Source organism: Gavia stellata, chromosome 15 (genome assembly GCF_030936135.1).
Source record: "Gavia stellata isolate bGavSte3 chromosome 15, bGavSte3.hap2, whole genome shotgun sequence".
NCBI lineage: Eukaryota > Metazoa > Chordata > Aves > Gaviiformes > Gaviidae > Gavia > Gavia stellata.
Window position 1 is genome coordinate 7,701,712 of NC_082608.1, and position 71,500 is coordinate 7,773,211.

Consider the following 71,500-nt stretch of genomic DNA (forward strand, 5'->3'; position numbering starts at 1 on the left):
GCTGGGGATACTTCGGGGTCTCCCTGCCTTTCATTTAGCTCCGAACGAGAGGAAGAGAGGGCCTAGGTGCCACGCTTGTATAGCCAATGCTTCTGCAGGCGTAAGAACACATTACACGCACAGCAAACAGCAACACTGAGTACTACAAGTTCTCTCGGACTCGCTTTTATTTTTAGTGTTTTCATACTACAGCCTTAAAACACCTTTCACATAGCATCAGCTAGAAAGTTCCCAGCATACTGCGTGGAGGGCCTGGTGCTTCCCATAGTTTCTGACCTGCATGGGAGAGGATTTCTCTTTAGGGCGATGGGGGGGAAGGTTGTGGAAGTAACAAGCTGCATTTCAATTTAGGTATTCCGTGAGGTGGTCAGTTTGCAAAAAAGTCTTAGCACCACTTCCTGAGGACAGCCAAAGATTGACGTTCTGGCTTCTCCCCACCATCCCGCAGTGTCCAAGAGCAGCACATTTTTTCCTCAGCCCTCTTCTGCTTTGTCACAGGGTGTCTGAGCTGCGTTGTCCAAGAGAAACTCAAATACAGCAAGAAGCTGTAGGGTGAAATTCGATCTTTGAGTTGACAGACTTGATTAACTGCTTTGAGAATTAGGATCTACACCTAAAAACTACCACCAAAGCCAAGTGGAAACTGGTGGAACTTAAGCATAGCTTGGAACCGGAGAAAAACTGCCTTGAATAACCCTATTTTCCAAAACCCACATTCTTCAGTTGTTCTCAGAATTATAAACATACCAGAAAAAAGCAACTAGAAAATTACTAGCTCGATGTTCTTCTTACATCAAAGATGCAAATAAAAATTCATAAACTTTTTTTTAAACATGACACAGAAAAGTGAGCATAAGTCTAATAAAGGATTTCATGTTATCCTTGAGGAGGTAACAGTAACAGAAAAAAAGACCTGTTTTTTTATTAAAAAAGCTAGTTCCGCAAAAAACAATGATTCGTTCTACACTCATAGCACATAAATGTAAGCAAGTTTTGTTGTAGGACTGAAGTCTACTAATTTACAGGATTCCTCAGTAGCCACCTTAGTCCCAAGCAAATAAAGCCAGGCCACAACACAGGTGGTGCAATACCACAAAGGCTTTAGATTAGGGGTATACCTATGGGGTATTAAAAAAGGGAACACGCACACACACACCCCAAAACCAACAAAAAAACCCCCCACTTGAATATGGTCAAAGTGATTTTTTTAATCATGACTTTGAACTTTAACTCTTTTACTTACTAAAAAGAGAACTTCTCAGAAAGGTTATTTAGAAACATCATGATTTTTCTAGCTGACTCAGCCATTCTTCAGTTAAATTCTGGAAGTGCCTTTCACTCTCTACCAAGGGGCAGGGAAGAGGGAAGAGGCCAATGCAATTTTCCTTAAAAGTTCAAAAAAAAAATTCACGTCAGAAGAGAAAGAAAACAAAGAATCCTCACCAAGATTTTTGTCAAAAAAAGGAACGCAAAACCAGGAGAAGGTATATTGAAATCCCAATGCATCATTAAAAGTGGTACAGGTATTTATGTGAGCACCTCACAACCCCAGGGCTGCATCGGGACCCTCCGTTGTGTTGAGACCACGTAGCAGCCACGATTGTTCTAACTGCATACAGATTATTGCAATGGTATCTTATTTCAGTTCACAAGGATTTTGATTTAAGCCCTTAATATAACAGTAACACAAGGAGTGCCTGACACACAGATTTGAAAGAAAGTGTCTTACTATATCCTTTGTGTGTGCAAGTCTCAAACTATGTTTTTATGTGGTCACTGAATTATGTCTGACAAAACTCCTCTTACAGAAACAAGGAACTTATGAAAAACTTCAAGTTCCTTAATCTACTGTGACAGACAGAGTTTCCAGTTTTTGCTAATTATCTTAATGTTATATATCTTAATAGTACATCCAGTGCAAACTATATTTAGATTGTTTGCTCAATTCATCTGTGCCAGAAAGGAACAATTACATTATTTTCAATTACCACCACCATTGCCTGAATTTGAATCTGCAACAGCAAATGTAAGGCTAGACATTTCTATCCAATCCTCTGGGAATGCTTTTACTGAAAATTACTTACTAAGGAAACAGAACTTGAGTTTATGCACATTTTTGGTTGGTTGTTTTAATATTTCACAAGATGTGCATTTTATTTGTAATACTTAAACTACAAACGGATTTTAAATTAATTTGTTCTCTGACACAGTTCTCATTTTGTAATTTTACTGTGTTCTGATTTTCCGATTTTTTTTTTTATATTTTCTCTCAAAATACAAACGTAAAACCAAGCCAAGCAGTACTGGTTAAAGTTATTCTTGTTCCCCTAAGATGACAATCTTTTTAAAAAAAAAAAAAAAACCATACTGTGCAAAAAATACTTCCAACACACATCACGAACCCCAAATAGTTCAACTATTGACTATAATGTGGTATACAGCCATCTTCTGAATGTCAAGGCATGATGTATAAAAAGTACTTCACAACAAATGCTTATTTAAATCTTGCCACTTGTTTCTTTTCATAAAACCACATAGCAATGATAACTCCTTATCTACACAGCTGGGATTCAACATTTTGCAGGCTGCAGAGAGGCCAAAGCAGCAGCAAATGCCACCGGTCCTACTGCTTCTGAATAGGGCGGGGAGCACACAGCCCTCTGTATACTCTGTACTTTATACCATAGACCACCTTAAATTCAGCACCTATTTTGGTATAAAATCTCAACTCAGAGCCAGATTCTGTTGTGCTCGGTGTCAGACAGGGAGACAAATAAAGCAGCAATCCATGCTTTCAAAGGATTGCAGTTCTTAATTGAAGCACAGACAGATGATGCCTTAGGGACCAGGATAAGCAGACAACCTCAGTTTCAGATACCTGTTTTGATACCAGTCTTATCTGTGTGATTACATGAACTGATAAAGATCACTTGCATCTATTTAGCGTCTATTTACTTATGCTGCACACTGTCTAGATCACTCCAATTTCTGCCACCCTCAAAGTATCTTCAAGATCTGGCTTTGCCTTTGTAGGCTCTGTCAAGGATCTGGGGTCTTCATCGCAAGCTTACCCTAAACCTATTTAAATAAACCAGTGCCAAAAAAGTCCCCATAACATTTAATTTGCACCACATCATCACTTCTGCTGCTGCCTTGATTTTTCTTAGCTGTGTCAGAACAACTTTCATAGCCCCAATCTTACAGCTTAGCTCTTCTGTACTTATAAATCTCTTCCGGTTTTAGGTCCCGATCTGACACTTCTTTAAATCACTGATAACTTGCCTTGTCTTCCATAGACAAAAGTCTTCAAAAGTCTTCCATGCTTTTCCTGTTATCTTCTATCTTGTCCCTTACAAGCAGAACGTGCTCTCTAAATTAACATACAAAATTATTACCTCTCACTCAGTCACAAGCCCTCCATTAGACACCAAGAGCAAGTTACACTAAACTGGTAGCGAGGCAGGTGCTAGAGTAAGATTTTCACATTCAGAGAAATAAAAGTATGGACATCAAAATATGCAGATGGCTGATTATTAGTAGTAACTATAATATCATAGAAACCCCAAAGGAAGATAAAGGCTCCATTTTGCTATGAGCCACTGGTGAGGGCCATAGACTTTAGCAAAGATCTTACAGCATGGGACGTTAGGAAATTACATATAAAAGCATCATTAATATTAGCAATGAAGTTAAAACAACAAAACCACCTCCCAAGAGCTACAGCTTACCCCTCTTATCAACCCAAACATATCTGGTGAGCTGGAGACAGAGCCGCCAGCTTGTCAGTGTTTCATGCCCTTAGCCAGACAGGCCCACTGAAGTGCTCCGGTCTCCTCAGATGAAACAAAGGTGAAAGGATTATTTTAGTTTTTGGATGTTAGAATTTTAGTACAAACTCACAAGAAACCAAAACGCCTTCGCATGTCCTCATTTCTCTTTCAGCTATTAGCTAGAAATGGCATGTGTACCAGAAGACAGAAGCAAATATTTTAAGCACTAAAAATCATATACTTCTGCAAGTGATATGGTTCATACTATGCACCTATCTTATTATGACACAAATTATTTTTTTAAGACATTCACCTGATTAGTGTATAGCAAAAAAAAAAAAAAAAATCCATGCATTCTTACTGCCGGAATATTTTAAGATCTAAATGACAGTCTGTCTTTTCCCTTGAAGGAAAAAAACAGCGTCCGATAGATTCCATTAAGATGATCAGGTTTTCTAGTGGATGCCCTATCTTCTATATATTTATCTGCAACTTTCAGATTCATATTTGAAGATGAAATGTTTCTTCTCATTAGTAACCTAAAAAAACCCCCTCTAAACAAAAAATAACATACTTCATTGTTCTAACAGTCCCCAGGAACCAGATTCTGACTGCTACACTGGATGTAAAATGCAAAGTCCTACACTTGGGACAGAGTAATCCCATGAAACAGAGCAGACTCTTGACTGAATGACCAAAGAGCAGCTTTGTAGAGAAGGACCCAAGGGTCCTGGTGGACAATAACCTGAAGAGAAGTCAACAGTGCACCCTTGCAGTGATGAAGGCTAACAAATAACAGGCTGCATTAGCAGGAGCATGGCCAGCAGGTCAGGAAAACTGACTAATAATGCCCTCTGTTCAGCACTCATGAGATCAAATCTGGAATACTGTGTCCAGTTTTGGGCCCTCCAGTGTAAGACACAGTAAGACAGGTCAAGCAGAAGGCCACCAAGATGCTTAGAGGGCTAGAGCACACAATGTACAAGGATGGGCTGAGGAAGCTGGGTTTATTCGGCCTGGAGAGGAGGGGAATAGAATTGTTTTCAACTAACAAATGAGGGTTATAAGAGGAGATAGAGGCAGACTCTTGCTGGTGGTGTGCAAAGGGCAAGGGGCACATTTTGCAGCAGGGGGAAGTCCTACTAAGTACAAGGGGAAAAAGAAAAAAGAAAAGTGTTCACAACAAGGGCAGTCAAGCACTGGAAAAGGCTGTTCAGAGTTGTGGTATTTCCATCCTTGGAGATGCTCAAGGCCTAGCACAACCTATCTGACTCCAAGGTAAGCCTGCTTTGAGCAGGGGACTGGACTAAGAGACCTCCAGAGATCCCTTCCAACCTAGATCATCCTGCAATTCAACATGGCACCCAGAAAATGAGAGCTGAACTTTCTGCGTGGAAGTCCTTTTAAGGGCTCCAAACAAATATTAATGCCTTTTATCAGGCTAATATTATACTATCCTCAGTGTACAGCAAGTGTAACATTGGGATTAAAATCCATGCACTGTGCAGTCTTACGCCATAATCCACCTAGCTACTCTTTCCTCAGCTGTTACACTCCAGCCCTCTTTGCTGCCTGCCTCTGCCAAATCCCAGGATAACCTTTCAAAAGCTCCGTGCTCCTCAGGACTTCTGGACTTCTCCAGGCCAGGCTCAATGGCTCTTGAGCCTTCCCGATCCCACACTCTCACTCACTCATTTGATTAGCAGGCATCGCATCACATCACACATTTCATCCAACTCCTGTAAAGTAATAGCAAGAGCAGGACTTCCAGGCATATACCTGCTTAAACTCATTGTTCACTTTCTCTTGCATTTGACAAAATACTGTATGTCAGGATTTCATAAAGTCAGTCATTTGCAAGTTTTCTGGTCAGTTCCTGAGCCTGCTTTCCAATCTAAGAGACTGAAATCTAACAAACCAAAAAAATTTGGTCTTTGTGGTTCCATACCTCACACCATGGGAAAATTTTTGCTAAAAACTAGATGCCTGTGCTAAGGCAGCATGTTAAGAGAAGAGGAGGGGAAAAAAATACCCATTTCTAAAATCAGCATAACAAAATGCTTTTGTGTTTGGTTGTGGGGTTTTTTTCCTTAAAAAAAAATACATATGAGAGGATCTCATTCACAGAAACAAAACCAAAACTTTTGATATATGGAAGTTCACATACAATCTTCATGAATCAGTGACATTTTTTGAAAATAGTTTCTGTATTTTACAGCTTAAAAATCTCTATCACAAATATTAGAGAAAGATATTTTAAGCAATTATAAAGTTACTTTAGATAATACCTCAGTATAAAAAAATACTTTTTATTAGGTTTACTACTTCCCTGAATTCAAATTCATCCTGATGTAGAATTACAAGGAAGAAAGTAAATCAGGAGACTTGATTTTCAGAAATACCCATCAAAACGAAGTAAAAACAGGGAGCTGTGTATAAGCATAGGATCCTCTTACACCGATTTCCACAGCAAAAAGATATCATACTGAATTTATCATAAATTAAACAGTTTTCTCTTCGATGAGCCTCATGAAGTAACAGATCCAAGTGCTGACAGTAATCTACACACTCGTCACACACTTCTCTTGGGAAGCTTGCCGTAAGTGCCTGTGCAATTCTAGAAACAGGTAAGAGCAAATAGCAAATATGAACATTCTGCTACTGCTCAACTCCCTGAAAAATATCTTGAGCTTTTAATTTTTATTTTTTTTTTATCTGGCACATAACCAAGAATATTCTCTAAATTACTTTTTCATGCAATTATAGTTTTCTGCCAGGATACGTGAGGATTTCTAGGCAATGACAGTGGTGCTACGTACAGACCTCACGACTGCAACAGCACATTCTTATCACTGCTAACAATCTCAAAGTATGCTATGTTTTTTGACACTGATGTGACTTTCATATTGCATCAACCCAGAAGTGTAAAAATACTGAATGTAAAAAAATGCAGTATTAACATGAAAGCAAAACAGCTCTGCTCAGTAAATTTTAGAAGTTCAAAACAGTTATATTTTTGGAAAATGTTATTCAGTAAGGGAAACCTTAGTTTAAAGTTCCTCGATGTTTCAAGTTGGGGTTTTCCCTAGTGTCTCCTGATATGCAATGAATCTTCTCAAATTCATCTTCACATTGTCAAGAACACACAGTTGATCCGTGCTATAGTTTCCTTTGCCTTCTTTTCGCATCTGTAAAACCAAAAAATACATACTTTACTAATGGAGAAGTTTCTTCTATTAGATCACCTAAAGTTTATAGTCATTGTATGTCTCCTATCAAGGCATGCTACCCATGCCTTCTGAGAACTCCGACATGTTCATGTGTGCACGTATAACTAGCAATTATTTCTACATTTCAATTTACCATAATACATCTCTGCCTAAAACGATACTACTATTGGCATGCTATTTCACTCAAATCTGAAACATACACTTATTTTCTGCAGCTTTTTATATGAAAGACCTTGCACATCTAACTAACCAAACAACTGTAGCACTGTCAGGTATGTATTTTGTGTGTATAGCACTTAGCTTTAAGACTATGAAAGTCACTCCTCAGGCTTCATCTGACTAAAGAAACAACATATTGAAGGTCATTCTCTAAGACAAGGATGTACCTAAAATTACAGTTTAGAATTTTGGCCTTGTGATTCATGAAAATACAGAATACATGATCTATTTTAATTAACCAACAACAGAACAAAAATGTCCACGTGCAATTACAGCATGTTAAAAACAAAAGATGTCAATGTAACGTCAGAAGCAACCTCTCTCCCACCAATTCAGCTGTTCTCCTCCAGAAACATCTGCAGGGTTTGGTTATTTGTGGTTTTTTGTTGTTGTTGTTGTTGGGGGGGTGGGTGGTGGTGGTGGTGTTTGTTTTTTGTTGTTTTTTTTTAACAAGGGTTCCAGAACAATGAAGTGATTTGGACATCAATAATGCTGATGGTGTAATGCAGATGTTGCAACACAGATGCTGCGCTGTTACGCTGATGGTTCCATGAACTGCAAGGTAAGTGTATTTGCTTTCCTCTAAAGCGGAATATCAGGATTCAATTACTTGTTTTCTTTTTTTTTGGTCATCTTATAAGGCCATACATTCCTGTTAATTATGTCTTCTAGCAGCCCAAATCTCAAAGCTTTAACCCACATTGTGCGTTGAGACCCTGAGCTGGCTGCATTTGATGCCTACCCTCATTTTGAACACTGGCTGAAATTCTTTCAGTGCTGGAAGCAGCTTGATCTGTACCGCCGCCTTTTCTGCTTCTTTACCATCTGCAAATACATCAAAAAGTGCATCCAAGGCTTCCCCTGCTACCACGAGAGAAGATTCCTTCATAGCAACCTCAAGAAGAAATTTTCCAATCATCTGAAATAAGAGAGAAAAATTGATTTTTCCAGCAATGCTTAAGGAAATTGAAAGTAGTATCAAAACCGTTTTAGGCTTGCAATGCAAAGTTCGCTTTTTCACCTTTAGTGTTTCAGCTGTATCTTGTCCTTTTGCCAGGACGCTGCCAGAAATTCCAAGGATGCTCACTACATTCACTCGAACACTGGCATTGCTGCTGTGAATACCAGCTTCACATAAAGCCAATAGCTGCTCAGGAGTCATACACTGTTTAGCAATGGGAAAAAAAAAAAGAAGGAAGATAGACACATTTACATGCTATGACATTTCAATCATTTGCTTTTACAGAACACTCGCAATTTTGTAAAAGAGAAACAGAGAGTCTTGTATTATCAAAACCACATGAATTCTGAAAATGTAACCAGCAAGAAAACAGTTACACTCTCCCCTTCAACTTCTTAAGATGTTTCTTCCATAATATAACCAAGGCTGTCACGAAGCTGAAGGAAAAAGTTGAGCCCAAAGGGATTTTCACAAATTTACCTAGCTCAATAGCTATTTCCAACTCATTGGAACTTATAGTACAGAAGATCATTTTTCAGTTTAAAGCCAGAAAGGACCAGCAGACCATCTAGTATTACATCATGTATAACAATGTACCATACTTCATTCCTACATTTAGCTCACTAATTCATGTCCAACCAAGATTCTAGAACGACAACCAGCTTCAACTAGATGACATCAGGAAATAATCTACATTTCTAGGTGCCAATTTACTAAATGCTTGTCATTATATCCATGTCCTACAGATACTACCTGTGGCTTACTGCTATTTTGGTTTTGAAATACCTTTCATCTGTTTACATGTTAAAAAGGAGAGATATAAAAAAGTATTCCTGTAAGGCCCATGAAAAACACAAAGAATGGATGCTATTAAATCTGTTCTTTCAGTGTTCACAGTTGCTGAAACTTAGCACTTCATTTAAATAGTTTTGTTTCAAAAACTTTCCAGCACCATCTCACATGAATTTGAATCTACGAAAGCATTTGAGTTTGAAAGCTTTTACCTGAGAGATGTTCTTTGATGCCATTGTTTGTAGGAGAGCCCTCAAAGCACTGGTTATGGCTTCCAGGAATTCTATGTCTGTAGGGAGTTCTGTAGAAGAATTGAACCCAGTTCAAAAGTTAAACAGGAAGATGAAGGATACAAGAAGCAAAGAAATACAAATTCCTTAATCCCCTAATTGTTCCTCCAGGTACTAACACAAACAGGAAGAGCTAGATTTTCAGACTGGTCTTTGTAGGTTGTAACCATAGTGATTTGTTTGAACTCAGTATTAATTGCATCTGGAGGTTAGACTACAGTTGGTCCTCATTTTCAGGCACATCCCTGGTTAAGACACTTGTGTGACCTAACGTATGGTACAAACCACTGCAGTCAGAACAGAAGCTTGAAAACTGCTATCACATGGAGGCCGTAATACAGAAACTAAGAAAACTAAGGAAGCTGGCTGCGTGCTTTAACTCCTTTCTTCTGTCTTCTAAGCAGGCTTTTTAAATGCCCAGAACACTGTACTCTTTCCAATTCATATAAAGAGCATGTTTTCTGGTGGTTTAACAACCTTTCAGAAATGTACAATTCAAACACGGCATTATTCTTATTTAACTACAAGTTCATTAATACCAGCCATCATCTTCAATATATGTTCTGCGTTTCTTGAAGCTTTTTATTTTCCTCTAATGTATTCTTATTTTCTGGACTACTCCAGATGCAGAAACTCTTGATTGTTTCATGTGTATCTCCTCCTTTCCCATGTAAGCAACTATGCCTCTCTTTCACCCTGTAAACCACAGAATTCCTTCAAAACACATGTTGGTATGTTATTAACTCTGTCTGGCAGTTTCCATTACATAGCACTTAACTATTAAAAAAAGCATGCTAACGAAAATGGATGTGGGCCATTAAACGAATTTATTAGCACCCTCTGTCTTCAGCTAGCCACTTCTCCAGTTTCATCTAAGAACTTTGACTATTGCGAAGCATAACATCTAGACCCTGAAATCTTGCAAGTTCTGCTTCTTCAAACATGAGACAAGTATTTTATGTGAACTTCCTTGCATATGTCTTCATATTTATTTTCATTTCCTGCATTTTAATTTTTCAAGCACTACACTCCCAGTGATAATGTTCCCATAGACTGATCACATGCTTTTAATGACACCGAGAAAAAAGTGTGTTTTGCAGGCAGATGCATTTTCAAGCATTAATGCAGTGTCATACTACACACTACAGTGAGCAAGAACTACATACACTGCATTTGTGGCTACAAATGAAGATGCTTGAAGGAAGGGAAGAAAACTGAGCTTTTCAAGCTTCTAAGAGACAAGAAATGACAAAGCCTTGCATATGCTAGACTTCAACAGATCTGTCTTAGGAAAAATGTTTTCTGAGAATTTTGAGAATTGGCAGGCTTTTCCAGCCTCTAAGAATATCTCTTATTTTTTGAAAAGCCATCATCACTGACCTTAAAACAAAAACAGATTATCAGAATAGTCTGAATGAAGCAGCCCATCAGGGAACCAGATCATCAGCTTGGAATCATTTTGTTGCGTTTTTTTTTTAATCCTAGTTCAGCTTCTCTAGTGTCAGTAACAGAGATAATAGCATAAGTAGTCCAACAGTATTATTGGAATGATGCTGATCTCACACGTAAAATTACAGGAGGTAGTTAGAAATACTAACTGCTGCGTATCTACACTAGACCATCCAATGACACTGATACTAGCAGATCTATGGGGAATCCATCACAGCATCTCTATGAAATAATGTGCCTTGGAGGAACTACAGTGGATACATTATAGTGTTTACCAGGATAGAACTGATATTCTAAAATGTATTTTTAGGAAAATGAAATTTATTGCCCTCTCCATTGAAATCGAACCACCACCACCACCATAACAAAGTTAAGCGGCTTTAATATTTAGTCATAAAAACTTTGCAAATTTTCTTGTTACAAATATATTTTCAATAAAGCTATGCAATCATATGCATAAAGCATATCCTGGAGACAAGGGAGCTGCTATCTTTCCTACTGTAATAAGCATATGCATTCTGGAGATTTTTGCAACAACCACCTTTGTGATAATTTCATAAGATTCGTAGAAAAAATTATGTGAAAGACTGTGCTAGATACCCCTTTTTTTTCCCCCATATGTCTATTTAGGCTAGTTTGCACATTTAAAATGAAAATGTCCCGTCTTCTTCATGATTTGTCTGATTCATGAAGAACTGCTATTATCACAAATACGATCAAGCAAGCAGTTCTGGTCTCACAGCAAGGCAGGATTCATCCACTAAGTTAGTGACTTTCTGCAGGCGCACACACAGATGTAAAGCACATTCCTGCATTAGGAGCATACTTGCTCAAGATGCAATTTGGATAAACACATCTTATCAAGATACACTGTTTTGGCAGCACAGCTCCAACATTCAGTATCCTTACTTTGAAAGGCCAAAGGGATAAAATTAGTAGTAAAACGGCATTAAAACTTAACAATGTACATGGCTACCTTACATCTGTATGAAATAGATCAGCAAGCCCCCTTGACATCTTACCCGTTTTAGAAAAGACTAGCTGCGAGAGATGCTGTGCAAGGGACTGAAGTGCCGAAGCTCCTCCGAGACAATCCACATCTGACACTAACAAAATGCTATGAAGACATGTTAAAGCTCTACACTGCACTGCATTCAGTCTGAAACAAACAAAAAATGCACTTAGCAGATCTCTTTGAAAAACAGATGTCAAAACACAAAGAAGGATCTTGAATTAAATAAGGCTGTGATCTGGTGTGCAGTTTACACAGACATTTTTATATCTTTATTCAAAATCACGTATCAGATCTGCCATTGTCCAGATCTTAAAAGCAACCCAAAGATGGACAATCCTTCTAACAGTTCTAAAACAACTGAATATACATGAAAAATAGTAAGAGAGACAATGAAATTCCTACTTTTTAATCAATGGTTTCCAAGACGGATTGTGCATACAGATGTCTAGAGCATCACTCTTCGGAAAAGCAGTTTTTTCAAGAATCTGGGAAGGGGAAAAAGAAAGGTTTAGAAATAAAGCTTTTTCTTTTTGTTTGGGGGGAAGACTGAAATTTTAGCTTAACATCAAACAGATACTTCAAACTACACATTAGAAAGCTTTCCAAATAGCAAGCGTCTCACCTGCTAAAAATGCCAGAATCTTCCTCAATCACTCAAATGGTGCAATTCAACACTGGGTTTAGCATAGCGTATTTTAAGTATCCAACTGTACTGAACAAAAGGTGATTTTCTAGGTCTCCGCTATTCATTTTTATTTAGATCCTTCTTCTTACAGATTCCACTACAGAATTTTCAGACAGCTGCAAGTCTAAAAGACCTTGCCATGAAACTTAGATTACTTGCTATTAAGTACAAAAAGCCTTGAATCATCTTGCACCTTTATGCCTTGGGTCAGAATTCTACCGTGCTGCTAAACTAGTATAATAACTGATTCAAATGACAAACTTCATCTTTACAACCCCAAATAAGAATGAGCAAAACTCTTAAACAAGAACATCTGAATTCTTGTCAGTGTCAAATATTGTACTTCAGACACTATGTATAAAACAGGGGGAAAGAGGAAACTAGCACTTTTTCAGTGCTGACTGTTGCCATTCACATACATTACTTCCACCTCACTTAGCTAATACGTAAATCTGGCAGTCATGCTTCTACTCAAAGTTTCCTTTCTTTTTGCAGGTAATCTTTTTCATGTCCAAACCAAGGAATAACCTTCGTATTTTGGAAAAGCCAAATTAAAAAAAAAAAAAAGCACCAGACTTCTGAAACACATGAACCTTCTATTCCCACTTACATGGAGAAATTATTTAGGTCAAGACAGCTCATGTGATGATGCTCCACCTCTAGACCAAAAAAAGTGAAGCTAAACTGATTAAAAAAAAAAATATTCATTTTCTCCAGATGGATTGGCATAATTTGTTTGCCTAACGTGGGACACAAATCAGGCACAAGGGAAAGACTGTACCATGTGCTGGAAATAGAAGACAATACCTTCTTTGGAATGAGGTTGTTCAGAAATGCTGAGTTAACCTCATCAGAGAGGCACAGGGGTGACATTAGCAGCCCGCCCCCCTCATTGTATGAGTTTTCCATAAACAAGTCACTTTCATCACTGCTGGAGAGTTCTTCCCATTCGTCATCAGAGGGATCTGAGAATAGAAGACAGACTCGTAACATCACTCATGCAATAGGTATCCTACTTCTCAACTAAACTTGGCTCCAGCTCTTGGTTTAGGAGTCTTTAAGCTCTTGGTCTCCAATGAAGTCCGCACAAAGTGCCATTAAGTCACAGTTGTAAATACTGTACTACTTTATTTTAAATTGTTTTATTTTAAAAAACTATTTATTTTATATTCAGTCAGGCAACAAATATTCTTATGAGAGAGGTTCTTCATACACGGGTACTTCATTCTCTGATATTAACTATGATTCACTTAAAGATATCAAAAAGGTATAGAAGAAACATTTCATAAAGCATTTATTAGGATTTTAACTGGGATTGTACCATTTTACTTTTTGAGGTAGATTCAAGCATGCAAATACACCGGTTTAACTTAACTCGTTTACTAACTGCAATCAGTTTAAGCCAACTCTTTCCTCTGGCAACACTGAAGCCAGACAGATGCCTTCTGACTGGGCAGTAACCAGGATGGATGAAGATGTTACTGTCTCCACAGCAAGACCAGTTGAAAGGAAATGACGCAGCAAAACACGCCAAAACAAGCCAAAGCAAGCCAGATCATCTCTGTTAGCCATTTCAGGCAACATATTTTAAGTAAATTAAACTACATTTATACTTATAAACCTGAACTAGGTTATACTTGGATGATTTACTCCACTAGCAGATCTGTAAGGGCAGACATGGTGAGAGCGGTTGAAGTAGTGTTACCAACCGGCACAGCTACTGTAAAGTGCATAATCTGTCCATGGCTTAAGGCGGACTTGGCCTGACAAGCACAAGCTAAGCCCATCATTTATATTTAAACTGAGATATCTATGTCCACAGGGTTTACACTGATTTATCTAAAGTTGTTTTAAACCTGGTTACATTTTAACTGGTATGACACTGGTGTTTACGCAAGTCCTGAGTCTACAGGTTGGACTGATCCCCCTCACTGACAGGTGAAAGCTCTGCCTGCTTACATAGGTCAGGATATTTAACTACTGTGACAAAAAAATATCATATTCACCCTCAAGTAATTTTGTCTGACAACAGAGATTCACATGAGATCTAGGTACTGTAGTAACTACGGTAGCAGCCATGCACTTTTTCTCTGGCAAAAGGTAAACGAATTCACTTAAAATACAGCAAGAAAGGTCTAAATGAACGCATTTCACCTGCGCTGTGCAGCAGCTTAAGAATTTATTTGAAGATGATGACTACTGTTCATCTGATGCAAAGTAACTCATCAGGCTGTGGTAACCTGATCACACAGGCATCTTTTGCTTATGATAATATCCAATTAATTCTACAGCCATAATATACTAGTGTTAATAGCCTTTTCATGAGAAAATGGTTGTCTTATGCTTTACTAACCCACAGTAGCAACAAGCATGAAAACAAAGCAGACATCCCGCTTTCAGTCAGTCTCTTGCCTCTTCTAAAAAAAATACCATCTGCATCTTTACAAAGCAAAGAGAACAAAAATCTCCTTTGAAAATTAAATTATAACCATATGAGCTGACTATGCAATTCAGCAACAACAAATCGTACGTTCACAGTGAGTGACCAGGGCAGAGCAGAAACCAGAGTCTGGAACATTAGCCCATAATTAAGATCAGGTTTCTCATAATGTTCTTGGAAATACAGAAGTATTTTCAATACTTCTTAACCAGCGCTGGTAACCTACGAACTACAGACTGGACAGCAATGCTGGAGTCTCCTGGATTCCCTCCTGTGTCCCTGTTAAGGGGAGAGCGCTCTGCTTCTTCCAAACGCTGGCTAGCGTTCAGTAAAACACGTCTCTTGCCAGCCTAGTCGTTTCCCTCAGTTCTGTGGCAAGCTGAGTGTTTCTATGAACTCAGCATAATGGCTAAAGCTATTTTAGTCCTCAAATAACTTGAAAATTAAATGAACAGCTGCCTCTGGATTCCTCTTAATTTCTACAGACTATGTTTCTGTCTGCCCATTAATGGGTAAAGTACTGTAGTGAAATACAACACAATCAACCTTACATTACACTGAGTGAATGGCAGAATATGCAGCTTATCCACAAGAGATTTTCCAATTAAAGGGGAGAGCTTATGAATTACAGCTCATTAGATGAGAAATGCAGTTATGAAATGAGCTTCATATACTAGGTGCAGAATTTCCTTGTGCTGTAAAAGAAAAAAAAAATCACCAGTGGGAATATCTGGGTATTACTGTGGATTTTATTAGAATCTGAAAGATTTACTTAGAAAGCTATCTCCTACACCATTACTTTTGCATCACGCTCACAAACTGTACTTGCAATTACAATTTTCAGGTTTTGGAGGAGTTTTTTGAGGTTTTGGGGGGTTTGTTTGTTTCTTTTAAACAGAATCTGAGAATCATTTATTTGTTTTCCTGAAGATTTGGAGAAAAGCTATGAAAACTGAGTATCAGAGCTCACAGAAGATACAGATTATCTATTTCCTACTCCCCCCAGAGGAACAGCCTTTCTTTCTCCTCCAAAAAAGCTCATAAAAGGTGGAACTCTGAACAACCTAAATCTGCACTGCTGCCAGATTTGCATACAAAAGCTGCCTCTCCTCCTTCTTTTGCAACACTTGTAGTATCAAACCTAAATCAAAACTAGAAGATTTATCGGCTTTAAAAAAAATGATGCCCCAGTCCTGCAACAGGATTCACACCCATACTGTATCAGATGAACACTCAGACCATGCTCTAACTGAAAAAATAATTTGCTTTAATACTTTTTAGGAAGTGTCTCTTTGGCACGAGTGCTTTTTTGTTTGTTCTTAAATGTTGGCACATGCAGCATCATGCAAAAAATACGTAAGAGATAGAAATTATTTAAATGAAAAAAAAACACTTAAATTAGCAATAAAAATTACAATCCATCTGCCCCCTAGATGAGGGTATCAGGGACAACAAGTCTATGTGCATTCACCCTTAAAAGCTAAGATCACCAAACAGCAACCTAAACATGACCTGTTCCAGAAAAAAAATGTACCACAACACTTGCAGCGGAAGAGATTCCTACAAACCTTCACTGCAGCACATATTAACAATGATTTCCAGAGCAGTCTGCTGAGCCATCAGTAAAGCCGTCACTTCTTTCAGTTCCCACTTATCTGACTAAAAAAGAAATATATGAACCAAATTTAATTTTGTAAAACAACATTTCAGTGCAATTTAAAGTACCCAGGCTGTCAGTTAAAAATACAATCCAGCCATTTCCTCTTCTCATCCCTCCCCATAAAAAAAACCAAAAAGGGCAAACAAAACCAAGAGGCAAACAAAACCTATCATCTTTCTGCTGGATGCTTCAGAGTAAATTTTACCTTTAAGAAATGCCACCTGCACTCAAGTTGTAACAGAAAAGATTACCTAATGTTAGCTAAAGCCCTAACATTCATTTCTGTTATTCGTTTCATGTACGCAATAGCGAATGCATTCATTAACCTCTGTGTCATCTCCATTCACAACTGAATGGTTACAACCATTAAGTGTCACTTGCCTTATGGCAGAGATCAGAACTTCCTGCAGTAGCTACAGGGAGAAGTGTCCAATAAACCTATACCTTCCACTAGAGGAAAAAAATGGAAATGCGCTTTCCTGATGTGCTGTGCAACTTCCTCACATTTGAAGAAGCTGAGCTGAAATTCTCCATGCTCAGCTTTGAAGTTTTAGCTAAAATAGTCAAGCCATTCGGGAGTTAGGATTAGTAACACTAGTAAGTAGCTACTCCAGCTAACATTCAGTCAAGACTAGCCAGGTGCTCAGCCAAATGCACTAAGCTCTCCATGAGCGAGCCAGCCAGCCACACTTACTGGAAGTAGGTCCGAAATGTCATTTTCTCTTCTGAGTTTGCCTTTTGGTATTTCTTCCATGTCATCATCTTCACTCAAAACACAGTTGTCTATAACATCACTCACGTTTTCCTCAGTTTCTGCCTCCACAGCAAGTTTTAACCTGTTTTTTTCAGCTTCATTCATACGAATAATTGTTTCGCCAGCATCTATTGCTAATGATTCTGAAAAAATCTTCAGGATTGCATTAACCATGCTTCCCAGGCTGCCTGGTGGAATAGTATCCTTGATATTCCAGATAGTGCCTAAACATGAGATAGTGGAAATATAAAAATCTGTTAAAATTCTCAATTCCCAGCTCTGTAACAGCCATATATTTTGTAAGTTTCTGCCTCCTCTTGTTAAAATACTCAGTGCTTAAATTTCAGTATGAATGTTCTAGTCTTTTCTCTACAGTCTTTATTTTTTTTCTGGTTAGCATTTCATATGCTAATCTGTAATAGCTACGTTATGCCCACATCTTAAGTAAATTTCAGCGTGTAAGGACATACAGAATATTTATGCGGAGCAATCCTGGTGACACTTCTTACCTGTGATAACAATTCCACATAAGATAACCATTTTCTAAGGATTCTCAAAATTAAACTAATTTATTACACTCCAGTATCAAAAATCACCATGGTTGAGCATTTGAGGTGGAAAGAAGAATGCAAAGTAGAGAATCTGAGGTAAAAACCTACGCCTATTAAGATCAAAACAATTCTTGTACTACTTATTGACTCGTTTCACTGTTGAAAGCCAAATGAACAGTTACAATGCGTTATCACACTGAGCAGGTACTGAATTCAGAATCAAGCATTTAAGACAGTTTTAAAACTAATTGCAAATATTTGGTTACTCCAAAACACAATCCCAAGAGGCAGAAATAACCTCATAAATCATCTACACAGGCTTTGTCCAGGGATGTCCAGACCATACCAGAGAAGACTAAGCCTTCTCTCCTTCCCACCCTCCTTTACCTGCCGTGCTCTCCATCACAAAGCAACAAATGCCCTCGAGCATCATACCTGCTATCAGTGTTCTCAGAAGGATATGTTTCATTGTGCTCTCTGGACACAACATCACGGTTTCCAATACTTGTTGTGCAGAAGCATTGAATGAAGAAAGAATATCTGGATTATCTTCCGTCACTGCCTGCAAGCAGTTTGCTGCAGCAAACAACAACAAAGATAATTAACAAACCCAATAGTAGCTTTCACTCTCCTAATGAAAAAGCATTATCTTCCTGAAAGCTGGAGTAATGAAACAGACACAGGAAAAAACATTTCATGCAGCATCATGTTGTAATGGTATGACACTGTCCTTCACAAACTGTGTTTTAGATTAAAAGACATTCTCTGGCAAACCTGTACATAGAACAGGTGAGGACAGTACCACATCAGGCATGGGACTAGCCATATTAATTTCAGCTACGCAGAATTTCATTTCTCCATTGTATACTGACTAGGGAAAACACCAAAAAATGTTGCGAGCACATAAACTTGTAAGACCATTATAAGACTACAGCAACAATGCTACTCATAAAAACATGTTGAAAGTGATAGGAGTTGTTTGGGATTTTTTTTAGATGGACTGTGTCTTTTGCTCTACAAATTAAACCCTTCATTACCAAAACCAGAAAACAAAATGAAAAACACAGCGTCCGTCTAGAGCTTTCTTTCCACAAAATTTTTCCTCAAATGTAACCATCAATAAGCCATTCTCCTTTGGACTGAAAACAAGCACAACAGATGTCAACTTCTGAACGATATACTGTTCAGGAAGGAATCTGAAGTCTTACATTCAGTGCAAAGTTTAAGTAAGGCTAATGCAGGTGCATTATGCAACGGATGTGACATCAGTGTTACATTCATATAGTAAAGAAAAAAAATAATCTTTAAATCCTTATCTTCTCTTTTTACCACTTACCTACTGATATAGCCAGATCCACATTCGTGGAAAATTTCTTCATGTAATGTAACACATCCTCCAGACATCCTTCTTTATTGAATATGGATACTGCGGTATTGTTGCATTCACTAATGCATAAAAAAGATTAATAAAACACTTTTCACAGGAAAAAATTACTGTAACAACATTTTAAGTAACATGTACTCACTATTACGCACATTTTAAAAACCTACCAAGGAATTACACATTAGCCAAAGAGCTATCCTTCGTTATCGAGGCTATGATCAACTCTATGTAAAATGGAGAAAGAGAAGCTGCAATACCCCAGACACCTTTGAGGAAAGCTGGCTTCTGCCAGCTGCTTCCTCACACACAGTATTCAGGAATTTATTTGGGAGTTTATTTGTGAGCCTAAGTACAGTCTCATGCAGACAAAGACAGCCAGAGCTCAAAGGCAGCTTATCGCTGCAGGCTGCAAGTCAGCCCACGGCTTTCTGCAGCCATGGAAGACTTCATCCACAAACCCACTGACAACGGAGCGGGCTGTTGCCTCTCACATCAATATTCGCTTACTCCAGAAAATGACTGCTCTTAACATTTAGAAAAGCATGCTGAATCAATGCTAAATGTGACATTTCAGTTAATTATCTAATAGTGGGATTTATGTTTCTTCAAGTTTTCACAGCTATTCCCATTTTTAAACTAATATATTGATACAAGATAAATTCAAATTAAAAAAGCATGTGACCTAACTAGCTACAAGGGTCTTCAAAAATTTACTTTTGAAAATACTATGTCTCAGCATCAATGCCAGCCCTGATTTTATCAGTACCAAACTTAGCAATGAAGTCAGCAGTTCACAGTCGTTGCCACAAAGTTCAAAATACAGAAGTGATTTATAGCACACTTAATTATTACAGTTCCTGTTCCAAAGCACTTATGTCTACAAAAGCAATAAAAAAACCCGAACACAAAACATTGTTGAGTCAGAGTTACAAAGGGTCATGTATTCTGTGTAAGGTGCTGAGCAAGCAGTTTCTGTACTGTTCTAGATTCCAATCCCTAAAAAATAAACCAATTTACAAATAAGGCCTCAAGCCAGCAGCCATACCATAGAGACAGACATAGAGGCAGCTCCTGAAATACTGTACAGTACAAAACAAAAATTCTGTATGGACCAAAGCATATAATGACGTGGAGCTGTTTCAAAAGAAAAGAAACAACACAAAATTCAAGGCGAAGTTTCAGAACAGGTTTGTATCACTTCAATGTTTATAGCCATTTCTGTATTAATAGTGTTGCCATTGCTCTTCCTTCACCTGGCGTTTCCAATGTAAACTGCTAATTGAACAATTCACATTCTTTGTCACATAATTAAGTAGATTTGTATCAATGCCTCAGTCACTAAGGGATAGTTTGCCCAAACATTTTAATACTAACTTTTGGGATGACCTGCAGAGGGAAGAAACTAGTACAAAACCTCCTCATATTCCCAGAGTACTGGAGTCCACCGATGAGAATTTACTTTTCTCCATCTCCCATATCACAATAAGGATCAACAGGAATTGCATGCAAGACCCCACAACCCAAACTGTACAGGAGACTATGACAGAAGACGTTCAGAAAACAGTATCAGAACTTAGGATGATCAATAGAAAAAAAAATTTTGTCACTCTCCTAAAACTAATGACCAACTTTGGGCACTTATAGAATCCTTCACGTACAAAAGTAATTCATGGTAGAAGATAAACTTGTATTTCAGCTCAGATGAGGGCTTGCCATTTATTAAGCAAGGCACACATAGGAGCAACACAATCAGAAATCAGAATCAGCAACTAAATACATTTTCCCATGCAAGGGCAGTAATTTCTTTTCTGCCTCAATTACCATGCTCTTTTTCAGGAACAATTTCATTTAGCTCTTCCAGAAGGCCAGTGTTTACACAGCACTTACCATACATTCCACAGCAAATTAATAGCCTCATTGGCTATGTCTTCAATATAATTTTTGTTCACCTCTCTGCATTTCTTTGGAGAGAGCTGGTTAGCATCTAGTCCAGTGCTACACTACAACCAAACAAGAGACCCAGGGTTGGGAAACAAACAAGCCAAGACGAAAAGCAAAAACTTAAAACATTAGCAGCAGAATGAATGGAGAGATCTCTCCTGAAGCGTTTATTACCAGAAAACCTGACTAGTTTCCTACTCTTTATGAAAACTGGGCCACAATGGAATTGAATAATTAGTATTTTTTTTTTCTCTTGTAGAAAGACTTACAGTACTTGCTTTGCATTTAATAGTCTTCAGAAGCATTTTTTAAAATAAAGAAATACCTAGCAATTTTAGACCCTGAAATGCTGTTTCTTGCTAATACAGTCTGTATGCAGTTTTCAACAGTTCTTTCTAATCATAAAGATGAATTCAGCTAATATCTTGCTGTGCTTTACAATAATGCTATTACCCATATTTTAAAATGGGGAAGAAACATACAGAAAATGATGGTATTGCTCAAGACTGCTCATACAAAGACAGCAGGTGACAGAATTCAATGCAATTTCCAAACTGCACTGCAACACCTGGACCAAACAAAGAATAGGTATTCGGTACAGATTATTCTACAATAACAGTAACTACCCAACTTTAAATCCAAGCTTTCATTTAGACAAAACTGTTTACCAAAAAAACCTCACTAGAATAATGTTGCAACATAAATGTTGGATCTGGATCTTACAGAATAGACTTGTCTTGACTGACATTCCAGACCCAAAATCTCCAGACTGTTTATGGAAAAATCATCCTAGGCAGCAAACCTCACCACGGACCCAAGTTAGCAGGTCAGGAGACAGAACCAAGTAGTTTGAAATCTCTGGAATAATTTTTGTACTATTAAACCTACTGAAATATTCTTTTAAAAGCTCTTTCAAATATCTTATCTTGATAATAGCTACAAAAACTGAACTGTTTTTGAAAATGGGATAATTCAATGGCTAGATCAGTTTTAAAATCAGAATAAAAATAAACACACCTCTTTCAGAAGTGCGACAAGGGGTGTCATGATGTCTTTTGTCACCATGTCATCACAGACTTCAAATCCTCCACAAGCACTCAGATTTCTGGGAAAAAAAAAAAATGCTTTGGATCAGATACAACACCTTCCAGGAATGTTTCAGAAAAAAACCAGGCACTCAATATTCTTCTGTAAAGGTTATGGTACTTTTTGTTTTAAAATCAATTTGCTTAATCAGTAACTTTAGTCTTCTACCTTCCTAACATAAAAGAATAACTTCAGTGTCAGGAAAAAAAAAAAATTATTTTCACTTACTTGTCTAGCATAACTAGAAAGATAATCTGTACTAAAACATGACTTCTGTCAAGTATTACTCAGTGTAAGATACAACATGAATGTTATCAGTATTAGCATTACGTTTTTGTACAAGTACAGCAAGCTGTAGGTCTGACCGCAGAATACCAACTCAGAATGATGCTGTTTAATATTTAGAAGTTTCTCAAAAAGCCAGCTATGTGCATTCTCTAACTAACCCACCGCTCCTACAGAGTTATCAAGACACAAATGCCATACTAACAACATTCATGTTATCTGTATTTCTTCACGCTACTGGTTTGGCTTTTTCCCCTAACATAAGGATGGAAAACAGCGCATTCCACTAGGAGTAGATAAAATGGTTGTAACTAACTTAAACCCTGCTCCTGACGTTAAAGTCTCATGGCAGCATACTGGAGCAAGAAAAGCCCCTCTCTCAGGGACTTCGACTGATGTAAGCTTACTTACTCAAAACAGAGTTAACGCAAGAGAGGCTGGCATTCAAGTTCATCGCTTTTAGCAGCAAAACCCCACTCTTTTGTTTACCATGCCAGGAGTCTCTCATTCTAACTGAATATTAACGATTGCTTACCGGAGAGCACCTGCAGCTGTCTCGCGAACAGCTAAACTGTGGTCCATCAACAACGGTCCTAAACACCGGACAACGTCTCTCTGCAGAAAGGCTGGGATTACATGCTTCTGCTGCAACAGCTTGGAAATACTGGCACAGGCATACTCTCTCACTTCAGCACTTGGATGCTGCAGCTGGGGAGAGGCAAACAGGGCAGATTAGGGGTGAGGGAAAAGGTAGCTAGAAGTTTTTATTGAGTGAAAACCTTGATCTGCCTTTTGATTTGCAGGCCCAGCACTGTAGCTCCTGTTTTACTGCTCCTGAATGGAATCAAGAGCTTTTAACTTCCATGGAAGCTTATAAATCTTTGCCTAGGTTGTGTGTATTAACTATATGACTAGATAAATACTATTCTGGGTGTTTAACAAGAGAGCCATAGTTCAGATACAGATTTGACACTAGTGGGCACTGGCAAGACCTTGTATCTGCTTTTGATTATCATGTTTTAAAAAAGGACAAAACTGGGAAGAAAAAATACCATCAAGGAGGTATAACAGACATAGCATATGACAACTTGAAGAAAAACTGAAGAATCAAAAAATATAAAAAACCACAATAACCTTTACACTAAAACCATCTGCTTAAAGACAAGGAGCAAGCATTCTCCGAGTCCACAAGACAACACTGACTTATGCTGTAATGGAGGTTTAGGTAAGATGTAAGAATTGCAAACCATAAAAATAATAAAACAGCATAAGTGCCTGTCCTGGAAGGTCATGGAGTTTGCTGAAAACCTAATAGAAAAGACAAACATCTGTTGAAGAGCAGAACGGAAAAGATTGGCACATCAGATCCTGCCTCACTGAAACTGACAGAGGTCTCTCACCTCATTCTCAGCTGTGCATTTTATCTTTTTTTTTTTTTACTTTTTTTTTAAGACTAAATAGGTTAATCCAGTAGCATAATCAAGCAGTGAATTGTTCAGTAGTTCCGTTAGGTGAAGTGAACAAAGGGGATTTATTTACCTAAAGGAAAACAGATTTTTACTTCTGATTCTAACGTCACATGCGCAGGAAGAGGTTTAAACTAGTTTTCATCTGTAATACTTAAACCAAAACCAGGAATGTGGCCAACAAGTGGCCAAACCCAGCCTTTTTCAGCATTTTCTATCAGTTACTTCTTACGCGTGGATCTTGGCCTCATTGCTCTGGCTACCTGAAGGAAAACTCTCCAGGCGGGTAGACCGAACCCAGGCACTGCAAGAACTCCTTCAAAGCCCCTCCCGGGACAGGGGGCTCAGAGCAGCCTCCCGCCCTGCCCCAGCCCCTCTGAACCGGTCAGGAAGGGGAACGAGAGCCCGGACGGGTGCCGGGCCCGGGGGCGAGCAGAGAGCGGCAGCAGCTGCCGGCCCGCCGCCGCCCCTCCCTGCCGAGCCGCCTGCGGGCGCAGCCGTGACGCCGGAGAAGCGACGCGGCGCCGGCATCAGGGACGGGCGGCGGCGGACGTCCCGCACGGCTCCTTCCCGCGCCCGAGGGCGGGCGGGCGGCACCGCTCCCGGCCGCTCGCCCGACACCGCCGGGGAGGGCCGAGACCACGCTCCACCCCCACCGCAGCGGCGGGCACAGCCCCCACCGGGCCGGGCCGCGGCTGCCGGGGCTGCCCCGCTCCCCCGGCCCCGAGCGGGGGCCGCGCCGAGCGCGCGCCTCCGCTCCCCGCCCGCACCTTCTCCAGCAGCTCCGCGGCCGGCTCTTCCTCGGGGCTGCCCTCCCCGTCGCGGCGCTGCTCGGGGCCGGTGGGGGAGAAGGGGGCCCTGCGGAACCGCCGCGCCCGGCTCTTCCCCATGGCTCCGCGGCCGCCGCGCCGCTCGGCGCCGGCGCACCCACGTGTGCGCCCCCGCGCAGGCGCGGCCGCGGCCCCGCCGCGCCCCGGCCCCGCCCTCGGCCCGGGCGGCTGCCCCCGCCCCCGCGCCCCTCCGTGCCCGAGGCCCGCTCGCTGCCAGGGGACGCGCCTTCTCGCTACACACGGAGCGAAGCGGCAACGCCGTCCTCGGCAGGCCCGCAGCCCGGCTCACCGACCCGGCAAGCACCGCCAGCAAGATCAGCGAAAGGCCTTCTGTGCTGGGCGAAAGGGGCGCAACTTGCCCCGGCAGCCCGGCAACTCAGCCCAGGCATCAAGGTATCCTTACGTGTGTTCAAGGACATGATGTCCACTCCCCATGTTTCCCCCCAGGTCAAAAACTCAAACGAGGAAAACGTGGAATGAAACAATTTCCTCTAACAGCACTTACAGAGGCAGGATTGACCTGTAGGATGGAAAACTGGAAGGACTTTCTCTCTGGTGCCAGTATCCTAGATTGTAAGAACCACATCAAATATGGGAAATGTTGGTCCGGTATGAAAGTTACAGACTTCAGCTATAAACTTCTGAAGTTCTTCTGTGTTCATTTCAGATCTGTATTTGCACAGTACAAAAGAAGATAACATCTGTTTATACAAAGAATTTATTTTATACACTTTAACCTACAAAATATACAGCAGTTAAAAAGAATGGATGGGCAGAAGACTTACTGGAAAAATTACAGGAGACAATTCTTAATGTCTCAACTGACAAAGTTCCATCAATAGGCTGCCTTTAAAAGCCTATCTACGTTGTCGTAGGAGTTACTGAAGTTGCAACAGCTTTGCAGTTTTAGTCAATTAAAAGTTTGAAACGATTAAAAAGGCACCATGAACAACTTCAACTCTTAAAACTCTTTACAATTTCAGCTATTCAGAAGTTACACTTTATGCATGTAACACCCACACCTCGTTTTTAACACTCTGAATAACAAAGTCTGTTATTTTGTTGTGGCACTCTATTATTTTCTTCACCAAATCTGAAGTTACACATTTGCAATCCTAGTTTCATATTCAGACTATCACAGCATAAAAATCCACTCAGAATGGTCACGTGGACTTAAGATACAGTACAACCTTACAATTGGGAAGATACAAGCGTATTTAAGACCATTTTTAAAATATTAAAATCTTAAAATAGCAGTGTTGTGAACCAGATCAAACAAGGAGCTACGTATGACCACAATGAAAGTGGCTGGTGCACTATATATACAATTCGACAGATGTGATCCTTGATATACTTGCAAAGTTCTTGAACAGTAAGACCAGTTTTCTCCAGCACAGACAGTCTTTCTGCAAGCCTTTTAACCAGTTCCAAAAAGAATGACCAGGAGACAAGGACAGCTGTAATGAGTAAGTGTGCTAATACAACATCATGGGAATGGTAAGTGTTCCTGTCAATACTGTTCATGAGAAAAAAAAAAAATCCATACAGCAAATTATTACTTCTTTTCCTGAACATTGGCATCGATCTGCTATTTACAATAGCTTACAAAGACACGTAACACAAACGAGGTTTGATTTTCAAGTTCAACTTCATAGCCGATTAACATACTTCACCTGTATGTTCTGTTCTAGCTGAAGTAAAAAAGTGACACTAATACTGAAAAAGAGGTAATCAGAAGTAGCAAAAGCACTGATAATATGATAACAAAGAATTTGGATAAATATTCAAGAAAGTAATATTGCACACTTTCACTGTCAACTGTATAAGACTTTCACTCCCAGGCAGTGACAACCAGTCCTGTTTGTTTTTTTGTTCTCATACTACCTTAAAAAAAGGTCATTTTTGGTTTCCATGGCAGTGGAAAAAACTGAAGGAAGACAGCCCTTATTGAACATGAGGCCTAGGTTTCAAAATTAATTTTCCAGTCTGCAAGACAGAAAAAAAAATAAAGTTTAGACCCTGAAAGCTGAGCCCAACAATTGCACTTCAAGTTCAATTTTACAGGCTAAGTTTAAAATAACACACAGAACAACACTAAGTATTCTACATTCCAGTTTTACAGACACACAGAATTTGTTAAGGTGCATACAAGTGCTGTTCAGAAAAAAAAAAACACCACTGTGTGCCTTTTCAAATTATTTGAATTTTTTTAAAAAAACAAGGTTTAGGCAATCAACCACTAACACTTACATCGTCACAGGACATATTATATTCTGCCAAAACAGTTCGACATCGGGCTGCTATACTGTGTGAATTGTGTCAAGGAAAGCAGCTAACACTTGTAGACAGAGTAAGTAAAAACTGAAAAAGCAGTAGGCTTTAATAACAGCAGTAACTACAACAGTTTTAACCTGACAAACATGATCAAAGGATACATTGATGGTGCCACCACTCTTTTATGTATTCCAGCAAAGAACAAGCCAATTAGGGTAATACAGCTAATTGTGAAAAATGGGTGATTCCAAAGCGATGTGAAAAATGACACCTAGGAAAGAAATCAGATTAGTCCCACTATGTATTTTCTAAAACATACAGAAAGTTGCTGCCTAGTTCACTTAAAAAAAATACTGCTCCTAGCCATTTCTAAGTACTTGTGAACAATTCTTCAGATGAGCATTCAAGGTGTAGCATTTTGTTAGGCATTGTCCCAGGACATATTCCACAACAATTCCAGACAGCTTGAGAGCTTAACTAAAAATTATCTCCCAGTTTCATGGGAGAACCACCTTTAGCCTTTCGGTTTTCAAGATGCAATACCACTTCACTGCAACACCAAGCTATGAAACAGACTACATTCGGAATTAGCGTGATCTTTACCTTTTGTGTCTCCGGGTCTATTAGCCAGTTCCAAGCACCAGTTGCTGTGCAGACTGATACCACTATCAGAATCACTGATAAAGAAAAGAGAGTCATAAACAGTATACCTCACTCCTATTAAAAAGCATTTATTTTTCATCAGCAGCTCTTAAGCATTTATTTCTTCTCCCAGTTTTGAGGGGGGAAAAGCTGCTACTTGGAAGGTAGAAATTAAAATAGGCAAAGAAACTTCTATTACGTGAAATTCTAAAGATTCTGTACAAGTTTCCTGGACAGAACAAGTAGGTACGAAAAATCCAAATTCTGTCAAGTAGAAACATCCTGATGCTTTGAAGAAATGAACGTTTCTAACATAACATGGTTAGCAAAAATATCAGTTGGAAGACTGGAGTAAGAGTTGTACCAAATATTCAGTATGCTATTTGAGCTTACGCAGCCTGGGCAACAGAAATGCAGCACCATTAAATTGCAGAGCAGAACTAAAGCTTCTATCCCGCTAGCTCTTCTACATACAAAAAGCCTGAGGCATTAGTGACACATCTAAGTTGTGTTATGCTCCCCATCCCAATCAACACAATAACAAGGAAGGAAAGCTGACACAGAGAAAAAAAAAAATCACAAAATTTAAACAGGAGCCAGAAGGCATGTTAGCATTAGCACATGAAGTTTAACAAAAACCTCTACACATCCAGAATGGCTTAGGAAGAATAATCAATTCACTATAAATGGATAATGCTAGATACGTATTAGAGTAACACAAGATACCAGATTGATTTTGAGACACTACAAAGGGTTGGGGAACAGGGGTTGATGGACAAACAAAACAGAACAAATATAAAGGTGGAGAAAGCTCATACTCTATTGCACACCCATAAAGCCTTGCAGCTTTCATTGCACATTTGGCAGTTCAGAGTGTTTTCTGTGGAGCCTGAAGTTCTGGATGCAAATAAAGTCTTTTACCAGGGGGGAGGAAAAAAAAAAGGGGAAAACAAAAAAACAACACAAAGAAAAAGAAGACCCAGAGTTACCAGCCTTTAGGATCATAGGAAAGAACCTGAAAACCAAACCCAGATATTCATGAAATACTACTTTGTTTGTAAGGTTTGTAAGACTGCTGTAATTACTATTGAGTTGCATATTCCTTATCGATATTACAAAAATAAAAACGAAATTAAAAAGTAACCCTAACAAGTTATGTTTTCAAAAGAAAGTTGTAAAAGATCTATCAAAAGCATAGAGCTGCTTCTCTATATAGATACTTTTTTTCCAGGATAACTCAATGTTAACTTTTTCTCCTGTTAAATACCCCATTATAATTAAAGTAAAAAGTCCCTCTTTTACATGAATTACAAAACTAGGAAAACAAGCTGTTAGGAAAAAAGTTAGCTAGTGAACACAATACTAGTTATGCAAACCTCATTTAAATATGCTTCGAAGTTTCCAGTACTTGTTTATTATTATTACATCTGACAGTAAATAGCAACCCTGGAAGCCAAATGCATTCCTACAGTAGGTGTGCACACGTTGGGCAGATCTACTTACAAATACCTGCTTGCTTCCCAACTGCTCTGAAACAAGGGGCTTTGGGGATGTGGTGGTGGTGTTTGGTTGGCTGTGTTTTGGGGTGGGGTGGGTTTTTTGTTGTTTTTGCTTTTTAAGAGGTCTTTCCTCCAGTTCCTTCACTTGAAATTAACCTCTTGGCCTCTCAGGAGAAAAGATACTATTTTATGTATTCTAAAAAATACCTGTATTCTTTGAGTATGGAAACTTCAGCAGAATCTCACAACAAAAAAACAGTCTGTTTCCACCACGGACTACTGATCCCAAAGCTGGCAGCATATCTGTGGTATTTTTTGCCTTCCCCCCTCCTTCAAACTTTCCTGTTAGAACACAGATGGGGACATATTCTGCCCTTACGGCACACTGCTGTTACTTTCTCACCTTCAATTTTATAGGGACTATCTCACCCAACCATATTTAGTTCAAGTAACTATAGTGACTGTCTGGGAAGTCTGAGCCTTCAAAAAAACCCAACAACAAAAAAAACAAAAAACAAAAAACCCAGAAACAAATGCAACAACTTACTGTCACAACTATTTCCAGAATAATTCAGTCTTGAGCCAATTCAATCTTGACCTTATTTTTCTAACTCTGGCTAAAGTATTAGTTTTTTATCTTGTATTATCTTGTTACAGAGTGTTTGAATGTAGGCCACAGAAATTTTAAAGAGATTTTAAGCACAGATTTTTGTTTGGGCAAACATAAATCAAAGATACACACTGATAAATCTAAAAAGCTTGAAAAAGAGAGTCCTTGGAACATCAAACTTACTTCTCCAACGTCCTGTAGCTGGTTGCAAACATGAAATATATTCAGTAAGTCTTCTTTCAAAAGCTTTGAGATCTGGGGAGGATGTATATCACACATAATTAGATCTTCATCTTTTTAGTCAAATGTTAATGTAAAAGATAAAAGGAATTCACTTCCCCCCCCCCCCCCCCCCCCGCCCCGTGCACACCCATTTCTTAAACAGGCAGAGGAAACAATACAATGATCATTTAGATGTAATAAAAACATTGTCGAAGTAGCCTCACACAACTTTTTAGGTAAAAAGTATAATTATGGAGTTACACTAAATGCAAGAAACATTCCCACTTATGGAAAAGAAAATCGATATAGTTGAAAAATCAGAGTATTTTAGACCTCTTTCAAAATACTGAGAGTTAGATTTAGAATAGCTTAAATAGCCCCTCCACACAGAAAAAAAGTATCACATTTTGGAGTATTAAGTACATCAGGAAACCATTAAGTTCTAATATCTATAGAATGGTAATTAAAAAAAAGTTGGCCATTTGCCAGCTGTTCAAGGCATTATTTGTAGCAGCATGGCTTTGATGACTTTGCTTGGTAGAAACATTTAGTGCCATAATATATATATACACACATACGTAAAAACGCACAGCAAACACTAGCCCAATGATCGTATTTTAATTCTTTTTTTCTTTACATAGATCTTTCTTATTGCCATCATTCTCCCATGGTCCTTCCACTGAAATTGCTGCTAAATGCCGAGCAGCATTTCAAGTTCATACTCCCACTCTGTTAAAAAAAAAAAAATATTAGCCACCTAACGTTTGTCTACAAGGTGCTGTTTCACCAGAAGTCTATGTTAGATTTAAGCTTCTGTTCAACAAGGTCAATATTTGACAACATTCCAGTCAAAGTTAGAATTCTACCTCGAGTTAACTTTTTATTAGCATAAATTTAACTTTCAGCTAAAGTGTTTCAGTTAGCATCACTCCGGAATTTTTTTCCTTCAACTTGCAACTACTGCTAAATTATATACCAGAGTAAATAAAGCAATTACAGAATAAGATTAGAAGAAATATACCTATTATGATCACTACTAATGCAGTTTTCCAAACTGTAAATTTACTCTTAAGTGGTTTGCAGGTGAATTCATGGGGGAAGATTACAGCATCTTGACTTCTGCCACAGAGCAGTTGACTAGTCTTAATTACTGACAACAGCCCAGTAGTTACGTCCTGTCTTCCACCTCCCTTCTGGGGAAGCTAAACCACTGCCAGCAATTAAAGCTAATTAACTGTTCCCTGACTAGCACAAACCCCTACAACTAGTCACTGAAGTGAGAGAGGGAACATAAGGCATCACATGAAAACCTGCTGTTTAAGAAATAGCACCCTGTAGGCATAAAAATCAAGCTATTGATAACAAAGTTCTCGAGAAAACACTTTTATAATGTATACAGCATTAAAATAAAAAATGGGAAAAAAAACTTTCAGAAAACCGGAACTTAAAGTTTTAACTTATTTTTGGATATCCACATTTTAAGAACCTTCTCTGAGCTTATCACTTTGGCACTTGGCAGCTGTAACTAGCAAGGCACACTTGTTAGATCCCTACAGCTTGTACAGACATAGCAACAAAGCTGCGACAACACCGGACTATCATTTTTTGTTGACATGTCTACCTCTACTATCTGCTACAAAACACACGCTAAGTCTGAGACACTGATGCATTTTAAAAATCGCTACTAGTCTTATTTCTGGACACTAAAAACTCCTCTGAGGTTTTTGACATCCTGTAAACCGTAACTTCAAAGAAGTTGTAACCCAAACCATCAATGTTCTCAGACAAGAGAGGGCTATTTGAGGTCACGTTCTTCAAATGCAAGAGGAGCCTTGGCACAGTGTAACGCCTAGCGTGCAAGATGGGACTCACAGCTGTGAGAAATGCATTTCACGTAAAAACCCGCGAGCAGAGAAGTAGTTACCGCAGCACAAGAGGATTTTAATAAGCTAAAGCCGAGAAGGGGCACGGAAAGGGAAAGCCCCCTGGGCAGCTCCCTCCTCCCCAGAGAAGGAAGGCGGCTGGCGGGTCGCACACGGAACCCCTCAGCACAGGCCTTCCCGGCGGGCCCCGCTCTCCGCCTCCGCGGGGCGTCCAGAGAGCAGCAGCAGCAGCCCGCCCCCGAGCCTCAGGATGTGAAGGTGAATCCAGAGACCCCGCCCCAGCTCGCCTGTCTGGGCCGAGGACGAGCGCCGGCCCCGGGAGCGCAGTGGGGAGGGAGCCAAGGCCTCCCGGGGCCGCTTCGCCCCCCTCAGGGCAGCGCCGCAGCGGGGGCCCACTCCAGAGGGACGAGGCAGCGCGCTCGGGCAGTCCAGGCACAGAGCCGGAAGCTCCCAGCACGCCAAAGAGGCAGCTCCAGGCTCGCTCCGGGCCGCCGCACTCACCCTCAGCCTGGTCCAGGGAGTTCATGGCGGGCGGGCGGAGGCAGCGAGCACCGGCCGGGCCCCTCGCCGCCCCGCAGCCACCGGCCGCCCGCCACCCAGCCCACCCCACACACCGACAAACCCCGCCCCCCGCAACAACACCACACCCTACTGGCCAATCTCCTACTCGCCACTCCCCCCTCAGCAAGCGCGGTTCGCATTGGTTACAGAGAAGGAATGGGCGTGGCTCGGGCGTGGCCCCAGCCATTTGAGGGCGGTGGCGGCAGGGCGCGGAGCTCGCAGCGGCAGTGCTGTTGTTGTGAGTGGGGCGGTCGCGAGTGCCCGGCGGGGGCCGTGACGGCCGGTGGGGAGTTCTGGGGATTTTGCTGAGTCTCGGTCCCCTCAGGACGTGATGCTCACGAGCCCAGCAGGACCTGGGCCCTCCGGGGGCGGCTTCGCGTGGGTATGGGGCTGCTGTCTCCGGTGGGCGAAGGGGTGCGGGGTGCCCTCCCAGATTTATTCAAGAAGGGCTTTCCCTGAAGCGGTGGCGGGTCCCTGCTGGGCGGCTGTCCCTCTGCCCGCTGCCGGGGAGCGGTGTGGCGCCGGAGGGGCGGCCTTTAGGTGGGGCAGTGACAGCGGCGTGCCGCTGGGGCCTGTGCCGTGCTGCCTGCCCGGGCCCCGCTCGTCCCGGCTGTGCTTCGGCGGTAACCATCGTCTGGGGGATGGTAACAGCCGAAATAGTGTCCAAAAGCAGTGTTTAAAAGTTGGGTTTTTTTTATAGCTTGCGAGTGTCCCCTTGGACGTGCAGAGATCAGCCATGGCCCTCACTGCTGTTTCCTGCTGTCCCAGCTAGGATACAGAGGTAACCGAACTGTTACTTTCCCTAAATGAAAGTTTTTTGAGTTAATCTGTAACTTGATGAGTGAGCTCTCCAGGGACCAAGACTCTCTGCACCGCCACCTGTTTTCAGCCAACCGGTATTGGAGGTTGGATTGGTGTTCTGTGGTCCAGTAAGAGTTTTATGTTACTGTCCTCTGACAGCAGTCACTGAGAACTGCAGTGCTCTTAGGGGTGGGGTGTGGTATCCTTTCTCTCGTGTTGTGGTGCATGGGCAGAGCATTACTTGTGTACAAAGACTTTCTTAAAGGGAATTGGAAAGTAATGAAAATATGATTTGTGGTCATTTTGCTCTCATTGGTTTTAAGTGTAATGACAAAAAACTGTGTCTTCTAGAAAGTCTTAAGTTACTTTTGCTTTGGTGATGGCCTACTGACTGTAGATGATGGCATAATATTTTTTTTCAGAGCATTTATGACTTCCAGTTTATTATAGTTTTGCCAGTGTAAAAACCACCAGAAACACCCCTACTGCTGGTAGCTGGAATTCAGTCAGCCATGTGGAAAGACTGAGCACCTCAGTGGTGTTTTTTCTGGCTGTGGATAAAAAGTATAGCAGGTATTAGCACTAAAATATTTCACCAAATCAAAAGACGGGAGTCTGGGATGGACTTACTACAGTCCTTCTGTAGGACTACTGTTGTAGTTGGTAGAATCTTAAATTTATCAGACCCCAAGAAGTTAGATGCTACTCTGAAAAATGGAGTGCTGTGCATAGCTCTTAGAGATTTCTAGCATCCTGAAAGTATCAGAAAGTTGTAATTTGTACTAGGCTGTTTATACTTCTGTGAGTTTGTTGATGTGCAGATCTCCTGCTGATCTTTCGTCTTGCTCTAGCTATTAGGTTTACTTCTGAATAGATACAGGTATCTTAAAGCTGGTTTTTAATCAAGCTTTCATGATGTGTGACACTTAAAAGATGAACCTACATCAAGAAAAAAAACTCCAAGAGCAATAATGCTTGAGATACTTAAATTGTAATTCCTTTCTTGTTTGTAATGTAAAACTTTTTGGACAGTTAAAAATACTTTTATTTCCCTGATTTTTTTTTTTTTTCCAAGTAGCTTTTACTCTCTGCCGTACAAGTCTATTGATTGGAGACTAGCTAAGGTAAATGAGACAAGGCAATGTAACTGTCATCATACAACTATGACTTGAATAAACTCTTTCTGAGGGTTTAGTAATAGTTGATCTGTTAGTAATACTTGATATCTTTTTCTGCCAACACCTGTGAAGCCTTAAAATTAACAGCTTAAGCAAAAGGGCCTAGTGTACATTTGGATTGCTTCATAATGCAGAGGCGATTGGAAGAAATGTGCTTTGTCAGCTTAGAATGATATCTCAAGTATCTCTCTTTGAGGTGCAAGGGATGCATCTTTTTGAGTTTAGCATCTCTGGTATCTATTTCTGGTTCTCACAGCTGTACTTTGAGCATAATGTGAGAGCATCTGTTAGCAGCATCTGCTATCAGAGATAATTAGGATGGGTCACTTGTTTCTTAGTTTGATTGCATTTCCAGCCATCTCTTGCTCATTTTCCTTTAAACGTTCCCTCCCTCTTGAGGCAACATGTTACTTCAGAAATATTGTGTTACTGTTTAAGGCTGTTAAAAATCCAGTCTTTTTGAATTTACTAATCCTGTATTTTTATAAATCTGTTTATGGTAATAACTACCTTCCAAGTTTGAAGACTATTATTGTAACTTACATTAGTGATATGAGGATAGTGTTTAATGCTTTATATCCCTTTTCTAAGTAGATTTTGGAAGCTTAAAATCTTATCAAGAAACTGTCCTTTTTTTCTTCATGCCATCTCATTTTCCCTGAGAAATGTTATTTATCTACAGGACTACTGGGTTTTTTGTAAGGAGATCCATGTTCAGGGCTTCTTGGTTTAGACAACAAAAAAAATTCTGATCAGAAATTTTCTCCATTACATTTTTTGTAGCATGCCTATAGAAAGCATTTCAAAGTTTATCCTGGAAGATAAGCTTTATGAAATAGCAACATCTTCAGTAGAAAAGAGAGAATTTTGTCGGACATCTGAGCAAAATCCACAGGATCATCTCTACACAGTGTATGCATAGTGTAGAAATACACAATTTGTGTGTGTCCTGATGTAATAAAAGCTTAAATTTCACTTCTTAGAATTGTAGTTTGAAACTTGTTCTGACACATTGAATATGATAAGTTATGGCTTGAGATGCTAAAAATGGTTTGAATTTTGGTAGTCTTTAAAGCTAACTTGTCTTCCTCTGCTCTCTTTCTGCAACTGAAGTGAGTGAGGTTTTAATGTACTTTTAGTCACTTAGGACAGGAGCAGTAAAACTCACCCTCCTATTCCTTATACCACTTCAGAAGACAGGCTTCTTATAGCCAAGATAACTTAATTCCTTTTTTAGTTTATCACATTTAGGTGAGCCTAAAACAATGTTGTGTGAGTTCTGTGCTCTAATTACCACAGTGTTTTATTAATCTGTGGTGACTGTTCTTTGCTGTTTGTCTTCAATATTATTTAACCTTCAAACTTCCTTGACTTTCAGCCCAGGCACAGATCCAGGTAGACTCCATGTCTTCTGAAGGGAATAATGTGACAGAAATGTTGCTATGAAGCAGTATATGAAAAAAGTGAATCTTTGGATATTAGGCATATAATATCAAATTAAACAAAACTCCCTCAGCAACTTCTTGTTCTCTCTTTTGTCATGTTTTTCTATTGTGATAGGATTCTTGTTCAGTCTTGAATCATGTGTGTTCAACTTTTCCAGTTCCTAGTCCTTCTTATTTAATTCCCAAGTAGTGTCTTCTCAGCCTCTTATTTCTCATGCTCTCCCACACTTTGGTTTTCTAAAAAGCTGAGAGGGAAGACATATATTCATCTGCTTTTTCCTTGTTTTGAGGGGGTACCTTAGTTCTTCAAGTATCTTTCCTCATATAATACTGAGTGACAAAGTTGTTTTACTAACTTAGAGGTTGAAAGTTACATGTTTAGAACAAGGATATTTTACTTTAAAATCTTAGATTTATGGCAAAGATATTACACCATAATAATAAATGCTCATAGGAAAACAAAACTTATGAGCAATGTAGAGAACCCAAGACTGAAAGTGAAACTTGTTTCTTTCCTTTTGGATATAGCAGTGTCATATCCTTGCTGTGGGTGGAGAGACCTTGAGAGAGGGGATGAGGCCACTGTTCCTATCTGCCTGGTCATTCCCCATGGGTATGTCCATCTCCCTCCCTGGCTGGCAGCTGCCACTGCTGAGTTGTGTAGCCCGAAGGTGTTAATACCAGTTGTGATGGGTGGAGAGCAGAGTAGGACAGGTGGTGGTGCTGTTACAGCTACCTTTGTATGGCTGACAGCTTCCTGAAAGTTGAATCTGGTCAGTTGAACTCTTCTGCTCAGTCTGCTTTGTGCCAGACATGAAAGTAGGAAGTTTGTTGGCTTTTTAAATGAGCCATATACCCTGTTGGCTTGCCAGGATATGCTGTATTCCTTGTTGTTTCCAACCATGTTTTGGGGCATTTTTTTGTTCAGCCTGAGATCCTATTCACAGCAGTTGCTTTGAGGATTGTTTGCATTCAGCTGTCTGCTTGTCCTGTACTGTTAATGTTTGATACTACTTTTGCAAACCAGTGATTCCTTCCAAGCATAAATGCTCCTTATTAATAACTGCAAGCACACAAGTCTGGTTATGTTTTTTCTCTCACATTGCTGCATCCCATACCTGCTTCCAAAAGAGCATATTCTGAAGTAACACGATAAACCCTCTGTTAAGTGAACTTTCCCTGCTGTTCTCTCCATAGTATTGCAGTTATACCAGAGAGGTGGGAGATAATTTCTCTTGAGGTTTTTGGTTAATCATCTTCTGAGGAAAACAAAATTGTTTCTGGATGAAAATATAGAAGCTAATGGATTCTTTGTCTTTAACTACTTGTGCTCAGTTAGGTTATCAGTACCTTTAAAAAACAAAAACAAACAAAACACACACCCCTAGGGCTATCATATGTTTGTTTGCATTAATACATGCATTAGATAATCTTCTGCACCATCCTCTGTATTTGCCTTAGAACATAGGATCTTTGGGAAGTCCAGTGATTAGTACGAATAGTGCACCATATCCCAACTCTGTTTTGGAGAATCCTTATAATCACTGCAATAGAAATATAAAAAGAGGCGGGGGGAAGATAAAACTGTCAGTTCTTTCCGAACAAAGATGTACTCATGAAAGACATCTCTGGGTACAGGCCAAGTAAGCAAGTATGTACAAGTTTGTCTTACAGCAAGTTCATATGGCGAGTTCAGGATGTAGCTTTTCAGTAAGGTCTATCTTCAATATTGTAATCAAAAACATGCTTAATTTAGAACGTGTAAATTATGTACAAGTGCCACATTTTATTATGGGAAGCAAATAAATGAAATATTAACATAAGTCACTTTAGATCCTGTAGGTTGCTGATGCTTAATGAAGGCACTTCCTACTGTAAACTGTTTAGTACCTATTTACTCAAGGGAAAATGGATGAAACAAAAGCTTTAGAAGGATCTTGTGCAAGCAGAAATCTTGGCTTAAAATGTCCCACTGTGGCTGCAAATTTTTGCAATGACTGTTGTGATGTCAGTGTACTTTTTTTAGGCTTTCTTTAAACAATGTCAGGAGGAACTGACTGAGCTGCTGTATAGTGTATCAGAAGGTGTTCAGTAGGTTAGGCAAACCCAAACAAGGAAACACGACCTTTTCACATCTCCCTGGAGTTCTTAATGAAAGACTGGTGAAGGAGAAATAGTACATCACTTTTGATATAATGACACTCCTTAATAACCAAATGTAGTATGAAAATCTATTAAATGTGCTTATATTATAATTGTTTAACACTTTGGATTATTCTAGCTTTTAAAATACTTCTCTGCTAACATATACCTAACCTCATATTCTTACCTCTTTTAGTATACAACGTCACAAATCATGTTAGAGTCATTCTTCCCAAGATGATTACTCAAAGGATTTTGAAGATCTGAAGAGGTAAGAAACTTTCAGTAGCATAAATAGAAATTATTCTAAGGCTTTGAACATCCTATGTGTTTAACAAAAAATATTTGTAATACTATAGCAGAAATAAACATTAATTTTAATAGTAATCTGGTCATATAAATAGATAAGAAAAATATCTGATGCCTCAAAGCATACCAAATTCTAGACTCTGCTCTTCGAGGTTGAATTCCAAAGTGCTGTCTGTTACAGGTACCTGGCTACTGAGTTTAAGTCTGGCAAAAAAAGTGGATAATCTTGTAGTGATTTGAATTGACAACTTTATGGTGTACAGGCTTGATTCTAGATACTTATTTTTTGAAAAGTTTGTCCCATATTATGCTTTGTTTCAAGAGCAAACAGGGCTTTTCTCCTGTTCTATTTCAGAATGCGTATTTTTTCTGTTCTGGAGTCATCCTGCAATTTTTGAGGATTTTAGTTACCTTTTTCCTTAAATAATTTTTTCTTTCTGTGAGTGTTAAGAGAAACTTACTCTCCACTAGAGACTAAATCTAGCTATACAGATGCTGAGTGCATAATCAAATTGCCTGGAGATGATTGTTTTCTAACTTCTTGGTTTTCATAGTTCATACTTCTAAAAATAAGCTTGAAGAAAAGTTCTCAAGAGTTTTAGGCATCTCTAACTCAGGTCAAGCTATGGTTAAATAAATTTCACGTTATTAATTTTTTATACAGTTAAAAATGTTGGAATGGGATTAGGTGATGTGGTCCTTTAAGAACCTTTGTTATAATGTTTCTTGTAAGAAGGTAAGTGAGGCTTTTTAATGAAGTACTACAAGTTATTTAAAAGAATGAGATGCACGGCTTGACAGGAATATCATTCTACTGAGCACAAACTAACTTGTATTTGGCCTAATTTTAACAAGTTGGCCTATTTGCAGCTTGATCTCTCACCTGTGATATAAAGTATTTTTCTTTTGATTTTTGCATTTCTAAATGGGTTTTCTTGGCTTAAATTGTTACTCAAAATTTAACTTTAAATGTAAGAATAACCATATGAAATGAAATACCTATCCATTTTTGTGACTATTACAAATAGTTACAACAAACAACCATCAATTACTGCTGCTTATTTTCCCATCGGTAGAACAAGAATAAAAATACATGGATATAAAAAAATAGGGATATAATATAAGGCTTATTTCACCCATTCTGTCTTGTCTGTTTACCAAAGACCTTGCAAGTGCTTACAATCTAAAAGGAGAGTGGTTTTCAAAATTTCAAGAGTAAAAGGACCTTACTAAGAGACATACTCTCTTTAGCAATTTAATTGGCTAGTCCTAGGATGTCTGATGTAGGTGGTGTGTTGGAGTAATGTCTCTTGCCAAAATATGTGTTCTGGAAGTGCAGCTAATGATTTTTCCAGTTGTTTTAAATATTCTTGTTTTGATGAAGTCTTTGAATTTGTAAGCTAAAAGAAACGTTTCAATGCTGAAGAAGGTAGTCTTCTAAAGGCAGCTAAATTATTTCAAATCTGAGGTTAAAACTTAGTGCCAGGCTTATGTGCCTTTTACCCTTCTAGGAAAACACAAAACATTTCAAAAACCTGATTTTATTAGCCTGGTCTATATTTAGTGGAAGGATGTTCTATATCCCCATGAAATATAGAGGACTTACATGGCAAGATAACTAGAGGAGATAACTGGAGGTGCTGGAAGGAACAGAACATGCAGAATAGCAAGAAAAGCAACTAGCTGCTAATGCAAAAGGAGCTTGTATGAGTTGTGGGGAACAGTCTTCTGCATCAGTTCAGTCTTGGTCAAACATATACATTCAATTAGCAGCATTCCCTTACACTTAATATTTTGAAAATTGATATGTCTGATCTATTTAAATCTGCCCATAAGCACAGCAGAAAAAATAGTTTGCATGAACTAGCTTTCTATTTTAATTTGGAGAAGAGTGCATCCAAAACATGTTTTCTCCTTAGCTTTGAAGAGCTATTTGGGCAGCAATATGAGCATTTGACAGAGAAAGATCAGTATGAGATACCAGTACTCTTAAAAAGGTATTGTAACTAGCTCCTATTCCTTCTTAGAGCATGCACTTTTGTCTGTAGTTGATAGACAAGTTCATAATATCCCTTAGTGTCCCTTCAAGTCTAGTGGTAGTAGCCTTAAATTGTTACAGAAAAATCATAACCTCTTTGGTTATCTTCAGGAGGTACCACTCTTTGGTGGATCTGGGATACATGTTGAGGCTTGAATTGCTGAATGATGCTCACAAAAAATTGTGGTGTAGATTATTGAATATGCATGATTCTGCTTTGTGGCCTCAGAAAGCTGATAGAGAAAGATCGATTCTTGCTGTGGCAAAAAGGCTGTCATGGCCAGTAGGACAGAGTACCATGTCCCAGGGAATGCTGGCAGGTATATCTAAGTATAGCAACACACTTGGGAACATGAGTTGCATTCAAATATGTGGATGCAATTCGGGAAATTTCTAAAACGTGGGAGTATGGCAGGAGCCCATTATTACTGAGGAGCTTGCATTGCAGGCTACACTAGGATTAGATGAAAAAGATCTCTGGTCTAGTTTTCTGCTGCAGGATTTGTGTGTATCACCATGGGTTTCTTGGGTTCCCAGCAGACCAGGTAGATGTTTGTAACAGACCATTATGCTGCAACTTCAGGGGAGGCAGATACTTCAAGAATTCATGTTGCTTACCATAGATTCCTGTGGTGGAGAAGAAAAAGGTTTTGACAATGAGACCCATATTTGCATTAGCTGTATGGGGGAATCTGCCCAATAAAAGGGGACTAGGATAATAGAAGCTGAGTGTAGGAACGTGAGAAATAAGTTTAATCCCTGGTAGAACTCAGTGGTAAAAATACATAGGTACTTCCCTTCATGGTGGAGAAGAATATTTATGGAGGAGTTTTCTGTCACTATTTGAAGTGGTTAATCCCATGATATCTAGGACAAGTTAATGAATGGTGTGAATGTCATAGCATGTGGGAAGATTTGTGTGAGGAAGAATTGCTAATTGAATTGAAGGATCACTTATGGATTTAACTGTGCTCAGTCTGTGAGTTCTTCTAAAAAGGTACAAGAGGGATATTGCTTGATTAACTACCTGTTTTTTTGCACAGGCAAGTCAGTGAGAAATATACCTGGAATTATATTAATTGCTTTATTCCTCCTTTAAGACTGCTAAGAAGATTGTGAAGATTAATAATTCCAGAGAAATGTTTACCAGAATGACAATTATTGTTTTTCCTGGTGTTTTTGCCTCTTAATTTGTTTTGACAAGGTCATGCCAATAAAATCTGTATGTCCATGTTCAGCATTTGAAAAATTCAGCCATTATTGAAATGAGCAGAAGTGGAAGGTGTAGATTACAATAGGCAGTAGATAGTCTGCATTACTACCACCTTGCACCAAAACAAAACTCTGAAAGATCTGTTTACAGTATCATCTTTTCTGGAAGTTGGTGGGTTTATCTGGCACTGAGGCTGTAGATGAGGCTGTGTGTTGTGGTTTAAGCCCAGCCGGACTAATCACCACACAGCTGCTCACTCACTCCCCTTCCTCAGCTGGACAGGAGAGAGAAAATATGAGGAAAAGGCTCGTAGGTCGAGATAAGGACATAGGGAGATCACTCACCAACTACCATCATGGGCAAAATAGACTTGACTTGGGGAAATTAGTTTAATTTATTACCAATCAAAATCAGAATAGGATAATGAGAAGTAAAACCAAATCTTAAAAAAACAACACCTTCCCCCCACCCCTCTCTTCTTCCTGGGCTCAACTTCACTCCCGATTTTCTACCTCTCCCCCCGAGCGGCACAGGGGGACGGGGAATGGGGGTTGCGGTCAGTTCATCACACGTTGTTTCTGCCGCTCCTTCCTCCTCACACTCTTCCCCTGCTCCAGCGTGGGGTCCCTCCCACAGGAGACAGTTCTCCACAAACTTCTCCAACGCGGGTTCTTCCCACGGGCTGCAGTTCTTCACGAACTGCTCCAGCATGGGTCCGTTCCACAGGGTGCAGTCCTTCAGGAACAGACTGCTCCAGCGTGGGTCCCCCGCGGGATCGCAAGTCCTGCCAGCAAACCTGCTCTAGCGTGGGCTTCTCTCTCCATGGCTCCACAGGTCCTACCAGGAGCCTGCTCCAGCGTGGGCTTCCCACAGGACCACAGCCTCCTTCAGGCATCCACCAGCTCCAGCGTAGGGTCCTCCACGGGCTGCAGGTGGATATCTGCTCCACCGTGGACCTCCATGGGCTGCAGGGGGACAACCTGCTTCACCATGGTCTTCACCACGGGCTGCAGGGGAATCTCTGCTCCGGCGCCTGGAGCCTCTCCTCCCCCTCCTTCTTCACTGACCTTGGTGTCTGCAAAGTTGTTTCTCTCATATTCTCACTCCTCTCTTCTCCGGCTGCCGCTTCCCGGTTTTTTCCCCCTTTATGTTATCACAGAGGCGCAACCACTGTTGCTGATTAGCTCAGCCTTAGCCAGTGGCAGATCCGTCTTGGAGTCGGCTGGCATTGGCTCTATCAGACATAGGAGAAGCTTCTAGCAGCTTCTCACAGAAGCCACCCCTGTAGCCCCCCCTGCTACCAAAGCGCTGCCATGCAAACCCAATACACTGTGATAGCAGGGCTTACTGCTCAGGGCTCCAGCTCAGAGTGTCCATTTATTTGGGGTGTGGCTGTGAGATGTGATATGTGACTGGGAACTAGGAGCTAGAAGTGGTTTGTGTTTGAGAATTAGTGCTGTGAACATGCTGCACTCAGCTCAAGAGAGGAGAATGAATGCTTACACACAAAAAATGTCTTGAGTTACTTAAGGAGTGCAAAACATCCTGTGAGGAAGAACTGTGTGTATGTTTTGCAGAGCCAACAAAATTGGAAGGTGGCTGTATGTTGGAGATAGGCAAGCAAGCTCATTTCTGGTGACTCCCACATTGGTGCGTGTCTGGTGTGGGTATTTTTTCAACATGGTATTTTTTCAACATGGCCCTTAAAGTATTTAGGAAAGGTGTTCTGTAACACAGCTGAAAAATATTTCAGTTTAGCTCCTAGTGTCTGGCTATAGCAAAAAAAGCAGTCTGGTGGCTTTCCTAGTCTCTCACTGCCTTCCTTTGGAGTGAGATTTGAGTTCCAGCATCAAAGTGGAAGAAGGTTCGGGAGAGAATGGGAGAAAAATAATCCTCTGTGGGCTGGAATAGGTCAATGGGCTGTTCTTAGTAGACTAATTCTGAGAAGTCTGCAGCCAGGTTTAACCATGTTTCTTATGCCTTCTTGTATGTCTGTGACAAATTTCCGCAGTGAAAAAGAAAAGGGGGGGGGGGGAAACCCCTTGCTTCAAAGAACTATTTTTATCATTTTTGGCAGTATTGTTAAATGGTAAAGTAGTGAAGACCTGGTAATGTCCTAATGTAGTCTGTGCTGTTGCTTAATGGATTTTTCACTTGGTTGCAGATGGCTGCACCAGGGATGATTGTAGAAAGAAGCTATACCTGCAGATGCAGGAAGAATGAGACACCTTCTGACTGTCATTATTGCCATCAGCAAGGAGCAAAAGTATGTTTCTATTAAGATTTTTTCAGCTAATTCTATTATAGAGATGGCAATGACATAGGTAAGTGCAACCCAGTTCAGAAATGTGACCCTGCAAATATGTAGATAATGTTTGAAGATCATGCCTATTTAATGTTTCCGGATCTCCTTAGTACTTCTAGGTAGTCCTAAAATTTCTTATGCATCTCCCAGGCTTTGGAGTATGACAGCCATGAGGGACCTGTCTAGGTTCTTAAAAAAATTTACTTGAGAATTAAGTCTGATATTAATCCAATCATAATTTCTCTCTTCTGTTTTAAAGGCTATCTTGCAGCATTTGGTTGGATTTTGTGGTCTTTTAATCTACACATACTAAAAGTAATTTCAGATCCTATTTTTGTCTGAGTAATCTTTGCAAGTTTTGATGCATGTCAGATACCTTTCTAATTTGAAAGATCGCTTTCACAGTTGCCAACAGAAGGAAGAATGGGAGTTGACTATATAAAAAGGACTTTCAAGTGCACAGAACTTTATCTTATCTAGTCCTTAGTTCTTAGTACTTGAAGCAAAACTAGAAGAACACTTTGGAGCTTTTCAAAAACAGGCTACTAACAAAATTACACTAATGCCAGTGTAATAGTTTGTAATAGACTATATTCTTTTCAGTTGAATATTTCCCAGTATACTAGGATGATGACAAATCAAATGCTAAATTAAAGTATTTCAATAATTAGTGTATTTCACTCAAATCTAGCACTAAAACATGATCAAGCAGGAATCACTAACTAAAAACCTTCCTTTTATGTATATTATAGTAGAAAGCTGTACTTTGACAAATAATTCCAAATTTTTCTCCCTGTGGCTTAAAATAGAGATCAGAGTTACTTCCTGGTATCATAGAAAGTGTATCTGATCAGTGAACACACTGTTTTGTGGGGTTTTTTACACCTCACAACACTGGACTTGATACTTGTGGCTTCTGGCATATACAAGATGGTGATAACAACACAGAAATGGAGAACAATGACACAGACTTTTCTTTGTATATAACCAAATTCTCTTCTTCAGGTGAGTGTGCTAGAGTTATAGGCAATCAGTTACAAGAAGCTGGTCTTGTGGTGGAAATGATAAACCTTACATAAGTCAGATCTCACACATGCACTCCAAGAAGTTAAAAATGATGAGTTTGTATTTTTGAACAGCCTAATGTAGCACTTTCCTCTTGCTCTGTAGTCATACTTCATTATTCTATCAGTTTAGCTTGTTTGAGAGATGTCATTTAAAATAGTCATTCAGAACTGCAGTTTAATTTTCTTTCAACCCAGTAAAATTTTAAATGCTGATTCATTGCACTTCTTGGCACCAGAATTTGACCTAGTCAAAATGAGGCAGCTTTGAAATAGTTCACTGAATTAATTTCTAATAATTCATAATACATTGAGTGATTAAAGATCTGTCCTGGTTTGCTGCTTAAATGGTATAAAATGCATGCAACAGTCCATATAATAATTAATGATAGGAAGTTATATAAAAATTGCTTAATTAAAATTTCACTTTCTTGCATTGATTCTGTATAAATGAATCAAAATCCTTTTTAAAGTTTTTATCTGTATTTGTTTTAGAACTTATTATAAATTTACAAATTTCACATCTTTTCTTGTATCAAACACAATAGTAAAAAGGCAGTTTCTCCTGGAGGGAAAGTAACTGTGCTGTTCTCCAGTTATGTAAAAAATATTCCGAAGTTAAGAAAAATCTGTACTAATCCTTTTATTTCAGGTGTAGGTGTTTGTGAAAGTCTTTGTATGGAACTGGGAATCTTATCTCAGTTTTGGCTTTAGATCATGAATGACTGATAATGTTTTGACAGTGGGAAGGAGAAATTACAACTTTTTACTTATATTTCAAATGAAGTTCATATACTGGTGCTAAAGCAAAACTCACCTCTGCAGCTACGGGAGGGCTATATCAATACTGAACTGAAGGCTTTAAAAATCTCACTCTGTTATATTACACAGAGTTAACAGCTATATCTTTCTATCTCTTTGTAAGCGTGCGAAGTCAATGAAAACACAAGCTTGATAAAGCTAGCTATCGCTTCTCTGTAGTGCATCATAACATGCCTGTGGAGGATGCCCTGGCTCTCATAGTTAAGCTTTTGGGAATATATTTGCTGAGCATGAGCAACAGGAGTGTACCAGCGTTTCACACAAGGCAGCTGATCTGGTAGATGACTGCCTAGTGCAGGAGCTGTGATATGTACAGTCTGCCTCTGGGCATTAGACATACTTCTGTTAAGCGCAGGGAAATATTTGGGTTGTATAGAGTTGAAGTCACTCAATGACTATGCAAAGACCAGAGAAATATGATTTAAGGTATTAAAATTTTTCCCCATTGAAATAGAACTTCAACAATCTTTTAAATCTGATACAAATAAGCTCAGGTACGTTCCACATAAATAATCTGTACATAAATGATAAGCACTAGAGATCAAAAGTTCATGTGTAAAATGCTAGTGTGTGTATTAATGGGCATGTGCATCCTGAAGTAGGGTGCATATATTCCTCACAGAACTGGACATGTTATAGGGACAGATACACAAGTCCCCTAATGGGCAATTGCTCTCTCACAGGTTATGGTTGCAAAGTGAGTATTTGATCATCTGCTAATGCTGTTGAGTATTTATGTTTTAATAACACTGTACACATAAATGCATTTAAGTTAGTGATATCCATCAGTCCATTAAGCAGAAGGCAACTCTTGGTTCAACAGAATCCAGTAATATAATGGTTTATAAACTTATTTTAATTAAAAAGTTTAAAATCCAGCAGAACATCTCTAAAAGAAGAAACAACCTGGCCACATATGTAAATTACAGACTTGGAATATCTGTGCCATTTTGAGCCTTAGAAACTACTCTAAAAAAAATTCTTGGATCCCCTTGCAATAAGGGGATAGAGAGATTCTTGCAGGCTTCTGCTTGTGCTCTTAATGTCTTTTGAATAATTGCTTACCACTTTTGTTCATTTAAATTAAGCCTTGTTGAACAAGCTGATCCTTCAACTGAAGACAGAATGTGTCATGAGGATGCAAGGACATGTACAAGCATTGCCACCCACACCTTAAGTAAACCACCTCTGCTGCTGCCAAACAGCATTGCTCTCTTAGGCCAGTCACCCCTTCCTCAGGTTAAACCTTCATTTGAGTGATAGACTGTCAGGGGCTCTTCCAATACTACTTCAGTTTTGTATTTCAAAGTAATTTATTCTGTTTTTGTGACTGACTTGATCGCTTGCCACAGTACGTTTACTCATAAAAGTAGAACAAAACGTAGTAGATATTACATGAACTGCAATCAAGTAGATGGGTGGGATGTGGAAAAATCTGAACTTGCAAATATTTGGCAGTGATCAAATAATAGTTGAAAGACTGGAACTCAGCCATGCTATTTTCAGAGCAAACTGAAAGAATAGGAGAGTAGGGGAGTATACTATTCTTTATCTAAAAATGAATTCGTTCTACCATTATAAAAGCATAAGAATATAAAGCTTGTCTTTCATGTCCTTAGTCTGAAATCGGATTCAACTACTGTCCTTGCATCTGTGTGAAGTTGGTATGGGTTGAGGTGAACACCTGGCTATTTTAGAAGGGCTTTTTTTCTCCCCTGTTGTGAACTTCTCCCATTCTACAAAGCTTTTTTTTTTAGTTACCAAGTTGGTTGCAATTCTTTTGAGTTACTGAAGCTCATTGAAAACTAAAAGGGCAGCAGAAACGGTGAGGGCGGTTCAGGTTTTAAACATGAATATTCTTGGATGCATAGGATTAGAGTATGGTGCTTTGTTGTTAATGAAACACTACTTTAATGATTGAAATAAATAGGGAAGTCAGCAAAATTATGGTGACATCTGCTTAATTGGATTATTTTCTTTTATGAAATGGTAGTGTAAAAAGAAACCACATGTACACTCTTGACAGCTATCAATGTTAGCACTGAGTCTGATTCCTTGGAATGAATACTAGGCACAAACTGTATCAAAGCTAATGCCCTACATTATGGTCATGGATTAAATTCTTGCTTAGAGTCAGCCTCAGATGACAGCTAATATTTGTCATGAAAAAATCACTCAGAAATAAAATCTGGCTTCAACTTTCCATACCAATTGTACCAAATGTCAGTTTGTGTTTTAACTTGCATGTGCAGGTTAACATTAGTATCGGGGGAGTTTTACTTTGTAGTGTGCTCATGCCAAGATTAGTAACACTGCAGGTCAGTGTGCTCTGTTGTTAAACATGTACAGGAAGGTTATACTTGTAGCTCAGCGGTTGTACATCTTTTAAAGTAAGGCACTATGAATTATAAAGGCTAAGGCATTTGTAGCTGTTGGTGTGTGGTGTCACTGCTTTTTCTGCAGTGCTCATTTCTGTATGTTTCTGTACCTGTTTTCAGACAGGTAACTGGCATTTCTTAAGCCAGGTGTTTTTAGACCCTCACAGTTAAGAGTGTCCTGTGCAAACAAAAGCAGATTTTACTGTTTGTTTTTAAAACAGTTGGCAATAAAAACCAAAAACTGTTTCCAAACAGGACTGTCAGATCTAAAGGATAATCTTCCACATCTTCTTTTAGCACCTGCTAAATGATTTGGACTTCTGGGATATTCTTGACATCAACCTGTGAAATGGCCACTGCTTGGAGGGACACCTGGCCTTTTGCCAATGCCAGGTGAGTGACAAAGCTCTGTAGCTGCTTGGTTTAATAACTGTAAATCACTTCTAGTTAAAACCTTCACAATGCTGACAACCATACATCTCTTCTAGCTGGAGACCTTTATTTCATTTAAATAATGAAAACAATGGCCATCTTCAAGCCAGTCTCAGCCTGCAGGGTACTGTTTCTATACTGAAATAATTAGATACTGCTTTCTAACGCATACAAGTCTAGTGGGTTTCTTTGGCTTTTTCATAACCACAGTACTTACCACATAGATGCCTGTGTGGTTATTACTGTTGTCATCCAAGCAAAATGAAATGTTATTCACAGTAGAAATACAATAAAGTAATTTATAGTTATTTAGAATAGGTAGAAAGAATTATTAGATATTGCTGTAGATGTAACAAAAACAATAATGCATACTTCCAGATTTAAATATTTTTTATTGGGAGAGAGAAAGAAGGCCTGATTTCTAAGACAGCTAGAAAAACAAATGAAAGCTAAACTGGAAATAAATTATTTTCTTACATCACCATTTGAGTTTAAAGTTCTCATTTGAAACTCTTCCAGAGTGGAAAAAATAACTTTCTGGATCCCCATAGTTCACTGAATAGATTTGACAAGGTAGATCATGGTTAGTTTAAATGAAGTACTTAATGACTCTTAAGCAGTCATGTTCCCTGCTTGCAGGGTTGCAGACCTTCAGAGGCGAATACCTTCTGGCCTGTAGGAGAGCTATCTAGCTTTTCTGTAGGGCTTTGACTTTAATTTTGTAGGCATGTAGTGGCGGGGGGGTGGTGGAATGAGATGCTGAAAACAATTTTCCCACTAATTTAAAAGGGGATTAGAACCATGGTGACTGATACCTCTTGCAGGCAATGGTTTCTGGTAATCTAGCTCCAGTGCCTGTCAGAGCTGCTCTCTGTACTTGCGAGCTTCTTGGTGTTGGTCAATAATTTGGCTGTTGCCTTAGAACAGAGGTTTTGGAGCAGCCATGGTCACAAGGGGAGGGAGAGGAGGGAAGGGGCTTAGAGTTAGCTTGAGCTTGTACTCAGTAGAAAGCCAGTGCTTGGAGAGGAGCAGGCAGTGACATTTCACATTGATTTGATTTGCAAGGTAAGCTGATTGTTGCTTTGAGTATATTTTTCAGCCTTTATAAGGAGTGAAGGTTTTCCTCAGTAGGAGTTACAGTAATAACCAAGCATGATGGTTAAATAGTGAGTAATTGGCACCCCTGTATTTTATAGACATATAAAATATCTTATATAAAAATATATGCTGCTTTAGTTGTGAAATGAAAGTGGATGTTTACTGCTTATCAGGCATGCAGTGCTATGGGGTTATCTGAGAGTGTGCAGTAGCTGTGATCTGACATAATCTGAAAGGTGTTATCAAACTGTAAAAGACTATTAGAGGAATCGCGTGTTTTTTCAAAGCTCTTCCTCTTGGTGTGGGTTGATTCTTTCAAGGTTATAAAGAGGAGAATTTTTCTGTGTTCATTGCAGATAGAATAATAAGTAATTGGTTTAATTTGTAATAAAGATTTAGGTTAGATGCGAGGAAGAATTGTGTGGCCAATTCATATTGGAACATATTGCCTGGACAGGAACAAGAATTGGTGAGACGTGCACCCGTCAGTGGTAAAAGGGGTATACATGATTCTGCATCAGACATTAGGACAGGACATACCTTTTCATTTTAATGATGCTCTGCAGCACAGTATCAGCTGGAGGAGTATGTTAGGTTTGCAGTAGGACCTTGCCTGAAACCTGATTCAGGTATGCAGGATACTTAAAAGGAGTGGGATATTGGACTATATTTTGCATTGAACTGAGAAGTTAGATGTTAGATTACCTACTTGAGGACATGGAACAATCAAAAGTTTATAGCAAATCATTAGGTTTGATAATACAGTGAAATGAAACATTGAGATGGCAATTAGCCTTTCACTGATGGAAGGATGGAATTGATTTTTAGATATAAGATGTGGAGAGGGTGGCCAGATACAGAAACTACAACTGTCTTACAGTATTTGTTGTGTTTTGTCACAGCTATTCAAGTTAAACCAGTACAGCACCAATGGAGCTTACCTAAGAAGACACTGCTGACACCATTGGCAATAGTGAAAGTCCTGTAACCACATATGCATCACACCTTCTGTCACATTCCAGCTTGTGAGAACTTCTGAAAAAAAATTAAGGAGGCTTTTCTATTTAAACAAATTTTCATGAATGTCAGTGTTGTACCTCTAATTTTAAATTAGAAGCTGCTAAACAGTCACAAAATAAAGTTACCTGTTCTACACAGTTGTCACCAATTTGACTTTGTGGTTGAACTTCATCTGACTATTCAAGTTAGAATGGGCAGGTCCAGTCAGACCTGGCTTTCACTGCATGTTGGATGGGATGGATGGAATTTCTCTAAATTCATGGAAAGTCCATCACTTGTTTTTACATTTTATCTTACAGTGAAGGTGAAAGAACTGACCTTATCCTCAACCAGAATTGTTGGTATTTCTTGCTCACCTAATAACTGACAGCTTTGAAACAGTTTTTTATTGATCTTTTGAATATTGAATTTGCTTGGGATTGTTTTTTTGTATTTTCAACTGTTTTCACTTCCATTAAAACTTGAAGTTATAACAGTGGAAAAATTAAGGAAAATATTGAAATAATTGTAGTTAGAAAAGCAGACAAGTAAATTAACATGAAGAACCACCTTAATCTGTAGTTATATACAAGCCAATCAAATCCAGATTTAAAAAATATTTTTAACAGCAATTCTACTGAAATATCAAGTATACTTGATTTAATACATACCAAATAAATGGTAGATGCTCTGTAACAATACTTGATATCAAGGTTAAATTATTGGTTATAGATTGAACATAAAGAAACAATGCTGGAAACACTGATCTTGAAACTTTATGTAGATTTTTCCACCTTATGAAAGAGGCAATTACTTTCATAGAGAAAATAGTAGATGTATTCAAAGCACACTAAGTTACTGAAAGTAACTTTTGTAATGCATTAAATAATCGTAGGTATTACTTGCAACCATAATAGGCACAGTACTTTTTGAGAAAGGAGTCACATTTTTAAATGACTGCAATGTCTTTAAAAATGGGAAGTAGTTTTTATTTTGTATATTTCTGGTGTGTATGACAGTTGCTTTTCATAATTGTAGGGGAAAATTTCTGCTGGTAGTGAATAGCAAAGAACTAATACGTGTGCTTATCTGTATATCAGAGTAATTAAATTTTTTTGGTTTTGCAAGACAGGTTGTCTACTGCTTTCACTGTGGATTGTGTAGTGGAGCACTTTGCTGTCTAGAAGGTTACACAGTCACTTCAGTATTACGTTTTTCTGATAGTGCTTGCTTGATTTGCTCTATCATAACTCATGTCAGGTGAGTTTTCATTATTGAATTTGTTCATTGTATGAATTAAATCAATTAATTAAATTTTGACAAGAAACAATACCAACTATAGATCTTAATTGAGCAAAACTTCCCTGCAGTGCAAACTGTGGAAAATAGTCCTGTGCTTGAGAACTAAGTAGTGTCTTTCTGCAAGACCTGCCAACTTATTTTTATCTTGCAGCTTTTTTCATTCACTTAATGCATTAGCTAGAACCATTAGGAGCTAGCTGTCAGCCCAAGAGTGAGTAATAATATAACTTACTGTTTTTCAAGACTCCCTCTACTATCTCTTTTTAAAAATGCGAGTATGAATTCTGTGGTCATAGTCTAATGGTAGTGCCCTCTTTGTATAGCTAACTAGTCCTCAAAATGATTGCAGCCCACCTAATTCCTACCTATGCATTTATTTGGCTATTGATACTACAATGTCTGAGGGCTGCATGCACTTACAAATTACGCTGCCAGTGTCCATGTGAGATAGGAGATTGCACAAGCTTTCCCAGGGGAACCTGGAAGCTTGTTTCAGAGCCCGGAATTGAACTAATTCTCTTGAGCCCTACAGTAGGTCCTTAATCACAAAATCATTCCCCACTTCCCCCAAAGAGATTAAATGTAATAACTTGTATTATGAGGGGTTTTTCTTTAACACTTGAGGCTGAGGTTTTAAGGTGAACTTTGCTAAAGAGTTACCTGTCATGGTGTAAAATCTCTTTTCAAAGGCACGGAGTGGGAAGTTGCAGTGCTGCTCCAGCACACCCAGGGATTGATGAGGTCTTGCTGGCCCCACAGCGGGCTCCAGCCACGAGTGGAGAGCTGGCACCTTGCGTACATAAACACTAATCCCTCCGTGTTGGGGACAAAGTGCTAAAACTAAGTACCCTAAGGGAATAAAGAGTGAAGAGGTATGTACCTGCACTGTGAAGAACAGAATTGGGGTGTGTAAAAAAAGTGAAAAGGGGTGTTATGTTGCCGTTCTAGGAGTCAGCCTGAGCGTCTGGCTTCACATGTGAAAAGGAAATTCAGGGAGCTAACCAAGGCAAAACCAGTTTACAGATGCATTTGGATACAAGTGGGGCATTTCTGTGGGTTTGCTTTTCAAGATAATTAGGTTTAAGTTAGTAGCCTTACTGATGTGAAATCAGAGCAAAATAAAACCCAAAACTTCTCAACTCAGCATGCCTGTGCGCAAAGGAGTTCATGTTTGAAACTTCACTCAGCTAAATACAGCAAAAAAACCCCAACACAACTACAGAAACAACCCAAACCCCCTGAAACACAAAACCCCAAGCCTTGTAGAACAATGTCAACTAGATGAATTGTGAACTTTGAATTTGTTTTTCTGAGAACTTCTGAGCAGCTTAGAGTAGTTTAGATGCTTCTTTCATTGACCTGCTATTAGCAGACTCTCAGAAGTGGTCTTAAGTTTTACAGACAAATAAAAATGCTTGTTTCTCCTTCAGTGAGGTGTTTGAGGTATGCTCAATTTTCAGTTCGTTAAGAAGGCCAATGGACCTGGTGAGCATGCAAGAACAGTGATGTGCAGCACCATACAGGTGAGTAAAGGGGGAAAAAAGGCAAACTGAACCTTGAACAGGTAAACACCGAAGTCCTGCTGCATTTTAAAACAGCTGATAGCACTTCCCTTAGGGAAGAAGCAGCCTGGTCATGGAGGTGTGGTGTGGGGAGCCGGTCGGTCCGTCAGGGAATGAAGCGCTGTCCCGGAGCCGGCTGCCGCGCGGGCCCAGCGGAGTCCCCGGGCGGGGCCGGGGCCGGGGCCGCCTCTGCCCCCGCCACACCGCGCAGCCGCGGGCAGGTGTCTCCTCAGGCGCCCGGGTAGGAGCCCTCCAGCGCAGAGGCCGCTGTTGAGGAAAGTGAAGGAGAGCGATCGAATTCCCACTTAGCTGCTTTTGCTGTGCATGTTTTAGTTGCCTGTGAGTTTCTGGAGGTGTCTGTTCCCCTCAGAGCTACTGGCTGTGCACGAACGTAGGGCTGTGTGCGACGGCTGGCTTGCTGAGGCCTGGGGTGGAGAAGACAAACTTTACCAGTTGTCTGTCTCCTGGTCTTCAAAACTTCGTATTACACCTGAGGATGGGAATAAATACGAAGCGTGGCTGGCGTCAGAGGCCGGCGGGAGGTGTGTTGTGGACACCAAATCATTCTCAACGCATCCTTTGATCATTCTGCTGTGTATTTTCTGAACTGCTTCGTTGTGCAGTCGTCACTCCCAGCCTACATCATGTTTCACAAAGAAGAAAATGTATCAGATGAGATTTTAACCAGAATCCTGCTTCAGTGATCAAGTAGAAAAAGGGAAGATAACTTTCATCTGTAGTTAGGGCTGACATACAGCCCAGAGTGCTTGAATTATTGAATGCTTTTCATATCGCCAGTACTACAGTTGATTTAGATGTCCTCAGGGCTCATGTGGTGATATATTTTAAAGGCACTGCATTTTTCATCTAGCGCTCTTACATCTTTAGCTGGATTTACTTTTCTGACAGAAAACTTGGATTTCAAGTGGTTTTTTGGACAAAAAACAGTGCTACTCTGACCTGCTTTTGAACTTAGATGTTGTATCTGGAGTACATGAAAACATTGCTGAGCTGTAGTCGTTCTGCAGAGGTCTGGCCAAGTTTGAGTAACCAAGGCAAGAGAAAGTGACTTCCTCACTTAAAATGTGTATCTGGGGGCATATAACTTCTTTTTGCAGTGTACCAACATTATGGCTGCATTTCAGGCTGATACTTTGCCTCATGCCATGCACCTGAGGCGAAAGAGGCGGGAAAGGGAGTGGGAGGCTGCCCAGCTCCCTGGCTGGGGGCTGCGCTGTGCCTTGCTGGTCAGAGCTGCTGAGGGGGGGAAACAGCTCTCGCTGCCAGCCCTTCACCAGGAGCCTGCGAACTGAACACAAATCATGGAGGGCAGAGGCGTCTGAAGCCGCTCTCCTGCCTGAGCGGATCAAAGTGCCGCAGGAGCAGCAAGAGCCCGGTAGCTGCTGCAGCCCAGCCGAGGGGGAGGAAAGCCTGCCCTTGCTTTGCCTTTTATTTCCATGGGCAAAAGGAGCGTGGTGTGCTCTCTACCCACTGCAAACCAGGGAGGAAAGTGCACTGCTCCCTTTGCCAGTGTTTTCTTTTACCCTGTTGCTTCACCAGCTGGCAGCTAGTGATGGGCAGGTGAGCCTCGTGCCAGGGGCGGGCAGCTCACCTGCTCCAGCTGGCAGGGCTGCCTGCTGCTGGCCACGCTTCGGGAGGAGGGCCCTGCTGCAGGTAAGAGCTTCTTCGTGATACGTTTGCCTAGAGTAATCTATAAATGCAAAAGCAGGCTTAGAATAACACAGTTTTGCTGTGCATATTGTTAAAAGGTTGTGTGGAATAGCCGGGTGCAGTGGGCTTAGCTGTTTCCATGCCTTGTGGTGCCCAGGTGTGGTACGAATCCTGGGTGGGCTGTGGGGAAACGTGTCCCCCTCAAGCACTCACATGAGCCGTGGGATTGAGAAAGAAAAGTTACTGGTTTATGAAGGTGATTTCGAGTGTTCTCCAAATGCAGAGTGTGAGTAGGGAGGCTGGGGGTTATGTACCTGACATGGTACTGTGGCAGTAAACTTTGGTCTTTGTGACAGATGTGTTGAAAAATACAAATATTGGTTGGCTTGTTAATTGCTGAGTGATGAGTGCTGTTTCTTTGGTGTCTGAGTGCATGATGGTGAAAGCTTGATGATTAACTATTTTCATGGTTTTAGATACAGTTCTTGTAAGCATTTCCTAATTCTGTATTCTTTCTCAAACTGTTTTTTCGTAGTTACCTCTGACACTTAGGGTTGGGCATACACAAATACTTTGATAGAGTTTTAGTTTGCTTTTTTGTTTTAATGAGTTTTGCTGGAGATGAGAGTGCTGCGTGGGTACCAGGCAAGAAGATACTTCCTCTTGTGATAAGTTATTTACATGGTGCTTGGTTTTCCTTGGTCTGTGAGCTGAATAAATGGTGTCAGCCTAAAGCCCTTAACCTTTCTTTTGTGCTCATTTGTGTGTTGTAAACTTTCTGATGATGTTTGTAAAAGTACATATTTTATTGGGTATTTTCCTCTTTGGTACTTCTTCCTCATCATCCTTTTATAGTGTTTAATGGGGTGTAACACTGCTGGGGATGTAAGTGGAACGTGTAGAGGGAAGAAAATTTCCATTCTCAGGTCTGTTATGAATGAAATTATGTACAGTGGTTGCTTGACAGTACTTAAGCTGCTTTGATGTCTTAGCAGCTTCTTAATATCCCTTCAGTGAGAACTAATCGTTCAGAAATGCTCACTGCCAAATTCTGGCATCCTCTGTAATTATAATTCCTGATTTCCTGGGTAACTCTTAGACCCAAGTGTCAGTAACTGAGAACTGTTGAGTTCTGATTGATTTAAGGTAGGTAGCCTGTGCTCAGTGCTGGTTTTATGTATTGGGGCTACATTAACAACGCTAAAGCTGCAATATCAAATATTTAGAAGATGCTGAACTGAGGCTCCAGTTCAATCCCATCACCGATGTATATGATGATTATGCTGTATTCCTTAGTTATGGTTGTCTTCTGTTTTGTTTGATTACTGTTCGCTTATTTGTGCAGGATGTTTGTCTCAATATATCTGGGGTGGTTTAAAATCAAAGCTGCCTTATATAACAGAGGCAGAGGGTGTTGCAGAAATTGGAACGCTCCTCATAGATAAAAGTCAGCAACAGACTCTAATCCTCGAAGGCTGTGTTAAGCCTGAGAGTTGAGAGATCACAAAAATCACAATGCTCTTCCTGGAGTTTCTTCCCTGTCACAGCTTTTCCGTCTAACTTTAGGCAAACCGTGTAAAAAGTGTCTGTAACTGGGTCCTGTTTGTGTAAGGATTTCCTTATTTTGAGTACTCAGTTTGGTATGCTGGCAATGGGTACCCCAAATCCTCTGACTCTTTTGAGCTCAGTGACAAGGGACAAATGTCAGAGAGAAGTCGAAGGAAACAGGAGGCTGCATGCAGTGTGTGCTAAGTGCTGGGTGGTAACTAAAGGCACTCCCTTAGTTATACTCCCTATAATAAAAAAAAACAACGAAACAAACTGATGGTAAATAAAATGATGCATTGCTCCTTATCAAATAGTCACTCAATTGGAGAAGCGGTGTGTCTTTATTTACATATGCAATCTTGTAATCGGAGAGTGTGCCGTACTACACATGGGTGTTGGAGAGACCTCGTGGTGGGCCATACACCTTCAACTCGGACATGTCCTAACGCCTAAACACTTTGTTCTGCATCTGTAAAGCTTTGTGAGGCTTCCTAGGGTATGAAAAGCAAACAGAAGCATCATTGTATGGCTTTATTTAGTAGCAGTATTGCTTTACTTTATTTAGTAGCAATTTCCTATGCAGTTCAGTGCAAACCAGCTGTGGAACAGTTTAGTAACGTCTGCTTGGGTCTTCTCTCTGTCTTTTGGAGGGAAGAGTGCTAGATTGTGTAATTTGTGTAAACTAATTAGATGCGTTGAAGCAAGACACATAATGCAAATGGTATGAATGGAAGTAGAAACTCTCGTTGGAAATGTATCTGCTGCCTCTTGTGAGCTATGCTGAAACTGCAACAGCAGATAACTTGTTCCTCATGGAAGCTATGAGGTTTCAATGCTCTTCATCTTTTGCTGTAAGCATTTAGGCTCTTGTGTTAAATCTTACTGAAATCTCTGCTACTGACAACTGTGTGGAAAGGTCGGATGCAGAGACAGGCTGTGGGCAGGGTGAGTTGGTTTGTCAAGCCAAGCGCAGCCCGTGTACTGTAAATTGAGCACTTCTAAGCGATAGAAATGCTTTTTCTGGCAAAACTTTCAAACAGTGAAGCAGCAAGGTAGTAAATAACAAAGAAGTTGTTTCTGCCTGACTCAGTTGGCTAAGTGGACTCAATCAGCAAACACAGCCACAGCTGGCTCTTGCTGCACATCTGGGTACAAAGAAGGCAAGTCGTGTTTCAGATGGGAGACAGTGCTTTGGAGCTGCAGCTGGAAGACCTAGTGCTGTGCTGCAGTGAAAGAAATAAATACAATCCTTGCACGGCTTATTTTTCTTCTGGTTCCATTAGCAGAAGGGAGAACACATGGTGCTGGTTCTGGTGAAAAAAATACTAGAATTGCCTGTTTTGAGTCCATATTTTAGGGAGGATTTTGAGATCTATTGGGAGCCTATTCGAGACCACAGAAATGAGCCGTGGCTGTGAAAACAAGCCTCATGCTGTTAAGTTTTAAGAGATTGATTTTTCTCACAAAAAGATGATTGGATGTAATATGAGTGTCCGGGTACCTCGGCAGAAGAAAGACATCTAATAACTGGGAAGCTTCTTACCCTTGCTGACAAGGATGTAATGTGCCCCAAGTTCCAGGGGTTTACCCATTGAATCAACAGCTTTTTTTTTCTTTTTACTTCCATCCTTGTAGGGACTTGCTGAAACCACTGTTGATATGTTGTTTTCTCTGATGCTTTTTCTACAGTTTAGAGCTCCAAGGGGTTAATTAGAAAAGTCATCTGGATGAATGGACAGAGCAGATAATATAACAATTGTGGGCTTACATCGCTGGCAATAGCCGAGGTGGTGTTATTAATTACTCCTGCCATTGGTTAGCAATCACAGCTAGTGCCTTTGCCTGCAGCTCCTGCCTTTTCTAGCGGGGTTATTGCACCTCTCCTGAGCCTGCTGCGTGGCTCCTTCAGGGCCTTTTGTTTTCTCCAGTGCTGAGCCTTTCCTTCAAAGTGATGCCGTGAGCCCTAAAGCAGTGACGTAAGGGGTGAGGGGAGGGAAAACCAGCCCTTTCTACACTAAACTCTGCCCTGTGACTTTTAAGTTGTTCACCCACAAATGTACCTCTCTTGCAGCCTGCTTCCTCTGGCTGACCTGCTTGCAGGGGCCCCGGTACCAGTGTTCCGGCTTTGTGGGAAGGGGCTGCGAGGGTTGGGAAAGCTGTGGCTTTAAAGTGCATGGGAGATGTGAGTGGGCTTTAGGGCAAATGGGAAGCTTGAGGGTTATTTTAGAAGGTTTTGGTGGGTATTGCCTGGCTGGAGCAGCACCCGTGTGGGCTCAGCTTTACTTCAGGGGTTTGAGAAAGCCCTGAGGTGCTGAGCTGCCTCGGCTGTTGCTGGTGGAGACAGACCTGCAGGAAACCTGGAGAGCACCCGTGTCCTCAGGGCTGCCCGTGGGTGTACTGGCTCTCCGGAGCCCACGGGTGCAGTCCTGGGGAGGGGGGGAAGTCCCCTGGCCGCTGGACGAAGAGACGACCCCCGCTCCTCGTGCCTCCTTCCCTGGCGCCACAAGCCTCTTCCCAGGCCTGGCCCAGGCCCTGGCCGGGCAGCGCGGCGCTGGTGTTCGCAGGGCTCGTTCCCCCCTCGTTCCCAGACGCGGGCCGCCCGCCCGCGCTGCCTCCGCGTGGAGCGCTGCGGCCGTGCCGCCTCTGGCCGCCAGGGGGCAGCGGCGCACCGGGGAGCGCGCGGCGGGGTGGGGGGCGGAGCCGCTCCCTGCGCGGCCCCGGGGTGGGGGCGGCAGCGGGGGGGCCGCCGGCAGGGGGGGGCCTTACTGCTCCCGGGAGCGCTGGGCGAGGGGTGTCCGTGCGGGCGGGGGTCGGCCAGGCCAGCGCAGAGCGCGGGGAAGGAAGCCTTGGCAAGACCCGTGCTGGCAGGGGAGGGTGGGCCTGGAGGACGCTGGCGTTGTAGGTCGGAGTCTGCTTCTGGAAGCCTTCAAAAAGAGAAGGGGGGGGGGGGGAAGGCAAGACGAGAAGTTGAAATAATGCGTTTGAGTCTTGCCCAGCTAGGTCGGGACGTTTACGCCAGAAAAACACGCTAGAAGTTCTTGCTCATTTCACCCGTACCGGTCTGTAGAAGTACCGCGCTCTACGGCATTTTTACCCGTTCGGCACGAAGCCTGTTCTGGCAGATGACGAAGGCAAGAACGGAAAGGAGAAGTGGAGCTGCGCGACGGAGGACTTTCTTCCCAGACTGAGGGGTATCTCGCACAGTCCCCTTCCCGTACCTTGGAAAGAAGCGGGGCTGCGGCAGTGGGTCAGGGGAGCGGTGCGCAAGGGCTGGACGGGGGCCGCAGCCTTCGGGCTGGGCACAGAGGAGCCGCTGTGCGGGGGCTGCGCTCCCGGGCCAGCCCGTGCCGCGGCAACGAGAGGCGCAGGAAGGCTCGGTAGTACCCCGAGGCTAAGAAAATCACCAGCCCTCACTTGACTAAAACTGGAGCTTTGATTTAAAGTAGTTTTATCTGCGGAAGACCAAAGGTCTTCTGTACCTGCATCTGTGCTCTGCCTCTGTTGCGCCGCTGAAGGCTTGCGTAGCTGAACTGGAGAGGAGAGGGGCAGAAGGTTGTTTCTGGGTTTCCATGCCCTTTCTTTGTTCTGCTTCCTACCTGGAGCGTTTATAAGAGGACATGTAGAAAGCAAAATTTGGTTAAAAAGGTGGAAATTTCCATTCAAACGTTGAAATAGATTTGGGTCAGAAAGGGAAATGCTCTTTGCCGTCTGCCTCTGAGTTTTAAAAACAAACAAAAATGTCCCCAAATCAGAAACAAACACCCCAGCCCACCACCTCAGCCTGCCCTGGAGGGGTAGTGCCAGTGTTCAGGAGCAGTGGGACTGCCAGGTGAGTGTCCAGGAGTGTTACATCAAAGTGTTACTTTGATTCGGTATGATAACACAAAGCGAATACAGGCTGGCTTGTCTATTAAGAATCTCTCAAATATGCTACTGAAAGATTTGATAAATGCAACAGCACTTAAACAGCTGATTTTTTTTTTTTTTTTTTTCAAACTTCCTTCGAGTTGGAAAAGCCCCCTTTGTACATCATGCTCTCTTCTGCCTTCCTGCAGTGGCAAAGCAGGCTTGAAAACTCTTTGCTTTTGCAAGCCTCAAATGAGGCTCTGAAGGAAAGAGTTTCATTTCTTTTTTTGATGTGGGAAGCTAACAAAATTAGCCTTAGCAGGCTCTGCAGCGTTAGCGCTGTGCGGGGCAGCCAGCCATGTGGTGCTGGGCTCTGAGCAAGCGAGATGCCCCAGATGCTGCTGTTCTGGACAGCTGTGCAATTATTCTTGCCGATTTTGATAATGAAACTGATCCCTTTTAATATCTTATTGGGGAGCTGAGGAGTCTTAGGAGAAAAACACCTGCGCCTTTCTCCACAGGGTGGAGCGTGGCTGTGGCTGGGAGGTCCCCTGGCTGAGGGGTGCACCAAGACTGCCAGGGAGGTTGACACATCCAGTATCCCCCTTGCAAAGGGCTGAGACCTGGCACCACAGTCCCACGAAGGCGGGACTTTCCTATGCTGCTGGTGAACTGTGTGCTGGCCTGGGCAGAGCAGGGTGCCTCATGCCAACGTCCTGGGTCTCTCTGCTCTGGGAAACTGCATCCCTTCAAAAATTAAATAGTTTTTCACTGTGGAAAACAATCCCCTGTCCCACCGGCATGCAAAGTCATCTCCTGGGCTTAGGCACAAATCAAGTTACCTGATTAATATTAGTGTTCATCTGTACTTCCGGCTTGGGCTAATTTTAGAGCTTGGAATAAGGATGATAATGGATTCATTTGGTCAGAAATAGCTATTCTGCTTTGAATACACAGAGCTAGATCCAGATGAATTTCCCCACGGAGGCAGGTTGTTTAAACTAAGCGGGTTTTGCCCATGTTGTGTGTTGTCTGCAATTAGCCAGCAGGGCAGCGCCCCTCTCGGGAGCCAGCACTGGGCTCAGCTGTGCTCCTTGGTGCCCGCTCCACAGGCCCCGATCCTGTGCAGAAAGAGCCAGGGGGCCCGGCGGCCACCCCAACCTGCCTGCCAGTCACAGCCTTTCCCCACAGGATGGGGTACCTCGACCCCTCCTGACGGCAGAACTACGAGCTCCCTGGAGGCACAGGCTGGTTTTGGTATCGGTGGTGTTTATCTGTGGTACCCTGCAGGTGATGCTTCTCTGACCGTTTTGTTGGCTTCCGTTTGAAATTAAATTGTTGTGTCAAAGTGTCACAGCAAGAATGAGATCACTGGAGTGTTTTGGAGAAGGACCAGGTTTGGGGGTGGGGGAGTTTAAAAACTTTGTGGATAAAAATGGACAGAAGTTCGCTTACAATCTCTTCCTGATGCATTTGCGTTTGGGAGCCCTTCCATGGCTGCATGTCGCCACCACAGCGCCATGGGACATGGTTATGCCGCCACCATCACGGGCCTGCAGCAACGCGTTGTCCCTGGGAGGGTACCGCAGCTGCCTGTGCCAGCATTCAGGGCTGTATGGAGACATTGGTATTTCAGGAAAGTCTTACAAATAATTAAAAATCTGTCTGGTCTCTTCTTTAAAAAAAATACTGCCAAAGAGAAAAAGAATGGAAGAGGGAGGAAATACCCCTCCTGAAGTTTGATAATCCCCTCTGTGGGGGCCTCCTTTCATACTGCAAAGCACCCACTCAGTGGGGACACAGACATGCCAGCCCCCAGGCATCCTCACCACGCAGGGTGTCCCCTGCCCTGTGCCCACCCCAGCTCCCAGGTTAGCCACATGCTGAGCTGAAGAAAATGTTGGAGGTGAGAGTTTGGTGTTGAGGTCCAACGTGAATGAAGCACGGCAGGGGTGTTGTTTCATGAAGAAACAGCGTGGGAGCAAATTGCTGTGGATCAATGTAATCTAATTTCTTTGCTTCTGTGATTTAAATACATGCTTTAATAATTTATTAAGGGGGAGTGCCTAACGGGCGGGAGGGAAATGATAAAGGATGGTTTAACAGAAAGCAGTACAGGGCAATAAAATATTCAAGCCAGTCATTGAAAGGTGGGTGATGTCCAGGTAGTTAAAGACAGGAGAGAGAGACCGTGAGACAGACTTCATATGTTGGGTGAGAAGCACTGCAGGACTGTTAGAAAGCCCAGTGGGAGTGAGCTTTGTTGTTCTGTGCCTTTCCATGCAGATCCTAAAGGGAACGATGGGATTATAGGGTCTTTCATCTGTGAATTAGATTTAAACTTAAAACTGAAGAGATACAAAAGGATGTTCCTGGTTCTCAAAATTAATAGTTCTTTTTTCTTCTGCTATTAGTTTAGTTCACAAGAAGGGTTTGGCTTGGCTTGAGCTGCTGGGCTTGGGGCAGAGCATCCCCAAAGCAGCCTTGCAGGCAGCCCGGCGCTATCGGGGGCTTGGGCGCACACAGCCGTCGAGGAGCCACCTGCTCACAGTGCTGCCCCAGCCATCCTCGCTTCCTTGTTGTCATATGGCCCGTTTGTGGAAGAAACTAAAAGCAGACAAAAGCTGTTCTGAGACGCATTAAAGGGAAACATCTTCACTGCTGACACTGCCTCTCCTCAGAGAGGAAAAGGACTGAAACTGCACAGCAGTGACAGTATTGGAGGCAAAAATAGGAAGAACTGGTACCAGGAGGAATTCATCATGCTGAAACTTCAGCAGATCTTGTTCAGGTGGTTGAAAATAAGTGTTTAACTGAGTCTCATCAGGATAATAGAAAGTGGTAAATTTTAATTCTTCCTAAACCTTATTTTCTGTACTTGCAGGGAACTGAACACAGACTGACATACAGGGAGTGCAGGTCCTGTTCTCACCGTGTCTTTGCGCTTGCTTGTGCAAAACCCTTTAACATAGATGTCGTCTGGTAAACAGCAAGAATAGAGGCCTGTGGGGTTGGTTTTTGGGTTGTTTTTTTTTTTTTTGTCTTATGGTATCTTCAGGCACTTTATAACGTGCTATTTAGGTTCCGGGACGTAATTTTGCATTAAGGAGTATGTGATAGGAAGGACTTGGTCTGCATGTCAGACAAGGACTTGTCTGAGGCACCAGTTTGATTTTTCTACTGCACTGGAAATTTCTTCCTAATAGCCCTGAGCATGTTTCTTAACCATGGGTTCTCTGTCCCTGGTGATGGGACAGCACTCAGGTTTGTGCAGGGCTCAGGCTGATGGTGGGAGGTGTACAGAAATACCACGGAGAATTAATTTATTTGCTCCATGTATCTTTGATTTTGCACCCAACAACAGTGATCGTAGGGAATTGTAATTTGCATTGATTTTCTATGTATATGATGTTTTTTAAAGTTTACTCTGCAGAAAAGCAGCGTTGACCTCTTATACAATTCTGGATCCTGCCTGTTTCAGTGCAAGGTACCCAGTGATCTCTTAATGTATTTCTTTTCCTATTAATAGTACTTAGTGATTAGTATGTAGTAAGTGATTTAGTAAAAGCTATTTGGAGGTCAGTTTTCTAGGGAGTTCTTGTGTTTCACAGTATCATTACTAATATGCTGGATTTAAAATAAATTCAAATTTGGTTAATATCTAGCAACCTGAAGTCTATGCAAGCATTACTTCTGGCATGCTCACTCTAAATGGTCTGCGTGTGTTTGGAAAGGTTTGTATCCCTGACATTGCTTCAACAGAAAAGCACTGAAATAAATAAATGCGATGGTAACGCTTTGCCAAACTGTGTTCCAGACACAATCCTCCCCCCCACTTTCATTCACCTCTAATTACTGCTGACCCCCCCTCTTACCAGGCTTTCGTCCCCCGCGTTTATGCGGCACTCTGGAGCTGTTGGTTGGAGGAGCCCCACAATAGGGACAGGAGTCAGGGCAGAGCGGCTGACGGGAGTAATGGCTTTGCTTTGTACAACTGTCAGCTAATGCTTAACTAATGCAGAATTACTGTCAGCCTCCTGCAGAGCTCACTTTCCTCTCCACCTGAATGCGTAATAACTCCATGGCAAGGAATTCAAAATAAATGCTTAATGGCCGGGCATTTAGAAAATTAGGAAGGTAGCAGAAGTTTGTCACGATTGTTGTCTTGCTGGCTTTCCTGGCCCCCACGGCAGGTGTGGGGCAGTGGGTGCCAGTGGTGCAAAGCCCCCCACGGTGCTGGTGGTCCCTGGGCAGCCTTTGCCCACAGGGCACTGACCATGCCAGGATGCAGTGCTGCCTGGGGACACCAGCGATCGCTGATGCCTGGGAGATACTGGCCTGGTTTGGGGGCTACCTCCCTTGCAGGGGTCGCTCTGCACGCAGAATTTGTCCCCAGTGCCAAGCCCCTTGCTGGCATCACCGCCGTCCCACAGCAGTGCTGGTGCGTGGGCCTTCTCCTGGGCTGCGGTACACCCTGGAGCCATCGCGGCGCTTTGCCCCAGAGAGCAGAGCAGTCCCTACGCCGAGCTCTTGTCGCTCAGTTTGCAAACCCCTCTGGAACCATGTGGGAGGAAATATGTTTTCTAAATGTTAGTCATTACCAGCTAATGGGGATGTTAGCAAACGAGGTGAGCTCGGAGACGCGGGGGTGGCCAAGCACGGGCCAGCGGGAGGGCTGTGCCACCATGAGGGCTTGGCAGGATGCAGGGGCTTGCTATGGGAAGCCCTGAGACAGCCAATTCCTCCTTCAGACTGGATATTAGGAAAAATTTCTTTACTGAGAGAGTGATGACACACTGGAATAAACTGCCCAGGGAAGTGGTGGAGTCACCCTCTCTGGAGGTGTTCAAGGAATGTGTGGACGAGGCATTGTGGGACATGGTTTAATGGGCATGGTGGTGTTTTTTGGTTGATGGTTGGACTTGATGATCTTACAGGTCTTTTCCAACCTTAGTGATTCTGTGATTCCAAAAATGACTGCTGGAAATGGTGACCTGTGGCTCGGTAGGATGGGGGCAAATCCCAGATGACATCTCCTTGCAGTGGGGACCGTGTCCCATCCCTCCCCCAGAGGGGCCCCAACAGCGTACGGGAAGGTATGAGTGTTCCCAGACTGCTTTGGGGCAAAGTGATCTGGGTTAGTTTTCATCAGTTTTGTCTTGTCTCTGCCTGGGCAATGAGGGACTGCAGTGCCCGGCAGCCTGACTTGGCGGCGCGGTGACAGCTGAAGCCAGCTGTGCTTCCTGCAGGTACTGCTAGGATCAGAGGTGGTTCTTCATCTGAGGTCCAGTCCTCATAAGGTCTCCCTGGCACCTGCACCACAATAATTTCCAGTTGTGAATCTCTACCTGCCTCATCTCTCACCGGAGATGTCTGGAAAACAGCATCAACCTCCGTGCTTTGGACAGGAAGGGTTGATGTGCACAGAAAAATTTTGGAGGTGGAAACATTTCCATCAGTGCTGTTGACAAAGCTGGGCATCACCTTCTTCAGCAAACTGTTACTCTAATTTCACACGTGGTGCAAGAGCAGTGTTAGGTCATGACGTAAGGAAGATGGCTGGGCTGAGGCATCTGCTGTGGACGGGCAGTTGTGAGCTCCTCGACACAGGAGTGGGAGCACCCTGCTATGCGGGAGGATGTTTCCTGACCCAGTGTCTTTAGGATTTTGATTTTTTTGTTGTTGCTTTTTTCCCCATGCACTACTTTTCAGCTAGCAGAAAACATTTTGGAAAATAATTGTGTTGGAAAAACTTAAATCTACCATAATCTCTCATACAACCACCAGGGAAAATACAGCCCCACATACAAACATCAATTGAGGTTTTAAAAACAAGTAGTATCAGAGGTGACTGGTGTTTAGTCTTTGAAATATTGCATGGAACGTGTATTTGGAAACTCAAACATTAGCCAAGAGCCCGGAGCAAAGGCTGGGGCTGCTGGGCCATTATGCTGAAGAGGGTGATGGCAGGTGGCCGCAGCATGATCTTGTGACCAGCTGCTTGGCCAGCCTAAGCATGAGCACAAGGTTTTGGGATGCACCAGCATACGGCCACGAGACATGCTGGCAGTGCCCTCCTTGGGAGCACAGCCAGTGCCCTGACCCACAGCTGTGCCCCTGCCAGCCTGCGCTGCTGCAGGTCATGCGTGCGTTTGACCATGTGTATAGAATTACATACATGCTGCCTGTTGAAGCGTATGTCCATAAGGTGACATGCAGCACTGTGAGGAGATGCCCAAGCTTGCCCTGGCAGCCCACTCCCCTCCCCAGCAGTGCCCCGGGGGCACGGGGCTGCATGAACCAGCCCTAGGTGCATCTCTCCCTGTATCTCTGCACGGGGGTCAGGCTGTCTTTGCAGGAGTCGGCAGAGCCTCCCACTGGCTTGTTAATAACCAAACCTGGAGCGCATCCTTGGTGCTGGGATTTAATACAGGCTGTAGTTACTAATGCATCTGAAAAATGGAAACCACAAGTGAGATACCATCTCCAAGTTGCGCTAATGGAAGGTTCATTCCATTTTACTTAGCACAGGCAGGTATGGTCATTAAAACAGCTTGAAACAAATACCCTGTGCATAAAGGAGTCTAGGAAGGAACTGGGCACCAAACCTCAGTGTTTGTGCACTCGTTTGCTAAGATAGTACAAATGATGCTTAACTGATTTAAAGAATTAGTTTAATAAGGGCTTACGCTTTTTGAAAATAGATTTGAAAGCTATTTCTGAAAGTCTGTCTTTCAAGCACGTGTTGCATACATTATCTGCTCAGGGTGCCTTGAGGCTGGTACCAGGCTGGTCTGCCTCACCATTGCTGTAGTGACAAATTGCAAAGTCATTAATTTGTCATGCACTTCTGGTTTGCTTCTTTCCACTGTGTCTAATCACAAGCTTGGGAACATCTCTCCGCTGTGGGCCATGTCTCAGGGCTCTTTTGCAGATCATGGCACCTCCAGCAACTGCTTGCTGTGCCCCAGCCTGTTAATAATGCGGCCAAGGCAGGGTGAGCACTTTGGGTTGGACTGGGTGCAGTTTGTCTATCCTTATTCTTGTGCCACACCACTGTTGCTATGGCTGATGCTTAAATTGGGGAAGAAAAAAAAGAAAAAGCCAAAGCCAGGAGATCAGGCAGTGGTTAGGCATGTGTTCTGTGCATCCTTAACTACCCCACAAACTGACTCCACGGCTGGAAATCAGCAGGTTTGCCACCCTGCTCCCCAGGACGTACCAAATGCTCAGTGGCCTGGCAGACCCTTGCCATGTGGCTTAGTGTATTTCCAAAGAAGGTAACCCAAACTGCTTTGGGAGAACGTCCTGCTTCCCGATGCGAGTAGACTTCCACAAAGCTCCCAGGGCCCAACTAATTTGAATTCATGGGTCCAAATCACCAAATTTCTCTGCTGTAGAGCTTAGTCTCCTGTAATCTGCCAGTGCAGCAGAAACAGAAGCTCTTGCCCAGCGCAGTCCTTCTGCCATGTGAGATACTTCCTTTTTGCCCTGGAAGTCCTCAAAGTGCTGGCACTGTAGAAACAGTGTTTTGGGAATCCAGATTTATTGTATCCTGCTCATTCCAGATCTGATTTACTCCTTTTTACTGGTAAAGGGATGTTTTTTCCTAACTGTGGCCCTTGTGAGCCAGCCCGGTAGTCAGGCTGGAGCAATTCCTTTTCAGGGACTGCCATCGGTAGCAAAGATTTTGCCGGCCAAATTAGTCCCTCAGAGACAGCTACACCAATGCAGCTGAGACACAATGCATGTCCCCAGCCATGATCAGTGTGGCCAGAGAGACTCTGGTCCTCAAACCTTCTGCATAACCAAGTCACTATCGTCACTGGGTTGAGTTACACACTGTCTATTGGCAGGTAGGGCAAGTATACAGTTGTTATGGATAAATGGTCAGCCATGTCCTATACCAGCTTCCATCACTTACAAATAAAGAGGAGTTGATCTTACGTTTGGACAATGTCCTCAGAAAAGCTATTATAGTGACCACAGCAACCCCCCAGGTTTCCACTCTCGGGTCTCCTAAATCTGTGCAAAATGAAGGGGTGTTCACTTAGCTCTTACAGGACTCCTGCACCCCATCTTCTGCCAAGAAAATAACAAACATGGTATGCTGATCTAGATCCATCTGGGCCAAATATTAGCTACAGCCACATCCAGCTGTCAAATTGCTTAACTGGACTGGAGGCCCCCGTGCGCTCTAGGGTTTAGATCTCTCCTTCAAACAGCCGCTTCTGCACTCCGCCAATGCGTTCCCCACAGCGCCGTTACTCATCTCCTAACAGCCACATCTCTAATTGTTTTGTTAAATTTTGCGTGCGGTTTGTAGCATCCATTATGTTTTTTACATTGTCCCTTTTGAAGGGGAGGCTCCACGCGGGCTCATTCGGGTAGTTCCAGCAGACCTAAAAAGTCAGTCTTCACCTCATCTTGGTACAGCACCATCTGCAGAAATCAGAGCATAAACGCAGAGTGAGAAAGGGCAGCAACAACAAGAGCAGAAGAAAGCAGCGTGCCTGGGAGAGGGATATGAGGAGAAAAAGAGAGAATTTTCTTTGATGTATTCGTTTCCTCTTATTAGTATCCATCTAGTGGTGCTCAGGCTGAGATAGCTGACCTGTCCAAAAGTTAGTGATCCACACACAATCCACTCCCAATAGTGCAAAAGTACAGACATCACAGAATGAAAATAGCAGAAGTCAAGATGAAGGAGGAAACCACGGGCTGCCAGATATGAGTGGGAATAACCTAAGTTCACCCAAGTGGCAGAGGTACTATCTTAGTTTGTGTAGAGTGAGGGAAAAAATGTCTTAACAATCTCATTCTCCCACCTATAAGCACATCTCTTCTGTGTTTTCTATGCTGCTACTGATAAAGACTGCCCACGCTTGAAAGGACCTGGCAGGGTACGAGGTCAACCTTATACAATTTCCTCTAATTGTGTGGGTCTGGCTGACCTCCTTATTCCAGCGCAAGGAAGGATAACGGCAGGCAGAGTCAACAAGGGAAAAAGACGGCCAAAAGTTTTCCTGCCCTTGTAGCAGGAGACTGCCTATGATCATGGACCAACATTTCTGTAATACGGGCTCTTGGTGCACTGGCTCTTCGCCGCTGCCCGCTGGGGACAGCAGCCTGCCCACACTGCCTGTGCAAAGGACATGGCAGAAGGCGCAGGGCATTACATACCTGAATTAGCCCAGCCTGCCCAGAGCAGATGGCAAGCTTAGGTTTGCCCCACTCTCGGCTTTCTGTTCCTCTGCTGAGGCATTAGGTTGCTCTGCCAAATAGAAAAAGGGGGGGAAAATACACACCTGTGTGCCATGAGCCAGCCCTGCCCTCTGCTGCATGGTCGCCTCCTTTGGCTGCAGGTCCTGGAAATGCTATGTCCCTTTTCAATGCAATTTCTTAATTTAGAGGGTGCTTTTGTGCTGCAGAGTGTGTTTTGCTGTTTCCTGGGAGTTCTGCATGTGAGTGAAAGCGATAACTCGTCCCCTGGGTGACCACTGCCCAGATGTCATATGATGGCCCCTGGAGCAGCATCCCCCCTCCAGACAGGAGGGGAGTGCATCTCACCGCTCTCTGCAGTAGCACTTGTAGAGCTCTTCCCAGTGAGTTTCTTGAAGTCTTGCTAGTCCTGGAAGGTGCATTGGGCATTGGTACTAGCTTAAAAGTTTATTTGAATTGCTCCCTGGAGACGGTGCCAGCTTTGTGTTCAGCTCTGTTGGAAAGAGATGAGAAGAAATTTCACAGAGACAGTAAGTCAATATCGGCACTCATAGGTATCGCTTCATAATAATGCCTTTTGACAAATGGATGTCAGTTCTCCAGAAACTTAGCTCAAGAAAGCAGAAAATGAAAACTTGGTGTGAGTTTTTATTGCCGATGCTTCATGTACAATCACAGGGAGTCTGCACCGTCTCCTTTCTTGGCGCTTGTGTTCCTAAGGAGATGAAAATCTAATAGATGGACAGCAGTAAAATAAATCACTGGCTTTTAAAACTATGGAAAATAGTATCACAGGGAATAATTACTCAGAACCACTGAACATTTCTGTAAAGAGGAAATGTGTTTTTAGAACAGATCTGTCATTGCTAGAAGAAGCTGCAGGATGTGCCCAATAGGTCTATGGCCGTGCTGGCCCAGGGGCTGGGTGGCTAATGGCAGCAGCAATGTGACGTGAGAAGTGCTGGGGTGGGCAGGCAGCGGTCCAGCTGGGGGTGACAGCTGCGGCTCCTCCTCTGCGGGCACCTGGGGGCTGGAGGCACCCAGAGGCTGGGAGTCCTCTGTGTCCGCTTCCTGTCCATCAGGTTGTAAATGCACTTTGGAGGCTGTAAGGACTATCCTCTTGGTTTCCCTCTTCTTGCCCTTACAAGAGGAAAGGTAAAACGCCGTCCATTTCCAGAGGAGCTAAGTGCCTGAGATTGCCATTGACTCTCATGGGAGATCCAGATGCTTAGCTCGTTTGCTGTGATCCTCCCCGAAACAGACTCATTTACATTGTATGTGATAGGCAGTCTACTGGAGCTTGCAAAGGGAAAATGGAAAACCATGCTGTCTACACAGAGGAGGATTTATCAGCTCTTTTCCAGGTTTGTCATGTTTGCCTGTCGCCTGTGAGGATGTGCGACCTCCCAGCCACCCCGGGATCCCTTCCTTTCGCAAAGCCTTGGCTCCTGGCAGGCGGTGGTAGTGGGGTGCTCTGGCTACCTGGGGCTGTGCCCAAATTTTGCAGGGAAATGTGAATTGAGTGAGGTGAGCTCTGGAGCTCATTGCTGGCGATGCCTTCATGTCAGAGAGCTGTCTGTGTCTGCCACCCTGCTTATCCAGAAAGTGTACAAACCTGCCAGTCTT

The 71,500-nt window shown here is 41.8% G+C and overlaps 2 protein-coding genes and 1 pseudogene across 3 annotated transcripts; 1 reads left to right on the forward strand and 2 right to left on the reverse strand.

Annotated features, from left to right (window-relative positions):
- Window positions 1-6,065: 6,065 nt before the first annotated feature.
- On the reverse strand, window positions 6,066-25,341 carry HEATR3 (HEAT repeat containing 3). 2 transcript variants are annotated; one of them, XM_059824819.1, is made up of 15 exons: window positions 25,314-25,341; window positions 23,048-23,220; window positions 22,159-22,246; window positions 21,088-21,200; window positions 19,153-19,262; window positions 18,252-18,392; window positions 17,206-17,489; window positions 16,420-16,510; window positions 13,219-13,376; window positions 12,129-12,211; window positions 11,734-11,870; window positions 9,185-9,273; window positions 8,241-8,384; window positions 7,962-8,138; window positions 6,066-6,958 (listed from the first exon to the last, which is right to left on the reverse strand). In XM_059824819.1, the coding sequence occupies exons 2-15, from the start codon at window positions 23,092-23,094 to the stop codon at window positions 6,839-6,841; spliced, it is 1,782 nt and encodes a 593-aa protein (XP_059680802.1). In that variant the 5' UTR covers window positions 23,095-23,220; window positions 25,314-25,341; the 3' UTR covers window positions 6,066-6,838. The 2 variants fall into 2 exon arrangements, with proteins under 2 accessions (XP_059680802.1, XP_059680801.1); XM_059824818.1 differs by lacking the exon at window positions 25,314-25,341 and adding an exon at window positions 24,749-24,868.
- Window positions 25,342-26,208: 867 nt separating this feature from the next.
- Window positions 26,209-32,499, reverse strand: CNEP1R1 (CTD nuclear envelope phosphatase 1 regulatory subunit 1). Its single transcript, XM_059824898.1, has 6 exons — window positions 32,440-32,499; window positions 30,017-30,088; window positions 27,686-27,759; window positions 27,244-27,353; window positions 27,059-27,113; window positions 26,209-26,794 (listed from the first exon to the last, which is right to left on the reverse strand). The coding sequence occupies exons 1-6, from the start codon at window positions 32,462-32,464 to the stop codon at window positions 26,753-26,755; spliced, it is 378 nt and encodes a 125-aa protein (XP_059680881.1). The 5' UTR covers window positions 32,465-32,499; the 3' UTR covers window positions 26,209-26,752.
- A 5,077-nt stretch (window positions 32,500-37,576) lies between these two features.
- On the forward strand, window positions 37,577-50,802 carry LOC104261583 (nuclear receptor coactivator 5-like; annotated as a pseudogene).
- The last annotated feature ends 20,698 nt before the right edge of the window (window positions 50,803-71,500 follow it).

Bases quoted from the DNA above. Each gene is read 5' to 3' on its own strand.
- HEATR3 (XM_059824818.1), bottom strand. From the start codon at position 24,868: ATGGGGAAGAGCCGGGCGCGGCGGTTCCGCAGGGCCCCCTTCTCCCCC. The intron at 21,201-22,158 runs GTGTGTTTATTT...GTTTGGTTGTAG, and splicing joins TTGTCGCACTTCTGAAAGAG to TGTAGCACTGGACTAGATGC. The intron at 18,393-19,152 runs GTAAGTGGTAAA...TGTTTGCTGCAG, and splicing joins GGATCTGGCTATATCAGTAG to CAAACTGCTTGCAGGCAGTG.
- CNEP1R1 (XM_059824898.1), bottom strand. From the start codon at position 32,464: ATGAACTCCCTGGACCAGGCTGAGG. The intron at 27,114-27,243 runs GTATCCTTTGAT...CAATTCACACAG, and splicing joins AGAGTGGTGGCACCATCAAT to TATAGCAGCCCGATGTCGAA. The intron at 26,795-27,058 runs GTAAGTGTTAGT...TCTGTCTTGCAG, and splicing joins ATAATATGTCCTGTGACGAT to ACTGGAAAATTAATTTTGAA.